This window comes from Oreochromis aureus, linkage group 6, assembly GCF_013358895.1.
Source record: "Oreochromis aureus strain Israel breed Guangdong linkage group 6, ZZ_aureus, whole genome shotgun sequence".
NCBI lineage: Eukaryota > Metazoa > Chordata > Actinopteri > Cichliformes > Cichlidae > Oreochromis > Oreochromis aureus.
In genome coordinates, this window is record NC_052947.1 from 27,511,506 (window position 1) to 27,583,594 (window position 72,089).

Sequence of the window (72,089 nt, forward strand, 5' to 3'; positions counted from 1 at the left end):
TATTGCATCGTGCATTGACGAGTGACAGAGTGACACCCTTTGGTGTTGCAGTGAAATCTGCCATTTTGAAAAATGCTGTGACAGCTCCATCTCTTGATTGTCGGCTTCTCCAGTCGCCTCTGTGGCATAATAGACCTGTCAGCACCATCGTCCTCCACCACCCCTCTGCTGCTTTTGTCTAGACAGCAGTTTAGTATTTTTTTTTTTTTTTTTTTTTAGATAAGGAATGTCAAATGTGGCGTTTTCAATACCACCGTGGCAGATTGGATTGAGATAAATGTCTGACCTCCTCCTCGGGCACAGTCTTCAGTCTTCTGCACAAATATAGAATGATGTGCTCTCCTGGCGCTTGCTCATTGCAAAAATCTACATCTTAATAAGCAATTTTCTCTATCACCGAGTTCTGAAAATCAAATTTTCTTCACTGGATCAAAACTGTTTTTTAAATAGTAAAAAAAAAAAAAAAAAAAGCACACACAAATGAGTCTGAAATATTTTTATAGTCAAGTCTCTTTATTTTATTCAGTCCCATTTTTGCAGCAGTTCTTACCACTCACAAACACAAAGCTTCTCCTGAAAACAACCACCTTCCAGGAGGCTGAGGTCATGATGTGGAAGACCCTCTTAAAAGACCTGACTGTGCTGGCAGCCTGTAGTGAAGGCTGTACGGTAAAATACAGGTGGCACACATCTAGAAAATAAGCATTTACAGGCTTTAAACATGATGTACCTGCACTCAGAGTAGCTCGAATATTATTTGAAGGACTGAGAAAGAAACGGTGATTATGCAGGAGCCTGCATTAACTTTAATGACATTCTGGTCTGGTCTCTTTCCTTTCCAGGGCCATGTTTTTCTCGGCTTCCTCCGGACCTGCTCAACTGTCCACTGCAATGTCCAGAGAGAGTTTGTGTATAAGCAGAACCTTCTCCTTGAGTTTTAAAGCATGTACTGTTTTCTTTGTCTCAATGCCATCTTTACATCATGACTCATTTCTATGCTGGTGCCCTCTGACAATAGCCCCTGCAGCTCATCTGTACAATAATAAGTTGCCCCTATTCTGTTTATTGCCACGAAAAGTGAATATATTTATTTTTTCAATACAAGAGTGAGCAAAATACAAAGTGGTTATATAAGAAAATAGATGATCATTTACGTCAGTCTGGAGATCTTTAATCAGTAGCTGTTTTAAATTAAAAAAATAGTATTGTCACAGTTTCACTAATTTTACAAGCAAAACTTCAGACATATGCTCTTGTAGAAATGATAAATATGATTCTTTGATGTGTAAAACATCAGAATCTGAATATTTCACCTCTCACCCTGGGCTCTGGGGAATATTATGAGCAGTTTGTTTTAAAATGTAGCGCTTTATGAGTGAGTTGCCTCTGCTTAAATAAAACCGAATTAAATCTATCACTAAGTCCTGACAGTTTAAAGATAAAACTGTTAAGTGGCTACTTGAGGATACAATGTTCTTAGTGTTATTATAATAATTAAAATAACTATGATAACAAAATTAACATACAGGAAACTCCTATCACGTCATATCCTGTCATTATGTGACCACAGGCTGCCATGGTGATTGTATAAATATGATAGATGTAGACTGAATGTGCAGCACCTTTAATCTGCAGTCTTCTTAAAGGCCAGCAGGGGGCGACTCTTCTGGTGTTTTTTTAAAAAAATGCCAGATATATTGAAGTCTACAGGAAAATAGTACCTGGGTATCTTCACACATAACCTCACATATAACCCCAGATTTATGCCCTAAATAACAGTATTGGAAACAACAAAAATCATTTTTTATGTCCTTGTTTGGTCAATCTACCAGCAGGTGCAAGCTCTTTAATCAAAATGATATTTTTAAATGGTAAAATATGATTATTGTTGCTATCCAGAAATTTGTAATCTTTTATACATAAATTTGGGTATAAAAATGTGAATTTTTGAATTTTTCTAAAATGTGTTGGGTTTTTTTGTTTTGTTTTTATGTGAGGTGACAAATTGTTAGGTGAGCATTCTAGCAGAACTACGCTCTTCTGTGAGTTCTTCCTGTTAAAATGGAGTTTTTCTTTCCCACTATCGCCAAGTCATGTGATGTTGCGATTTCTTTCGTTACCTTACAATATAAAGTGTTTTGAGGTGACGTTTGTTGTGATTTGGTGCTGTATAAATAAAACAGAATTGAATTAAATTGCCATCATTTAAAAAAGCAATAAGAGCAGACATATTCCACTACACAACCTTGTAAAGGAATCACAGGCAGGTGGAGGTTGTTGTTGGAGGTTATCCATGAGACTTCTGCTCAAACTGCAAAGACGGGCTTTCCTACATCGGTTCTGGTTCAGGGCTCCTGATACATTAAACCAGTCAGTGAAACGGTTTAAATATGTGTCACAGTCCCAGCAGCAGCAAAGATGAGATATAAGATGGCAATTTTCTATCCCATTGTATGAGTACCGGTGGTTATTACATTTTTCAGATAGGGAAGGTCAACCAGCTTTACCGTATAGAAAGCAGTGGTAAGTGTAATTATCTCCAGTGATGAAAGCATGGTAAATTAAACCTGGCAGGCTGAAAGTGGAGGCAGCAGCTTGTTGATATTTTTACCCCTGTAATCCCAAAAACAAGTGAGAAGAAGTGTCAGATTTTTCTCTCTCTCTGTCTTTTTTGTTTTAAATCTTACATATTTAGGTGATGTGAGCAATTTGTGGTCACATAAGTAGAAAGCAAATGATCATCCACCTCTCTGGATCTGTTTAATAGCCTTGCTTTTATTTTCAGGTAACATTTTATGATTGTTGAGGGAACTTGAATGTGCAATTTTTCCTAATCCACTTTGAGGCAGTAGAACAAAGATTGATTTCAAAGCTTGAAGTAAACGAGGATATATTATTATTTCTGGAAAAACGGATTAACTGTGAAAGGGTTCTGTTCCTTTATTAATCTTGGATCGACAGCAGTGACTCTACAGAATATTTTATTGTTTTACGTTCATGGCTATCAGCTTAACAGTTTAATTTTTACTAAGATTGTTCAACATAGTTTTCTGAGAGAAAACTCTGAAAAACTGTGTGTTAGCAAGGTCAGCTTAAACTTCCTGACTTGGCACCAATGAACCCTTAAAAGCTAAGCTCAGTTCATCAAAATACATTTATAGAACTATTTTGGACTATGACTATAATCCATTAAAGTCTTAAATGGCCTTGATGTAACGCCTTTCACGCTGCTAGCTTCTTTCCATGCTTGGATCTCTAGGTATGCAAATTAATTCCTGCCTCTTTGCTGGAGCTCGTAAAACTACTCTAATGCCATTTTAACACATGACCTCTAGATAATGTTGGGAGAATCAGACTGACATTTTTTGAAGTCGCTTCAAATGGATCCTCATTGGAAAGACATCACTTGGTTTAGGTCAGGGGAGCTTTCTCCATAGAGTGGGCAGGAAAAAGACACAGCACTGTTATTTGTCTTATTCTCACATCGGCAAAATCAAGCTTTGTACAAAGAAGCTGTGCAGGATTGCACATGCTCACTGTACAACCCTGCACACTCATGGTGCTTTTTGGACATAATAACTATGTGATAAAACTGCTAATAACAGGCAACATTAAACAAACCTGCCAGATCTGGCAAGTTAACCCCACCCTGCATGCTGACAGATTATTTAAGTGTGATGTATATGAACGCCAGGCTGTCTGGGTTTTTAACACTGTTATTAATTAACTGGTTTCAGAATGGAAATGTCTTTTGCTCATATTGTTTCTACCAGCTACAGGTTAAAAAGGCCCCAAGTGGATGAATTACCAGGCATTAAAATGACAGAGCATCAGTGAACAGTTTTATATACAAGCATCAGACATTTAGCAACAATTGAGAATTCCCAACATCGCTCTCTTTTTCTCTGGTTTTGGTTTTTCCACCAGCTCCCAAGTGAAAAACTTGCACTGGACACTTTATTAGGTACACCTATTTGACTACTCGTTGAATACTTCTTACAATCAAGTCACGAGAAGAGCATCTCTAAAGACACAACACGTTGAATCAGGTAAGATGTAGCAGCAGGAGACCACACTAGGTGACAGTTCAACATTATTAAAATGCCACAGCCTACGTGAACATTGTTTTAAGATTCACATCATGCAGCTGATAAATCTGTGACGCTACCATGTGAACGTGGACCAAAAATGTCTGAGGAAAGCTTCCAGCACTTTGATGAATGAAGCAGCTTCAGCCATGAAGCAGTGGCTCTGAAGGCAAAAGGGGTCTAACCCAGTACTAGCAAGTTGTATCTAATAAAGTGGCTTTTCTGTTTGTTGCTGAGGAGATTGTGTTTATTCATTAGCACTGTTTATTCTCTAAAAGACAGCACCGTGCAAAGAGTGAAAAGAGAATAAAGTTGTTGGCTTTGAATCATTGAGAGATGCTGAAACGTTGGGATCCTGTTAGTCTCTGCAGAGCAAAGGTTTCTCTGCTGCACTAACGTTGCACTACTGCCTCTAATAATCACATATTTACATGTTTTGATGGCATTTGTGTCTCTGAACCATAGATACATGTAGAAGAAAATATACCATGTAGATATAAATGAGTCCTCACTCTTTGCATGTGTCCACATATGCACTAAGATATGTGCTCCTCTCTCTCTCGCCTCCTGTTTCATCCCCCTCCTTTCTCCTGGTCTCTCCACCCCTCTGTTTCTATCTCCTGTTGTCTCCCCACCCTGCTCTCATTCCATCAGGTCCTCACAACACAGCCTCAGCACGCCTCATCTCCTTCACCCAGAGCGAGTGGATCAGAGAGAAGCAGAGGAGAAGTGACGGGAAAACAACATCAGCATCACCGACAAGCATCTCCCTTACCGGGAGAGGGAGAGAGAGGGAAGGAAAAGGGGAAGGAGGAGGAGGGGGGAAAGAGAGAGAGCAGAACAGTGTGAGAAAGAAGTTTTTAGTTAGAGGGAGTACAAGCGAGTGAGAGTTTGGAGTGAGAGAGCTCGGTGGGTGGCAGCGGAGCTTCATTTTCCGTTTCCTTTTCTTGGCTCTGAGTGCCGTCTGCCTCCTCTCTCCTCCCGCTCTCCTCCTCTTCTTCTCTACTTCTCTTCTCATCCCGTCTCTCCTCCCAGCTCCCGCCGTGGGGTCTCAGCTCTCCGTCTCCCTCCCCCCCTCCCTCGCTCCCTACCTCCCCCGGGCGCTGCTGGGAGCCTCCGGGCTGCTGCGCCGCAGGAGGATGTCGCGCCGGGAGTCTCCGCCGCCACCCTCGCCACCTCCGCAGCTGCTGGGAGTGCAGAGAGGAGAGGTGGAGTGCGAGGACCGTCCGGAGCGCGCGGAGCCGCTGTCCGACACCGAGAGGGAGATCATCCAGGACACATGGGGGCACGTCTACAAGAACTGTGAGGATGTGGGGGTGTCTGTTCTCATAAGGTGGGTTTTCCGTCAGCGTGAGTAAACTTAGAAAGTCTCCACGCTTAAAGATCCGAAGGTTGATTCGTGTCTTTTGATGTAACACTGCTCAGTTTTCCTGCTGCTTGAGCTCGAACATGCAAACATTCCGGCTGCCCTGAGCAACATCCCGCTCTCCTGTTGACCCCTGATAGAAAACATTTGCTGCACAGTCACACCTGATACCCCACCGCTTCTATCTTTACTCTGTGTAAGATAAAAAGCAGCGCTATACGGATCGAGGCTGATCAAATGTCAGTAATAATATTGCTTATCTGAGGTTATTACCAGGCCTCTGGAGAACTACTGTGTAATAGCCATTTGAATCCGTGGATCAAGGTCACATCCAAAACCTGCAGGACACAGCTAATCAACATTGAACATTGAACAGTCAGTCCACTGCTTATAGTCTGCAATCATAGTTAAACATTGAACTTTTATTATTTCGATGTTTGCTTCAGCTTTTAGCCGTAACACAGAGAGTTAGGACAGTTTCAGTAAACATTTGCACCTCAAACTGAGAGTGCTTACAAATCTAACCAGGTATTAGGGACCAGCTGTTTGGCAGGCAAGAGTTGGACCCAAAATGCAGGAGCAGAAGACGAGGAATACTTTAAAGCAGCTTTATTGCTGAACTAAATACAGAACTAAACAGGTCAGGAGCTGTTATTGCACAGCTAAGACTCTTCTAGGTACAAAATAGCCATGAGGGAGAACACGACAAAGGACCAGGGAAGACTGAGGCAATAAATACACACAAGATAACCAGCGACTAGGACACAGGTGGGAGGACAGCTGAAACCAATTGCAGATAATGAGAAGGGGATTCAGAAATTTTGAGATACTATCAAAATAAGACAGGAAATGGCTAACACCACAACCAGGAGTAAGACATACGAACTTGACTCAGAGACAGAGGATAAAAAAAACACAAATAAGACTGGAGGGACAGCATGGGAACAGCCTATCATCAACTAAATCAGTCAGGGAACTAAAGGCACAGATAACAGGAATGTAATCAATGTAATCAGGAATCAAGAATACACAATGCAGAATTATAATGCAAAAATGCTGAAAACTGGAAAAACCCTAATCATCCCTGGAACTCATAACATCACCAGCCTGACAAACTAAAAATGTTTTCCTGTATATTTTTTTATGCACAATACTGTTTCAATTAAAAAAAAAAAAAAAAAAAGTTTATGTATGTTTCAGTTAAAACAATTTCCCACACTGAGTTATAGTTTAGTTTTAGTTAACTAACCGTGGTTATGGTTTATCAGATGTATTAAATATTTTGATTTCACTCTCACAGCCCTGAAAGTGGCTTTCCTTTCTCAGTTCTCCCACACCACATATCCTCAGCTCCTCTCCTCCCCATTCTTAGCCCCTCCCACCAGACATGTCAGGAGGAGGTGAGGTGACCAGGAGGTGAGGGAGGGACACGAGGAGAGAGTAGTCGAGGCAACAGACGTTTAACCAAATGAGACACCCTCGCCTCGGAGCCTCATTTTAAAGCGATGAGAAATTAAATATGACATTTCACAAAATGGCATCATAAATTGTTTTGTTATAGCCCAGCTGCTGCTGTATTTGATGATCTGCAGTTTAACAGCGATCAGGACATTTTTTATATTTAATAGGAGGAGTTTTAATTAAAATCACAACATGGTGCAATGTGACGAGACATTAGACCTTAATTTAATCACACATGCGGGCAGCAGTGAAAGGCAGCAAGTTGGATCATCTTAAATAACCAAAACCACAAGTACAAATGACTTGCGGTTTAATGAGCCCTCCTCTCCCCATTGTTTGTATAATCCAGCTGTTCGCCACTTCAGACTTCTCCAACGTGGCACACTCAGATTTACAGAGAAACGAGAAAAGCTCAGAGACGCTCTGCTCCGCTAGGTTAGCTGATCAGAGACTAAAGCGGTTTGCACAGCAGGCTAGCACATTATTTACAAGCTTGTCTGATTGTTGTTCTTCTAATTAACTGTCAAATCATCTGAGACATGACCAAAAAAAAAAAAGAGCACACATGGTACAATTTAGATGCTCTAGCTAAGATCTCATTTGCTTTCTGCTCTTGTCATTCTTTTATTTTGTAATCACAATGAAAAACACATAAAGTAAAGATATTTTTCAAAAGTTGGAAACATCTGGACAAATCTTTAATAGCTTTGCACCATAAAATTCACCTAAAAAAAGGAAATATCAAACAGAGATTAAACATTATTCATGCATATATAATTTGTAAAGGTCAATAATTTGGTGAATTCTGGTCTCAGTAAACCAGAGGTTACAGTACTGGCTGTTTAGGTGGGTGCAGATTTTAAGAATTACCAACATTTTTTATCTTGAGGTGCTGGAAACATTAATCCTAAATCATCCGATTACTGCAAGCAGCAGGATATTAAACAAGCTAAAAAATTTCCAACAAAAAGCTTTCAATTAATAATATAAAGTTTTAATCAATTTTTTCTTCGCTCCTCTCACCGGTTTGAATACTGACTGTGTATAAAGGCTGGATGTACCTTTTGGACCAGAAACATAAAGCCAACACTAACAAGCTCCTGGCCAAGCTAGAGGATCATGTCTGTGCTTATCCACCAAACAGCAGTTCAGAATACCCGTCCTTGTTGCAGTCTCTGGGTGGGATTCTGTGAGGTGTCCCATCCTGAGACTGGAGAAATCTGAACAGTGTCGACTGGAAGGAAAAGAAAAGACACAAATTAATGTCACGCATTAATATACTTGATCCAGGAGAACCTTAACCGAAAGGTCACTGATCTGTGTTGTTGATGTATTGTCCAAGACACTCTTCACTCATGAAGAGAGGAACAGAGCTGTCAGCTGATCACCACCTAATGGTCAGCTGGAATAGATAACTATTAAAGGACTGATGGGTACCAAAAAAAGGTCAGGAGGGCTGTCGCGTCTGCTGTGGCAGAGCCAAATTCTCAAGCCTGGGAAGAGTTCAGTGAGAAGGACTTTCAGATGGCTCCTAGCAAAGTGTCTGATGAATCAGGAGCAGGAAATAAGAAAAGCAGGCTTGGCTCAGCCTCAGGCCAGTTTTTGGTCAGAGATGAGAACTGCTGAGCCTTACTGGAATATTGTGGAAAGAGCTCTTTGAGGAGCTCCTGAACCAGATGAGCACGTCCTCAGTCTCAAAGGCAGTTTGAAGACGTAGGGGTGGCCTCACCTCATTTACTGACGGAAGTTGCTGAAGTAAACAAAAACACCTGCAGTGAAAAAGGACGGGTAGGGATGAGATTCACTCTGTTTTGGCTCCATTGGCTTCCCTGGAATGTGACGCTCAGTGTTAGGTGGCTAACACTCTCAAGTACAATGGTGCACTGCTCTTTGTGGGTTAGCGTGAAGCAAGGGTGATCAAGTATTTTGAGAGCCTTTTGATGGGACCAGTGAACTAGTGCGGGCATTTTTTCCAAACTTTGTACTGAAGAGAGCTGAGCTGGAAGGCAAGCCCTTCGAATTACCATCACTGTAGGTTCCCTCCCTCATGGCATATGGTCTAGGAAGCGGAAACAATAAGGTTGCAGATAAAGGTGGCTGAAAACCTTTTCCTCAACAGGGTGGCTGGTTTCAGATTTAGAAATAGATATTCTATTCTGAGATATTCTACAATTCAAGGAATATTCATTCACCGATCCAAATCATTAAATTAAGATGTATCAATCACTCCCATGTTCACAGGTTTATAAAATCAAGCACCTAAGCATGCAGACTGCTTCTACACACATTTGTGAAGGAATGGGTCGCTCTCAGGAGCTCAGTGAACTCAGTGTGGTCCTGTGATAGGATGCCACCTGTGCAACAAGTCCAGTCGGAATATCTCCTTGGTACTAAAGATTCCATAGTCAACTGTTAGTGGCATTATAACCAAGTGGAAATGATTGGGAATGACAGCAACTCATCCACGAAGTGGTCGACCATGTAAAAATCACAGAGTGAGGTCAGTCATGATGCCTTCAGAATAGCTTAAGAAAAGTGTGTAGAGAACTTCATAGAATGGGTTTCCATGTCCGAGCAGCTGCATCCCAGCCTTACATCACGAAGTGAGATGCAAAGCGTCGGATACATCAGTGTAAAGAACATCACCACTACACTGTCAGGAGTGATGAATAACACTTTTCCATCTGATGGACAAATCTGGGTTGGCACAACTCTGAAAAGAAGTAGACCGTGAGCCAGACCTTCTTGTTATTATTGTGATGTTCTCCAACATCAGTGTCTGACCTCACAGATGAGCCAAATTCCCATAAACGCACTCCTTAACCTTGTAGAAAACCTTCCCAGAACAGGTGAAGCTGTTATAGCTGCCAAGGATGGGTTAAAATCATATTAAACCCTATGTATTAAGAATGGGATTACACTCAAATTCATATGTGTAAAGACAGTGTATCCAGAGCTGCTGCCTCATTCTCAGGCTTGTGAGTAGTATGACTCCTGGATAAATCCTTCTGGAATTTTTCCAGGCACAACAAACTTGGAAGCAGACCCCTGGGTTAATCTTGCCATCACTGTGTTGGCCTGCAATCACATCAGACTAAACAGGCTCACATCTGTATGGTAGCAGATACGGATGTCATCATTTCGATGATCGGCAGCAGCCTGTTGTAGCATCTCCTCGATATTTAGCTTGAAGCGTTGTTCAGCCTGCAGTGCACGAGGTGATGCACCAGGCATCGCACCACGTATCGCTCTGATATGCAGAGTGCTTTTCAGGTCTCTTTGATATGATGCACAAAAAATTCTGTTTAATCTCTATTGTGTCTCAGTTAACCCAAAGTACTGAAGTAATACTTTGTGTTAATGCTTTCATGTTGTTTTTTGTATTAGACAGTAACAGAAGCACACATGTATTCATCTTTCCCAGACCCTTACTCTAACTATGAGCCTGCAGTCTGCTCTCCAAATGTAATGAGCTATGCTATAAGGACTTGGTTTTCCCCAGAAGGAAGGCAGATCCCCACAAAGTGACGGCACAAACAGATTCATTTCCCCACAACAGGCACACCCACACCATGTTCTGCACCGAATCCTTCAGCCTCTCAACAATAACTGAACTGTGACAAGTGCAGGAAAGGAGGGAACATCAAGTTCCTCACTCATTAAGATGCTGAGACGGCTCCATACACCACATCTTCTCACAAGTGAAAAAAAGGAGAAAACTGTGAAAAGGGCACCTTAAATTTTACCTGTACTCACCTTGTTTATATTTGATTTTACATTTCTTTCTTTCACTGCTGCTGTCTTTTTAAGTCATGTGAAAATTAAACATTTTTCTAGGATCGAACAATCTTCTGTCATGCTTCACTCCACAGAGCTGCAGACCAACAGGAAAAACGGCGCTTCCCCTGTTTCCATTTTAAATATATATATATATCAAAGAAGAGAGGCTTAATTTATTTAAATCCTCAGCTAAACTGTCTCAGTGTCACTGAGACCTTAAGGGCTTGTTAAAATGGACAGCGGGTCGTAGCCAAGGAGACTGATGTGACCGCGACAAACTGATTTTCAGTTGGAGGTGATGATAATCCCCCGAGGGGGAGCAGATGGGGCAGAGAGCATCTCGTGTGTGTGTGTGTGTGTGTGTGTGTGTGTGTGTGTTTCGTGTGCTCTTATCTGTGGATGACAGCAACAGGCTTTGGCGCTTGAATGCCTCGCTCCGTGCTTCTGCAGAGCTCTTCTCCTCGAGGTCGCTCCTTTCATTTCTTATTACTTTTTTTTCCCCTCTAAAAGGTGACATGGGTATTCCTTTGAAATCTCAGCTAAACCATGATGACCATTAAATCCGTTAAGTCAAAGCTGCCAGGCACATCACCTGTCCACAAATTCTTTAAAAAAAAAAAAAAAAATATACTGACAATTTGGTATTTCTTGTAGCTTAGAAACAGCAGAGCCCACATAGAGTGTTAATTTACTGCCACATAGAATCAGAATATACTCAACTTGGGAAGCATGTAAAAATAGTTTTTATTAAAAGTTATTTTATGCAAATATTTTTCTATTTTTCTTCCATAGAGATGAAATTTTCACCCTCACATCCACACAAACCTACAGAATGACCAGCGGACTAATTAACATGTAAACTTACAGTAATGAGTAGAGAGGACCCCAAATGCAGGATACAGATTCAGTCTAATTAATCAGACTGAAGCAGAATCAAAAAGTAATGTAACATAACAAGCTAACACACACAAAGAAATAGAGACAGGAGTGTATAAACTCTATAGTTAATGATGAGACGCAGGAGAGCAGGACACAGATGAAAGAAATCAACAAGTGAAAACAACCAGAGAGAAGAAACAAAAAGCAGACCAGCACAGATATACAGTACTGTGCCAAACTCTTGAGCTACCTTTCATTTCTTTATACTTTAACAGGAACATGTGGAGTAGTCGAAATTTACTGTATAAACATCCATAGAAATACAGTATAAGAGACAAAACCAGAGTTTGTACAGTTTTAATGAGCTTCAAAGTCATTTTGTTATGGCCATCTGTATTTGACAACACAGCCTGAACTCTTATTCAGTTTTATTGTAATTTCTTTAAGTAGTCTTCAGTAACAGTTCCCCAGGCTTCCTGAAGGACATTCAAAGCTCTTCTTTGGATGTTGGATGTCCTTTTGTTCCGTTCTCTGTCAAGTTGATCCGACACTGCTTCAATAATGTTGAGCTCCGGGCTCTGGGGAGGCCAATCCATGAACCATGGTGCTCCATTGTCCGTTTTTTCTATCCAGGTATGCATTTACTGCATTGGTAGAGTGTCATGTTGAAAAATGAAGCCATTGTTAGTCAATGCTTTCCAAATGGTATTACATGGTGGATAAAAATTTGATGGCACTTACGGGGTTCATGATTGGATCCATTTTAACAAGCTCCCCAGCCCTGACAGAGCCTCCACCGTTTTTCACAGATTGCTGCAAACTCTTAGTGTTGTACCTTGCTCCTGACTTAAATTTGGATTCCTTCATAAGACCCGTTACTGTTTTTTCAGTCCATGTATTGTGTAATTTAGCTCACCCTTTTCTCCTTGTTGTTGTTGTTTCTCATTGTTCTTAGCGTCTTGATATCCACTCTTCCACTGAGACTATTTCTGATGAAGCTTCAGTGAATAGTAGATCTGTCCAATGCAGGTCTCTCATATCCTCTTTCTTTGAGTTTAGTTTAACACTAGGAACTCCTTTCTTCTTCCAGGGGAGTGGGCTTCTTAGCAGTCCATAAGATAAGAGACACTTTCAAGTTTCCTAAACTCCCCTGACAGAAAAGAGTGAAATCGTCAATAGCTGGCATGCAGTCTGTGGCCTGGGTCAAACACTTGGGGCGGTTGAAATCTTCTTGTTGTGAGCAGTGCACAACATCTGCCACGAGAACACAGACTTAATATTTTCATGTCGATCCATCTGCCCGGCTGCACTGAGTGAACAGACAGCGACAAAAGCCTCAGCTGATCTCACCAGTGCGTACAAATGCAATTGCACCAAAAAGTGAGAGCGCCCCAGGCATTGTCAGAGCAGTGCATATGGCAGCTTTGTGAATACAATTAGACCCCAAGTGCGTTGACTCGCATAGCATTGTTGTAGGTATGGTGCTGATGGGAGGAATCAATGACATTTTCATTCTTAAGAAGAAGGTGGTATCATTTGATTAACTGCACAAATTTCTTTGTATGTATACTAAATTTGTAGGCGATTGCTCTGCTGTATTTTAGGAAGTGGTTGTAGTTTTTAACTACAATAACTAATGAAGAGAAAAGGAAAATCATCAATCATTCACACTTAAAATATTAATATTAATATTCTTTCTTTTGGAAAACAAAAAGACCAGCAATAAAGCCATAAATCTTCTAAAACCCCTCTTTTGCTTTTCAAAACCTTATTTTGCACTGTGAAATTACCTCTTTGTAATTTGATCTCCTGGATTTGAGAAATAACTTTTAGTCACAGTCTGGAAATAAATTTTGTTTAGAAATAAACATTATTTGTGTAAATTAAAAAAAAAAAAAAATTTTTTAACAAAAAAGCACACCAGAAGCACACCTCTGCCAAAGCAGCTCACTTTGAGCATTATTTACTTTTTGTTAGGATGCCTGGGTCGACCCAGAGGTTTTGAGTTTGTTATCATTTCTAGTCTCTGGTTTCTTAAGTTCTGTCTTATGGTTTATGTCTATGTTCTCTAGTTGCTCTGTCTCCCCTGTCAGCTGTATCCCCTTGTCAAGTTCGCGTCTCTGTGTTATGTTTCCTGTTTTACTTTGGAGGTGCGTGTCTTATGTTAATGTGTCTGGCTTTGCTTCCTTGTCTCGTTAGTTCTGATTTCTCCCAGCTGTGCCCTCCTTCTGTGTCTCATTCCTCTCGTTACTTCCCAGTGTACTTAAACCCTGTGTTTCTTTGAGTCAGTGTCGCGTCGTCCCCCATGCTGTGTGGATCTCCCTGTGTTTCCCGTGAGTTTATGTTGTTTCCCAGTTTAGTTTAGTTTGCTTTGCTTTGTACGCTTGTTTTCCCTGTGCCAGCAAATAAAGCTGAGTATTTTTGAGCTCATCCCTTGAGTCTGAGTCTGCACTTTGGGTCCACCCATCCTCCTTGCCTGCCTGCCACACAGCCAACCTTAACAGAACGACGCGACCAGAACATGGACCCAGCAGACTCTGTGTGGTATCGGAGACCTGCAGTTTCTGCCTTCCTCAAAGAGAGGGTGAGGCAGGAGGCTAAGCATGCCCGGGAGCTCGAGTCACCCTTCTATGGGTCACGTTTGGCTTGGGGAGGGCCCCGCAGCCTCCAAACTGCCATGACTACGGCTGAGCCGGCACCTATGCCTCGGTCTATCAGATTGAGCACATGCTCATTATCTCCAATCACTACACCTTCGTCTCCACCCCAGGTTTTCCGGTCCGACAAGAGGGTTAAGCAGCGGAGGAAGAAGGATTACATGACGCCGGACGTTAGACTCACTCCGCTGCAGTCCTTCACTCTGTTTATGGGTCTGCCACGTTCTGAACTTCACAAACTCTCTGCTTCCTCATCGCAGCCTGGTCCTTTGGAGGATTCGCAGCCCAGTTTGCCACCTCCCACTTCCCGGAGAAAGCGACACTCACACCGTCGCCACTCTGTCTCTCCTGGGCCTGCTCCTCTGCCTTCCTGTGCTCCTGCTCCCAAGGCAGCTGTGGTCCAGCCATCCCCTGCACCTGTATCAGTTCCTCGGGTGAGGGGGGCCAGGGCCCAGTTGATCCCTGCTCCAGTTTCCAGGCCTGCTGAGGCTCTGCTAGTCCCTGCACCCGTACCTGTTCCTTGGGTGGGGACAGCAGCTGCCCAGCCGTCGCCTGTTCCGGTTTCCAGGGTGAGGCTTGCCAGGACACAGCCTACCTCTGCACCCGTACCTACTCCTCGGATGGGAGCGGCTAGTGCCCAGCAGGCTCGTGCACCCATTCCTGACCTTGCTGGAGGCTCTGGTGAGCCCATCCAGCCATTTTTCTCGTGTTCTGGAGGGTCAGGAGAATTAGCTCAGCTACCTGCTAATCCACCACCTAACCCACCATTGCTACCATCGTTACAACAGTCAATAGAACTTCAACTTCTATCCATAGCTCAAACATTAGCTCGCCTCTCACCTCAGCCTTCTGTTCCCGCTGGGGGTTCTGGAGAACCGCACCAGCCTTTGTTTGTCTCCGCTGGAGGGTCCGAGGGGCCCGTCCAGCCTTCTGTTCCCGCTGGGGGTTCTGGAGAACCGCACCAGCCTTTGTTTGTCTCCGCTGGAGGGTCCGAGGGGCCCGTCCAGCCTTCTGTTCCCGCTGGGGGTTCTGGAGAACCGCACCAGCCTTTGTTTGTCTCCGCTGGAGGGTCCGAGGGGCCCGTCCAGCCTTCTGTTCCCGCTGGGGGTTCTGGAGAACCGCACCAGCCTTTGTTTGTCTTCGCTGGAGGGTCCGAGGGGCCCGTCCAGCCTTCTGTTCCCGCTGGGGGTTCTGGAGAACCGCACCAGCCTTTGTTCGTCTCCGCTGGAGGGTCTGAGGGGCCCGTCCAGCCTTCATCGCCACCACCTGCGGCTCCCACGCCGTCGCCTGCAGTGCCACCACCTGCGGCTCCCACGCCATCGCCTGCAGTGCCACCACCTGCGGCTCCCACGCCGTCGCCTGCAGTGCCACCACCTGTCCCACGCCCGTCGCCTGCAGCACCGCCTCGCCTGGTCCGGCCTGGTCCGGCACGGCTACACCGCCTCGCCTGGTCCGGCTTCGGCTACGGCTTCGCCCTCGCCTGGTCCGGCTTCAGCTTCGCTGTCGCCTGCTCCGGCTTTGGCTTCAGCTTCGCCTGTCCGGCCTGCTCCGGCTTTGGCTTCAGCTTCGCCTGTCCGGCCTGTTCGTCCTGCACGTCCTGTCCGGCCTGTTCGTCCTGCACGTCCTGTCCGGCCTGCACGTCCTGTCCGGCCTGTTCGTCCTGCACGTCCTGTCCGGCCGCTTTCCAGGCCGCTGACTGGACGTCCTCACCGTCGTGGACGGCCTCCTGACCTGCTCCGTCGCCGCCGGTGCCTCCCGCCCGGCCGGCCCCCTGAACCTTTTCGAGACTGTTGCCTGGGCCTCTGCGCCTTTCGTGGGCCCTTTTGTTTGTTTTCTTTTGGACTGTTCCTGGGCCTCGGTGCTGTTGTTTTGTTCCGTTTTGGACTTTGTTCTCTGTGTTTTGGTTTTTGGCTCCTTGTGTTTTTGTTTCTGTGGAAGGAAGGTGGAAGGAATACTTCGAGGACCTCGTTAATCAACTCGTCTATCTCCGGGGGTGAGGTCACTGAGGCAGTTAAACAACTCCTTGGTGGCAGGGCCCCTGGGGTTCATGAGGTTCGCCCTGAGTTCCTGAAGGCTCTAGATGTTGTAGGGCTGTCTTGGTTGACATGCCTCGACAACGTTGCATGGAGATCAGGGGTGGTACCTTTGGATTGGCAGATCAGAGTGGTGGTTCCCATCTTTAAGAAAGGGGGACCAGAGGGTGTGTTCCAACTATAGGAGGATCACACTCTTCAGCCTCCTTTCAATTTCAATTTCAATTTCAATTTTATTTCTATAGCACATTTAAAAGTCACGAGTACAACAAAGTGCTTCACAGATGAGCCGCATTTGCGGGTTACAGCAATAAAAGAGCAGAAAATACAATTGACAGCAAAGAAATACAGTTATAGAATGGTGACGTGACAGCAAGCATGAACCAGGGAGAGGTTAAAACTAAGTTGTTTGGAAGGCAAGCTTAAACAGATGGGTTTTTAACCGTGATTTGAAGGATTGGATAGATTCCGACGCACGGACATCAAACGGCAAGCTGTTCCAGAGTTTTGGTGCGGCAAAAGCAAAAGCACGATCCCCCTTAGTCTTCAGTCGAGAAGACTGGGAAAGTCTATACCAGGGTGCTGGAAAAGAGAGTCCGTCTGTTAGTTGAACCTCAGAACAATGCGGTTTTCATCCTGGTCATGGAACACTGGACCAGCTCTTCATCCTTGGTCTGCATTGCTGGCAATAAGTCAGACTCATTTCTGGTGGGTAATGGCTGCCCTTTGTCACGATACTATTCATAATTGTCATCAGTCATTCATCATTCATTTAATGGACAGAATTTCTAGGTGTAGCCAGGTGGTTTGGGGTCAACTTGAAAGAAAGGCAGGTGTGAAACTTGGGTTGTCTCAGAATCTCATTGCTGCTTTCGCAGTTCTTATGGCTTCATCAGGTGATGGCCTCCAGCTCGCACTGGAATGGTTTGCAGCCGAATGTGAAATGGTGGGAATGAGAATCAGCACCTCCAAATCTGAGGCCCTGATCCTCAGCTGGAAAAGGGTGGAGTACTCACTCCGGAGCAGGGATGAGTTCCTGCCCCAAATGGAGGTGTTTAAGTATCTCAGGGTCTTGTTCACGAGTGACAGGAGACAGGAGCGGGAGATTGACAGACAGTCCGTGACGATGAAGAGAGAGTTGAGTGTAAAAGCGAAGCTCTCAATTTACCAGTTGATCTACGTCCCTACCCTCACCTATGGTCACGAGCTGTGGGTGGTGATCGAAAGAATCGTGGATACAGGAGATCGTGGATACAAGGAGCAGAAATGGCTCCCTCTGTAGGGTGGCTGGCCTCTCCTTTAGAGATAGGGTGAGGAGTTCGGCCATGCGGGAGGTGCTCAGAGTAGAGCCGCTGCTCCTCCACATTGAAGGAGCCAGTTGAGGTGGTTCGGGCATCTGACAAGCATACCTCCTGGGCGCCTCCTGGGTGAGGTGTTCCAGGCATGTCCCACAGGGAGAAGCCTGCAGGGCAGACCCAGGACAGGCAGGAAAGATTATACCTTTCGGCTTGCTAGGGAACGCCTTGGTGTTACCCTGGACAAGCTGAAGGAGGTGGCTGGGGAGAGGGAAGCCTGGGCTTCTCTCCTTAGTCTGCTGTCCCCGCAACCCGGCCCCGGATAAGAGTAAGAGGATGGATGGATGGATGAACTAGGCAGCAATTTCACTTTCTCTTGACAACACTTTCTTTACACACATATATATATATATATATATATACATACACACACACACACACACACACACACACACACACACACACACACACACACACACACATAAGGTGTTTTGGGGTCAACTTGAAAGAAAGGCAGGTGTGAAATGTAAACATGAGATCAGAGGTCAAATTTGACATGATGTTTAGATATAATACTACTATAATGCAATATTTAAAATCACCGTACACCAGTATCATTTCCAAAATTTTGCTAATACAATCAAAGGCAGTAATATTTAAAGCATAGTTGTCAAGATAAAAGGCATTTTATGAGAGTTTGACCTTATGACCTTGAAGAAGAGTTTAAAGTAATGTGAAATCTTTATATGGTACTTTCTATATGTTGTCAATATACACCGTAGTTGTAATAATAATAGATTCTAGGTTATAAGGCTTTTTGTCTTTTTTCAACCAATAAATTGTTAAACTGACCTTGAAGACCTCAGTGGATGCAAGTCAAATTTTAGTGGATTGTTAACATGACCTCACTCTACACTCCTGCAAAGTTTTGTCAGAATTCATTGAAATTTTTTTCCATTGCTGCATTTACAAACATAATGATGACACATACGCAAATCCTAACAAAAACAACCTCCTTGGCGGAGGAGAATATATATATTTCATAAAGTGAGGATTAAACAGTGGATCTGAAAGGTGTACTACAGAGCCTACTACAGGTAGGTGTCATATTATTGGTTATCAACTTTCTTTCTTAACCCAGTCTTTCTGCTTCAGGCTCTGTGTTGCTCACATAAAAAGGAAAAGGAGGTGCTTGATGCATCCTTTGACTTCTCTTCTGCACAAATGAATCAACTGAGCATCATCTACTCAAATCAGAGGCATTATCAGAGGAACCAGTGATAAAGAAAAAAATGCAACACTGGGGCTGCAAATAAAAGGAGAGAGAAGATCGTTAATCTTGTGAATTCATAAGCATCACAAGCAAGCTGAGCAGAAAAATAAGTTATGTTTTACTACTCAGTGCTATTTATTCCTAACATCATAGCTGCACATTAAAACATCCAGTGTTACTCCGCATGTTCGGATTCACAAGTTTCCTGTAGCCTAGGAAAGGAGACGGGGATAAGACTTTAGTTTGGAATATTATTGGCAATAAATTCCCTACAAATGCCACTGATGGATTTTCAAAATAGTTTTTTTTCTGAGCTCTGTTAGCTTCAGCTCCAGCAGTGTAAGAGAGACTTTTAGCACCATTAGGAGTAAGCAGAAGACATTCATACATTTTTGCCAATTGTACAGTTGGTGTTACTGAGGATTGGCTGAACATGTAACAAATATAGTAGAGATTCTGTATTGAACTTAAAACACACTGGAAATAAAAGAATCAGTGAAAACATGGCACTTCCAACCTGGTCCCTAGGTCACACGGTCGGCATAAGCTGTGGACTTCTTCAGTTCCCGTGATCTGGATTTTCTGTGTGTGACTGAGACGTGGCTGAGTGTTGGTGAGTCCAGTGCTCTATCTGAACTTTTACCAATGGATTGTTGCTATTTTAACTCGCCACGGACGTCAGGCAGAGGTGGAAGCACAGCGACTGTTTACAAAAAGGATTACAAATGTAAGCAGTGTTTTCTACAGCCTTCATTCTCCAGCCTTCATTCTTGAACTTACCTTGTTTGAGGTGAGTCGCACAAACCCGGTTTTTCTGCACTGTCATCTATCGCCCCCCCGAAATACAATAAGAACTTCATAAACGACTTTTCTGATTTTTTAGCTGGGATTATGCCCAACTATGATAGTGTTCTTATTGTTGGAGATTTTAATATACATGTATGTTGTCCTGATAAGCCACTGGTAAAGGACTTTAAGCCTTATTGACTCTTTTAGCCTGGTACAGTCCGTGCCTTGCCCTACACATGAGCACGGACACACACTGGACCTTATCCTGTCATATGGTCTGCCTGTCACTAACTTGGAGATTTGTGACTGTGCACTCTCAGATCATATGCCTGTGTTATTCAACGTTGGTTTGACATATACTGCAGTTAAATCTGGCGCTGCTACTCGATGCTGTCGGGTTATTAACCCCTCCACTGCTGCGCAGTTTTCTGCTGCTTTTAATCAGCTCGGTGGCCCTTCTGACTTTGTTTCCTCTGACACAGAAGAGCTTAATTCCTGGTTTCATTCTTGCTGTGAAACCGTCTTGGACTCTGTGGCTCCTTTAAAAACCAGGCAGCCCAAGGCTAAACCTGAGCCTTGGTTTAATGTGAGCACTTGTGCTGTTAAGAGGGAATGTCGTCAAGCAGAACGGAGGTGGAAAAAGGATAAACTGCATGTATCATTTCAAATTCTAAAAGCCTGCTGGCATCGCTACCAGAACACTGTTAAAGAGGCAAAAAGGGAATATTTTGCAAATATTATTTCTTCCAACTGTCATAACCCACGTGTGTTATTTCGGACCATTGACACTGTTCTTAATACGCCCCTGAATGTCTGTTTGGAAGTTTCTCCTGAGATTTGCAATCATTTTCTGAACTTTTTTATTGAAAAGGTCGGCACCACCAGGGCTCTTATCACAGCTCCTGACTCTGACCCCTCTGTCTCTGTCCCTTACGCTGCTGTCCCTTAGCTGCAGCCACTGCTTAAGAAACCTGGCCCTTGATCACACAGTTTTAGCGAACTATAGGCCTATTTCCAAGCTGCCTTTACTCTCCAAGGTTTTAGAGAAAATTGTTTTTAGTCAACTGAAAGATTTTCTAGATGATAATGGCATCTTTGAGGTTTTTCAATCAGGTTTTAAAACCCTTCATAGCACAGAATCTGCATTAAGGGTTTTTAATGACATCCTTCTGGCATGTGATTCCGGTAACCATGTTGTTCTTGTCTTGCTTGACCTGACTGCTGCCTTTGACACAGTAGACCACAATATTCTAATTTCTCGATTAAATGATGTAGTGGGTGGCACTGTACTTAATTGGTTTAGGTCTTATTTGTCAGATAGAACTTTCTCTGTCAGCCTCCTCGGTTCCGAATCATCTTCTGTTCCTCTGTCATGCGGCGTCCCACAGGGCTCAATTTTAGGGCCACTGCTCTTTTTACTGTATCTAATGCCTCTGGGTTCCATCCTTAGAAGGCATGGGATCTCATTTCATTGTTATGCCGATGACTGCCAAATTTATTTACCACTAAAGCAGAAGGATGGCATCTCCATAAAACCTCTCTTGACATGTCTAGATGACATTAAAGCTTGGTTGGCTCTAAACTTTTTAAATTTTAACGAAAAGAAAACAGAGTTGTTGGTGTTTGGACCCAGTGGTCCCTGTGAGTCCTCCTCTTTAGATTTGGGACCCTTGGAAGTTTATTTTAAACCTGTTGTTACTGACCTTGGTTTTAAGTTGGACTGTGATTTTAAATTGGACAACCAAATCAGAGGAGTGGTGAAGTCCAGTTTTTATCATTTAAGGCGACTGGCAAGAGTAAAATCTTTTCTTTCAAGGCAGCACCTTGAAACAGTGATCCATGCTTTTATTTCTTCCCGCCTGGACTGCTGTAATGCACTTTATGCAGGGGTCAGTCAGTCATTGCTCTCACGTCTGCAGCTGGTTCAAAATACCTGTGTCATTTAGAGTTCATTTTAAAATTCTCATGTTTGGTTTTTAAATGCCTTCACAGTCTTGCCCCGCCTTACCTCTCTGAGCTTCTTCATCCCCACACACCCTGTCGGTCTCTCAGGTCAGCTGACCAGCTGCTCCTGGAGGTACCGAGATCCAGGAGGAAGCTCAGAGGGCACAGGGCCTTCTCTATCGTGGCTCCTAAATTATGGAATAATTTGCTCTTGCATGTTAGAGAGGCCCCTTCTCTGTCCACTTTTAAATCACGTCTTAAAACCCACTTTTATTCCTTGGCTTTTAACCTCAGTGAGACTTAGTTTCTCTTTTAATTGAAGTAGTTATTTAATTAATGATTTCACTCTTCTTTTATTTGGTTTTTATTTATATCTCATGTAATTTTATTTTACAGTCCCAATGTACAGCACTTTGTGTCAGCTGTGGTTGTTTTAAAGTGCTTTATAAACAGAGATGGGCAGTAACGCGTTACTTGTAACGCGTTACTGTAATCCGATTACTTTTTTCAAGTAACGAGTAATGTAAGGGATTACCATTGCAAAAACGGTAATTGGATTACCGTTACTTTCCCGTAGGAACACTGCGTTACTGCGTTACTAAAACCGTGAGTTTTTTGCGAGAATGTCTCATGACAGTGACGTAAGCGAGTGCGACGTTCCTGACAACAGCTGTGTGCAGATCAACAATGGCTAATATGTCGAGTGCGGGAGAGAGTATGAGCATGCAGCGTTTAAAGCGTGGAAGTACTGACCTTACTTTGAGTTTGATTACATAAAAAGTGACAAAAACATTAGTGTCCGTTGTGCGTGGGAAGAAAACTTCTTTTTACAGCGAAAAAAACCCCCCTTAACTTCCAAGCAAGCGTCGAGTGCGCTACGACTGTAATGGGAAATTCACAGAGAAACTCGCGGAGTCTTCAACTGACCGCTGCGGCACACCTACACCAGGGTAAACCTCCGCCTACCCCGGTCCTGCTTTACAGGTGAAAATAGAGCAACTAGCCTTTGACTTTATTTATTTTCTGCTGTGTTTTACTTGCATCTATTTGAAAGAGTGAGTGTAAACACAAAAACATATTTTATTTTATGTGCTGGAATGTGCAGAAAATAGGTTTAAATGTTAAACAAATTTCTTCCAGTCAGAGAATGTTGCATATAATTTAATTTTTGCTTGATGCATAAAGTTAAAAGATTAAAACTAATAAAACAAGTTTTAAGAAGAGACTTTTCCATTTGATTACATTTTGTATGATGGATTATGCAGAAAAAGTAGAATTGGGCTGAAAGATCTATCGCTTTATTACCTATTCAGGTTGTAAATTGTGTTTTTAAAAAGTAACTAAGTAACTAAGTAATTAAATACTTTTGAAAATAAGTAATCAGTAAAGTAACGGGATTACTTTTTTGGGGAAGTAATCAATAATTAGTTACTGATTACTTTTTTCAAGTAACTTGACCAACACTGTTTATAAATAAAGGTGATGATGATGATGAAGTTACCACGGTGATTCAGATATGGCACAGAAAACTGACTAAGCTCAACATAGCTCAGTATCTCATTAATCTTCGCAGTGCACCCCTCAGCTGGAATGATTACTAGTAATCTGTGTTTTTGTGATAAAATAATTAAATTAATTGTTTTAAAGGTCGATGCAACACAGTTCCACACTGTAAGAAACGTTAGGGAAGTATGAGTGAGTGATCCATTATGTGCACAGCTCTTGTTTTAAACAGAATCACTAGCAACTTTGAAATTTTTTTCTTTAACACAGTCAGCATGTCGTTTCTTTCTCTGTGTTAATACATATTTAGCCACACCTCAAAGTTTTGCTGCATGAACTCTTTAAATTTTAAAGTACCATACTTTGTGTTTGATGTCCCCGTCAGTTTCTTTTTGATTTCCAGAAACCTAATGATATAAAGAGCTTTTTTGTTTTCAAAGAACTTTTGAGGAATTCCAAATAATTTTCTGTGACATACAAAACATTCCTTTTAATTTTTTCCAGCCCAAAATATTTTTTTGAGATCTGAAACATTTCAGCAAAGTACTAACACTTTAAATATATATATTTAAATCAATATTTTTATAAAAGGGGGTACCCCACAAATAATTTTGTTAACTCATGTCCCAGATTGAATCTCATGAATGTCTTTATAAGGTTTCATGGCAGTCCATTCAGGAGTTGTGGAAATTACAGATAAATAATAATAATTTAGTTAATTAGTCATTTACTTTTTTTTTTTTTTTTTTTTAAACTTCCTGCAGCTATCTGACTGTAGAGCTTCTAAAATCTGGACTACATGGGTTCCTTTAATTAGTCGGTAATTAAGCCGGCGGTGTGGAGTTGAAGAGTTTGTCTTGTGAAAAAAAGACGTCCTTGAAATTCCAGCAGTGAGGCTCAAGGTTGTTCGTGGTGCTTCAAAGAATTAGAGGAACCCTTCCAGTGTAATCAAAGTGCGATTAACAACCGTCGCTAATGGTGCTGCTTATCTTTGATGACTTCATTTAAATGCAGAGACAGGTGCAGGAATGTGTTCAGAGCTCTCCAAAGTGCTAAACATGCACCGAAACTTATCAGATAGTTACTGTGATCCATCGTGTTCTCCTCTGTGTGTACGCCGCTCTGTGAAGTCCCTCAAGCCTCTTTAATTATGCTGGGTGGAAAAACTTTGAGATACTTCATTTTAAATGTAATGCAATGGCCGTGTTCAGGAGGGTGACAGAATAGGAAAGATTTATTATGCCTCGACATTTGTGCATTTGTATAATGATAAAAAAACAAAACAAAACAAAGTAGTTAAACTTTTCCAGTTGTTCAAGATAATGTTACAACCAGTTAAATATGAAAGGTTCAATTAAATAAGACAAATTTCTTCACTATATTCATCATTATTAGATTCAGGACGTGCACACTGATTAATGACATGTCAGTCATTAGTCAGTGAGGCAGTGAGCATGCAGTTGCAGTCACATCCACATCTCAGTCATCACATCTGGTTTCAAACCTGCTAAACTAAAGTCTTCATAAACCACCAGCTAATGTAACAGTAACTACGTCCATCATGTTATTTACTGTCATGTCCAAAGTAAGAACTTCAATAGACAGGTTGTATACTGGCTTCAGAATTTATTTTTTTATGCTCTGCAATTACAGAAAATGTATATTGTAATTATTGTGGTGTATGTATATATACATATGTACTGTTTCCTGCCTTAATAGGTGGGGTAATCTGAACAAAACTTTGCATGCACATTGTCACTTACAGCGATTATTGAGATCTGTTTTCTAAAAAGGTTTATTATGAATCTGAATTCTTTGGATGAAAATCTGATGTCACATTCTCTGTTTGCATTTGTTTCATGTGTCATGTTCAACTTAACGGTCATCAAAATTTGTATCTGGTACGGAATTTTGTTCAAGTTACCACTAAATGTGGATTTAGAGACTCAGGGGAAGATACCGCGATCTACAGCAAGATTGAAATCAATGAAAGTGGACACTGCTGGGGAAAACAAGACATAGGTGCAAACAATCAAGACAGGAGGTGAAGTAAAACCAAACACAAGAAAACAGAGGCAGGTAACTGCTGAAATAGAAGAGGAAGTGAGATTACCTAAGCAGGGAAAAATAGACATAAAAAAATTGACACAGGGAGCTGAGACAGAAGACACTGCAGTGAACAAATAAAACTATAAAGCTGAAACTAAATTAAAAGATAAACTAAAGGTTCCAAAAAGGCTCAAGAAGAAATGAAGATCAATAAATAAAATTATACACATAAAAAAAAAAAAAACCCCTCAAAAGTTAAAGAAAACCTAAACTCAGACCCAGGGTCATGATACCCAGGCCTGTGGAGGGTAAAGCAGACACTTTAATATGTTTGTGCTGACAACTGATCACTCTGCTCGTCACACTGAAAGATTTACAGCTGTTATTTACATATAAAGCGAATTAAAGGACAGCTAGTATTTCCTCTGTAGACTTTTAGTAAATAGTGATATGGTTCAGCCGGTTTAATATATTTAACTATCCTCCATCTTGTTACATAACAGTAACACTTTTTCCCCTGTGTCTTGTGAATCATTCAATAAGAACAAAATTCCTGAGATACAGGGCTGAATAATGCTTAGGCCAAAACAAATAACAAAAAGAAGTGTCTGCAAAAAAAGAAAAAAAAGAAAAAAAAGAAACAGTTGCATCATTCAAATCTTTAGAGTCTGCTTTTGAAACTGTGACAGAGACTCCAGATCAGAACAAGGTTTTTTCCGTGCAAAGTGATGTTCCCCTTGTGTTCCTGCTATGTTTCTTGTAATGTACTATACAACCATGGCTTGGCTACAGAGAATTAAACATTTATCATTCCAGCACAAGAGGATTGGCACAGAAACTATTTTTTTTCTACGGAGAAAACATCAGAGAGAAGTCTTGTTTTCTTTAAGCGCTACAGTTAACTTTCATGTTTGTCTAAGCAGACCAGAGAGCGTCTGAATTATAAAGACTGTGTACGTATCGTGACAGCTGGTAGAGCCAAGCTAGAAGCCCTGCAGGCGACACAAGTGTTTGTAAGCCTAGCATGACACAGGATCTGGGGGATGTGGATGCATTGTCGCAGAGCTGCTGAAGGCAAAACTCCAGCGGGGAAATAACGGTACGAGGAATTCTAGTTAGCTCGAGCAATGAGAAGAATTAAACTGGGCCACAGTGTGTGTGTGTGTGTGTGTGTGTGTGTGTGTGTGTGTGTGTGTGTGTGTGTGTGTGTGTGTGTGTGTGTGTGTGTGTGTGTGTGTGTGTGCGCGCGCGCGCGCATTTAAATCCATCTGTTTCAGTCACTGCACTCATTGTATGTAAATTTTAAAAGCGTTGTGTTAACAGCTACGCTTTGCATTGTCTGTGAAAACCAGCAGTACTTAATCTGTGCCATCCTCCTGCAGCCAGGCTTGTGGAAACGCTCTCACACACGCACACCGAGCTGCTGCGAGGCCACAGGCTACTGCGATGAAAACTGTCAAACCCTGAATCAAAACAAATCTTTGTAACTAGAATCCCACAAGATGTTTTAGTTTCTCTTTGTTTATCTCCATGCTTAAGTCTACCATGGTTGTTGAAGAATGGAATTTACCAAATCTTCACCTAAAATAACTCTGATTTTAGGTACTGCTCAGGACTCAAACCCACTACAGGGACATCCGAGATAAATAATTTTGTTCTGTAGTAGCGCTTTGAGGTAAAGCTTTGAAAATACTCGCTTCCTTCTCTGTTTGAGAACAATGATCTGCTTCCCTGTCAGATTCATCTGTTGGTTGGTTGGTTTGCCACTTTTGGTCGGGACTGAAATGTCCAGTGCTATGAACCTCTGTATTTACGGTCACGAGTAAAACTGATGATTATGAGGATATAATTTAACTAGAACCTTTGTGTGTAATCAAATGCATTCACCAGGCACTTCATTAGGCACTCCTCTTCACCTGCCTGTTAATGCAAATATCTAATTAGCCAAACAACTGTTCAAGCTGGGGGTGGCGTAATGTTGTGAGGGATATTTTCTCAGCACACTTTGGACCCATTAGTACCAAATGGGCGTAGAATTCAGGGGTCTTGAACTCCAGGCCTCGAGGGCCGGTGTCCTGCAGGTTTTAGATCTCACCTTGGGTCTACACACCTGAATCACATGATTAATTCGTTACCAGGCCTCTGGAAAACTTCAAGATATATTGAGGAGGTAATTTACCCATTTAAATCAGCTGTGTTGGTTCGAGGACACATCTAAAACCTGCAGGACACCGGCCCTCGAGGCCTGGAGTTCGAGACCCCTGGCGTAGATTAAAACCCACAGCATACCTGAGTATTGTTGCTGGCATGTCCATTCCTTCATGACCACAGCGTACCCATTTTGTGATAGCTGCTTTCAGCAGCTCTTCTCCTTCCTCACACCTTCAACCAGTCCCAGCAGATGGCTGCCCATCTCTGAGCCTAGTTCTGCTAGAGCAGGGGTGGGCAATCTCAGTCCACGAGGGCCGGTGTCCCTGCAGGTTTTAGATCTCACCTTGGGTCAACACACCTGAATCACATGATTAGTTAGTTACCAGGCCTCTGGAGAACTTCAGGACATGTTGAGGAGCTAATTTAGCCATTTAAATCAGCTGTGTTGGTTCGAGGACACGTCTAAAACCTGCAGAGACACCGGCCCTCGTGGACTGAGATTGCCCACCCCTGTGCTAGAGGTTTATTTTTTCTTTTCTTTTTTAAACAGGAAAAAAAGCAGGGATCATTTGCTTGTTGGGTTCTTTGTATTATTGTAGGGTCTTTACCTTACATTATCAAGCGCCATGAGATGACTATTGTTGTGACTTCGCACTATATCAATAAAATTGAATTGAATTGAGCAGGATAATGCTCTCCATGTTCTCTCAACAAGTTTCTTGAACATGAAAATTAGTTAATTATACTCAAACGGCCTCCACAGTCACCAGTGTGATGCTAGGATGTCATCATGGACCAAAATCTGTAAGGCATGTTGAAACCTTGCCGTGAAAAATGAAGCGACTTCTGAAGGAAAAATCTAGCACTACCGAACAAAGAGTGCAATGAGTCTACGTGCAAATCTGTGACATTTCTAACATTAAGTCTAAAGCTAGGGTTTTATAATGTTACAGATGCATATATATTATGTTTTAGGTACATATTAGTGGCGTTTTAACATTTATGAATATCGTTAAAATGCCTGAAATTCTGAAAACAAACCACAAAACGATGCCAAACGATGACTCGTTGAAGTGCATTTCTTTTAATTTAGCTCAAAATAAAACGGCATGCTTAAGAATGTTTGAGGCACTAGTACTGTGCATCTGTCTCTCTTTGTAAGACCCAACAGTAGTCACCCATCATGCTTGGATTAAATATAATTTTTCCATCCCTTTTATATCTTGTTCTTTTCCCATGCTCATCACTGACATGAATCTGACAGATCTGGTGGAAAAAAAGTTGAGTTCAGAATGTAAAAAGTGAAATTCTGGCACTCATTAGCTGATATGTCTTCAGCATGTTAAAGCTCAGCATAATTGTGTGCTCTGTGACTGCCGGGAAAATTTTGGACAACCTGCACGAATGCTCCCCGTGCTGCTGATTCAGTCAAGCATCGGTTCAGAGGATCAGCATTTCAGGATCAGCAAAAAGGCCTTCTTTAATATTTTGGCTTCACTTGTCTGGAGATCAAACTTATTTTTTAATTTCTGAACACCATTGCTGTTTATTTCCAGTCATTGTAATTGTCTACTACTTGGAACATCATAACTAAAAAAAAAGGACGTGCTAGACAAAAACTGTTTTCAGATTTGGAGTCAGCAAGTGAAATTAAAGTACAGGTGAAAGAAATAGATTTAGTTTTAACAGGAATAGGAACAACATTAAAAATAAAACTGTCTTGTCTGTTTTCATTTTAAAGTGAAAACATCAGATCAGAAATTATCTCCGTCCTCACATTTGAAGCAGGATTTCTGAATAATGGAAAATGTTTCAGCTGGCATTGTGCGTGAACATTAGAGGATGTCAGGGTGCAGTGTGAAGGTTTGGCAGAATAATGCAGGTCTCACCTTTCCAACACGCTCCTATTGAATCCGATCATTCACACCATTCATGCTGGAAGCCGTGAACAAATAAAACACATTTGTGATTTCAACAAATGGGGCTTTGCCATCATTGAATGTACGAACTGGATGTTCCTCAAAATATTTTTTGATGTATCGTGACCAAATTATAGGTACTTTAAATGTTTTCAGTGGACTCTCACATTAAAAGCCATTATGTACTGCTTCACAAACAACTCGCATGAATTCAACAAGCAAGTCAAGGCAAACATCTTCTACAACAGTGCTAAAAAATATGCATCTCCAAAATATCTCCATTTAATAACACGGTATAATGTTTAAAGTGTTACATTTATGTTTTAAATAAATGGACTTTAAAGGCTTTAAGATACAGCAGTTTCTTACAGATGCCTTATTGAGATCTCTTGTTTAAAATTAACATCATGCTACAACAAAATGTGGCTCCATAGTGCTCAAAGTGGTCCAAGATGCTCAAATTTTAAGTCAGTTGTTACCAATCAGTTGAATCATATTGCTGTATGTTCAAATTATTCCCTACTGCAAATAGCCAATGTATTGAGTGATAAAACTAAACATTTTTCAGACGTAACATAACTGTAAACAAAAGATGGACAAAGCCAATGTGACATCACCCAGTGGATGGTGAAGTCAGGATTGGAAGCTTTAATTTAATTCAGCATGAGTTCTTTCTTTTTGTTTATTTTTTGTTTTGTTAAGAGGGTGGAGCGAGGAAGATCAGGGGAAAAATATGGATGGAATAATAATAAAAATGTTGTGTAGTCCCACTTAAAGAGGGAGATCGTCATCAGATCGAGATCAAGACAAATTTTTGCAAATTAGTGCTAGAAATTCAATATTAGAATTAAACAAGCAGGACAAGCAAACAAGCACAGTGAGCCATATTCTGTTTTTAGACAACAGAAAACTGCATTACAGTGCTCCAAAAGACACTAACACCACAAACACTGACAAGAAGCCAAGCAGGAAGCTACCTGTTCACGATCAAAGGGAGTGCACCTTTGAGCCTTAGAAGAATTCATATTAAAAATAAATCGCAATTTATTTTCATCATAATTCTGATGGAAAGTTTGGCATTTTCATAGACATCATAAAAAATTGATCTAACACACTGTGTCTGCATGTTTGAATCTTTAATATTTTGTGTTTTAACCTCTGTGATATGAATAAAAAAGGCTGAGTCCTAATTTATCAGCTAACACAAGTGAGCTAGGGCAAGAAGATGAATTTATAAACTGTACAGGTGCAATACACAATCCCACATACCAGCTAATCAAGGTTAAGCAACAGTCTAAAAAAAGCCAAACCCTATAACTGTACTCACCAAACATAAACATCTTGGGTGGTCTGCACCTTGCAGCCACGATATTAGACAGAAAATCTGTAAAAAATACTCAGTCTTCAACAGCACAAACACAACGAAGAGGTCCAACTTAATGAAGAGAGCCATTCATCTCAGAGTTCATATGAAGACGGAAAATATCCAAGACCAAATCTGTTTTTCCACCAGGCTGTAAATGCTGTTTAATGCTGTAAACGTAGGCGTTATATCAGGGCAGTGTGAGGATTCACTTGCTTTGGAATCAGTGGCCTTAAAGAGGAATTCAGTTTTTGCCACTTCTGAGTTTGCTTCATTTTTAGGATTTTTTATTTTTATTTTTAAATAAGTAGTCCCCAGTCTGCTGCGCGTGGTTGAGCCATTCATTCTAAAATGAACTGCTGCGTTCACATAGGCCCAGTGACTAGCCTGTGATCCCATTGTGACCAATTTCAGTGGTTACCAAGTAGCATACAGTGCTACTATGAAAATCTCTTTGTGACTGTTGAAAAACTGTGGCAAATGCAGCACAAACAGGAAACAGACTGTTCACCTTCAAAGTAAAAGTTGTGCTTTTAGTGGTAAAACAGCTTTTACCTAGAAGGCAACTGGATCTTGTTTGTGTCAAGCATCATTGCTGTTTGGGGGGTAGTTGAGTGCTTGCAGACAAGTCAGCATCTCATGCAACTGTGGCAACTCTAGCAACCAAAGCAATCACAATGAGGTTTTTGTTGCAGGACACCGTTTGCCAAACATTTTACTAATGAAAAGCCAAAAACCTTGAGCAATTACTCTCGAACCAGTTGTGGAATACATATTCTAGAGTACAGAGGATTGCTAGGTTGGTTCCCAATCGGCCTAACATGCCAAAAAAACATCAATCGCATATACTTCATTCTAACTGGCCATGCCACCTGCATATGTCACCAGTTAAAGCTTTACTTGATAATATTTATTTGAGAAGGCAAACAATTATCTTTTACCTTTCAGTTAAATCTCAGCATACACACACACACACACACACACACACACACACACACACACACACACACACACACACACACACACACACACACACATACATAAATAAATAAATAACTGGGCCATTGCTGAAGCTAAACAACATACATGCTTTAATATGTATCTCTAATATTACAACCTCTGTAGGTGTCTTTCAGCGTGCTACACTCTGATACACAGCGCTTGAAAATTAAACGGCACTCTTCAGCCCACCTGCATCCAATTACACTCAAAGAGCCTGATCAGTCTTGACTGCAGAGTCTCATCAGTGCTTCTGTAATGTAAAGGTTTCTGCTGGGAACTTCCTGCCACACGGATGGTGCTGAGGCGAATTAAACACTTTACAGAAAGGAACTGCACTTTTTGTCAAAAACTAAGTTAGAAAGAGAGAAAGAAAGAGACAGGTTGATTAAAATTTATGGCATGTAGAGAGTTTGAAAGCTTTGGGGTATCATTTGGATGATCGTTTTAGTGGCTTTATGGCTTTGGGTCATTCATTTCATGTGTAAATTTGGATAAAGCCAAAGTCGACACATTCTTCAAATGCTAAGACGCATGTGTGCTTCTCATTATGATATATTGTCGCTGCTATTATTGCCGCTGTTTAATGGGATTTGTGCCAATAAAACCTTGCTAGATGTTTTAGCTGTCACAGATATTCAAACGTAAACAACAGCATGAAGATGTTTTGTTGCTCCTGTTTTCCTAATTCTTTTGTTCCTTGTAATATATGGTTTCAGGGTTTTAAATCTTCTCTTCTTCATTCTCTGTGAAATTCCTCTGGAAGTGCAGTATATATTTTCCATTTGAAAGAAATCCTGTTAGTACACTTACTGTCGCAGAGCAGAGAAGATCACTGATTACTTCATTCCACTTTGTAAAAGTTTATCTTTTTCTTGTTTCTCTGTTTCAAAGACCTTAAAATCACATTTTCTCTCCACGGAAAATGTGTGAATTAAATCGAATGGTCTTCAGTTATTTAAATAAAAAGCTTTTTACCTTCAAGGTTTTAAAAGGTTATATACTGAATCCTGTAATTGTCCTTAATGATTACAGTGGACATGTCAAAGCTTCGTCCCCAAGCCGGAGTCTTAAAGGACAACACTTTAGAAGTGTAGTGGAAACTTTGGGGCTTTCTTTTCATGACATTAATCATAAATGAGCCAGCTGCAGGTGCAGTTTTGGCCCCTTTTCTGCTATTTGCTGGAGGATCAAACATTATAGGCTTTGCAGCCACGAGTGAGAAGATGGTTGCCTGCCCATGATCTTCAGTGCGTGCGGTTGGCGTGTTGGCAGCCGTTTACCTCATCGTTACAGGAGCTGATTTTTGTTCCATTTGACTCACACCATCATTGTCTTGTTATCAACACCTTCAGTAGATCCAGAACACTGCAGCGAAAATACTAACTGGAACTGGAAAGAGGAACCATGTTTTTCCCATATTAGCTTTTCTTCTTTTGCTCCCTGTTAAAGTCAGATTTGAATTTTGCTTACAAACATGTTTCCCTCACATCTCGAATAATCCGGCCACGTCATATCTTAATGAACTCATGCCTCTTTTTGCTCTCTAGTCTTTCCCCTTCCCCAAATGCCTGCCCCTCCCTGAGCCTGGTTTTGCAGGACATTTCTTCGTGTTCAAATGGAGTTTTTCCTTCCTACCATCACCAAGTGCTTATTTATAGGGGTCTGTGTGGTTGTTTGAGTTTCTTTCTAATATTTTACCTTACAATATAAACCACCTTGAGGTGACCAATTAAAATTAAACTGAACTATGGAGCTCCTGAATTTTGATAGAAATGGAAACACAGTTCAAGCTCAACTATTATTTTTAACTTACAGGCATGTTTGAGTACAAGCTTTTGATGAATGAGGGGTTCAGGACGATGAGCCATATTTTATTCTGAATCTTTCTCTCATCTGATTTTTTGAGTCTGTGTAGAAAAAAAACAAAGTTTAAACAATAAGTGACTTTTGCTACTTTAGGCATGGTAGTTTTAGAAAGGGGTGCTGCATATATTATTATCAGCAGTTTCACTCTGTTTGTGGTTCCCAAGTAAAAATCAGAAATTGATCAGCAGACTTCATCCTCTGTGGACGGCATTGGTCCAAAATGTAAAAACACTTCATTCACACACATCAACCTGGATGTTTTAAAAAAAAAAAAAAAAAAAAAAAAAGCTCTTTTACTTTCATATTTTAATAATGAATTTTATTCACTTCTTTAGGTTTTTTGTCAACTTCCCATCGGCCAAACAGTATTTTAGCCAGTTTCAGCACCTGGAGGATCCTGAGGAGATGGAGCGGAGCAGCCAACTCCGGCAGCATGCCTGCAGGGTGATGAATGCCATCAACAGTGTGGTGGAAAACCTCCATGACCCTGAGAAGGTGTCGTCGGTGCTGGCCCTGGTGGGAAAGGCCCATGCTATCAAACACAAAGTGGAACCCGTGTACTTTAAGGTAACTTTAGAAAATGAACCTTGTTTTTTGGGCTTTTTTTTCTGATTTTGTTTTAAACACTTTTAAACATGTTGTCTGCAAGGCTGCACTTCATCAGTGCAGCCATGAAACAAAGCAGGGAAGATAATTGTCAGGGGTTCTCTATCCTGAATAACTAGCAGTTTAATAAAGGTATTTTCTTGCTTCAGCAGCCCCTTCAATTATCAAAGCAGCCCAAAGAATTTTCTCATTACCAGTCTAATATCATGGGGGATATTTCACTTTTGTCACTTTACTCAGGACAGAAATAATTCCTGTTTTACTTGTTTTTCTGTTTTATTTCTCAAATGTAGCTGCAGTGTTTTGCTTTGTGTGTGTTTTTAATAGAAATACTTCAAGCTTTTGTGAAGCTGGAGGCTTCAATCTTTACTTAGACACATGCAAACAAGCTATGGAAGAATTTTATGGAGCATCAAGTCTATCCTGTAATCATTGTTCTGTATAATGTAAAAACATGCATGGGCATAAAAACCAATAATAACAAATACATTAATTTGGTCCCAGATCTTTAACCCTGTGTTGAGTTTTATTTTTTGATTTATAATTTGTTCTTTTGGATTTAAGGAGTATTTATGTTCTAGCTCTATATTTGCCTTGAGCTTAGTATTCCTTAGAGCCTTGTAGTTATTTATATTTATATTTCTAGTTCTTGCTTCTTGTTTTATTATTTTATGTAATAAACCGCTGGTCTGTTCCATAAAATTGCCGTTACTGGAGTTGTTGGACCTCTGTGCGCAGTAGCGTGAATGATGGACACATTCAGACGTGTAACCTATATAGAGCAGCTTGTCTTGCGCTCAACAAGAATAAGCTGCATAAAAGTCTTTGGTACAACATTAGTTACATTTTTAGATGTCTGTAATCTTTCTATAGTTTAGCTTCCATGTGCTAAATTTAGCTCAGTCCCACCTGACCATACCTCGAGAGGTCTTTGCGCAGCAGTCATTCTGTCAACAAATCTTTACTGAAACCTGAGATACTCCCATAATCATTGAGAAGCTAGAAGACTTATCAACAGATGCATCGATAAATGCACTTAGATGCTTCATTAGCCTGAGAGGAGCTGTTTGCCAACTCACTGTAACCAGGGCACAAACTTCGTAGGAGCTAAAAATGAATTCAGAGAAGCTCTCAATCCTGGCAGACAAATAGTGGGAGTTCATTTTCAATGCTCCTTCTGCAAGTCATGCAGGTGGCGTCCAGCAACGCCAAAATTAGGACCATTCATAACATGCTGAACGCCACTACTGCTCAGTGTTCAGGAGGATGATGGCTCTCTTTGAACTCTGTTTTATGAAGCCAAGTCTAGTGTAAATAGTCGCCTCTTGACTGTTGATAGTATCAGTTACCCAAAGGCAACTGAACCTCTCAATCCAAACCATCTTATAATAATGAAATCCAAAGCTGCCCTAACACCACCTGGGAAATTTGTGAAAGAAGCAATTAGTTGCCGTTCGTGTCCATTCTGTCCCAGTCTCGTCTCTGTGTCTTGTCATCAATTGTATCTCCATATTTTGTTACCCTTTCTGTCTCTTCTTGTGTCCCGTTCCATTGTTTGTTCTGCCAAGCTTGTACGTCTTAGTCCTGGTCTCAACATGTGTTACTTCCTGTTTTATTTTGATAGTCCCTTGCTCATGTGCTTCCTCTTTTTGCTTTTTACCACATTCTGTTCAGCTGTGCTCCCAGGTGTCTCCACTCTGTCCTAATCTCCTCTTGTGTACATATTGTCTGTCTCCCTCTTTTCTCTCATGGTGTTTGAGCCTCTGTCCATCTGTTTAGCCTCAAGCTTGTTCCTGTTGCTAGCATAAATAAAGCTGTGATTTTAAGTTTACTTCCATCTGTTGAGTCCTGCACTCTGGGTCCACTCTCTGCCTGCCAGACATCCTGATCATGATGTTTACGTTACTAATCCTAACCCTAACACAGACGCAGGAACACAGACAAAGGAAGACTGAGTTGATCTTAAAGCAAGCTGTTGGAAATAATTCAAAAGGTAAAACACAAGTCCCAAAAGAGAACCTGGAAAAATACAGAAACAAAAGTTTGAAAACACACGGGGAAGGATCCAACAGTGCTTGGATTGGGGAAGTGGAGAGAGATGAGGAAAATGAAACAGCTGAACTAGATCACAGACGAGACAAGGGAAGCACACTGGAAGCAAAGCACAAGGAACACTACTTCACAAGACAAAACAGGAAGTGGGAAAATGCAGACATGGATTTACTACAGGAGACTTGACACAAGAGGAGAGAACACTGTGGGAAGAATTAAAGTCCCACTATTAAACTGAAGCAATTAGGGGGAAAATACATGAAACAATCTAAAACAACACTAAGAAAACAAAGAATCATGGAATATTTAACATTTTGCCATCTTTTAACAATAGTCCGTAAACATCTGGCAACTGAGAAGACCAACTGCTGGACTTTTGGGAGAGGAATGTCCTATTCTCGTCTGATATAAGATTCAGTCCTTTATTTAGCAGGGAAAAAATCTTTTTGAAAATCTACACCCTGGAGTTTTTCAGAAAATGAGTTTTCAGTGATTTATATGTGGACGAACAGTCCAAATTCCTGAAAAAAGACAAGTGTGTGTGTGTGTGTGTGTGTGTGTGTGTGTGTGTGTGTGTGTGTGTGTGTGTGTGTGTGTGTGTGTGTGTGTGTGTGTGTGTGTGTGTGTGTATGTGTATATGTGTATATGTGTATATGTGTATATGTGTATATGTATATATATATGTATATATATATATATATATATATATATATATATATATATATATATATATATATATATATATGCGTGTATATGCGTGTATATATACGCGTATATACGCGTGTATATACGCGTATATATGCGTGTATATATGCGTATATACACGTGTATATACTGCGATGTATATACACGTATATATACATGTGTATATATATGTTATATATATATATATATATATATGTATATATACACATGTATATATGTGGAGAGCTGTGACACCAATAAGTCCTATTAAGATCAAATCTCCTTTACAAGTGAGAGAAATGCCAGGTGGCAGCTATATGGACCCATAACATATCAACCACTGCAACAAAATCCATGCAACAAATACATTATATAGAAAAACCCACAACAATAAAATATCAGTGGCCACTTAAGAAACAACTACATGCCACAGAAGTTAATCTCTCTCTCACACTATCCCAAATATCCTCCTCTGTCACACCAACACTCTGCATTTCCTCCTTCACTACATCCGTGAATCTTCTCTGAATCTTTTCCTCCTGACTAGCAGCTCAATATTCAACATCCTTTTTCCAATATTTCCACTATCCACCCTACCATCATGTGAACCTTCCCCTTCTCTCTTGCTACCTTTTTTAAATTTAAAAAAATGTTTTATGCACAATTTAAAAATAAAAAAAATCAGCAACAACTTCAGTCTTTACTTTGCTTATAGCTTTCTGTAAAACCTTATATGTAAGGTTTTACATATGCAAGTAAATACAGTTTTCCACAGACCTGGAGCACATTACAAAGTTAGCTTTTACAGGAGCGTAGACAGAATCAGAACCAATTACAAATGTCTTAAACTCATTTTTGTATAAAGCCCATGTTTTTACATAACACTTGTGTTACATTCAGTGTTCCTCCTGCTCCATCTGACGGGGGAAGTAGATTATTTCTCCAAGTCTTCTGAATGTTGCTGAATGTTGTGTTGGTTCATAAACGCAACAGTAACGAGAGAAAACTCTACCACCATTTAGACCTGAATTGATCACTCTGTGAATAGGTCATTAAAAAATGAGTCCCTCTGTATATTCCTTGAATTTTCAATCTCACGTGTTCAAGGCCCGACTTTTTTTTTTTTTTTCATACTTTCCTGTTTTCTCATAATGTGTCACGTTATGGGCAGAGGTTACTTTTTTTTTTTTTTTATGGTTGACTTAATGGCTGAGACAAAACTGAAACTGACAGCCAGGTGGTAAAACTGAAGGTGCTGCACATATAAGTGGGAAAAAACTAAGAAACTCTGTACAAGGAACAGTGGGGAGATATGGGAACAAGAAACAAGCAGCAACGACTGAAGGAGAACATCCAGATGTTTGACCAAGCGAATTAGGTACCAAACAAACACAATGACTTGATAATCACCTCTGAGGACTGTACACTGCAACATTTATGTTTGATAAATATAAAACAAAACCGCAGTGACTCAAGGAAGCACCAAGTGGCTTCCTGAATGTCCAAATGCTCCGTACAGACATCAATACAACCAGAAGTCCTTAGATCTAATGACCGGATGAAATACGAGAGCCCGCACTGTTCACTGATTACATTCTTCACGCCGGCCACTGGGCAGGATACAGAAATAAATCCTACCAGATCATCATCAACCACCTTTATTCATTTAGTTTAATAAGATAAAGGGTTTGCGGCATAGTGGTGCCGCAGTTAACACTGTTGCCTCACAGCAAGATGGTCCTGGGTTTGAGTCCACTGGCCAGCTGGAGACACCTCAGTGTGGAGCTTGATGCTCTCCCTGTGCCTCCCGCAGCCCAAAGACTTACACGTTGGCTTATTTGGTAATTCTTAACCCCAACTGTCGTCACATTTGAGTGACAGTGACAGCCTCACATTCAAGGTCTTTTACTCTGTACAACATATTCTCTCACCCAAGTAAACTGAATTTCACGTGTTCATGTGAAGGATTTTTTTTTTTTTTAAAAGAGCGAGCGAGAGACATAGTGGATATCCTCTACTGCTACTGAAGATTGTTTAGAAGAAAACAAAGCCTCATATGCTTTGACAGTTTAGCAAACAGAAGGTTTGAATAGCAGGTAGGCGGGGCTTCTGTGCTCACAGCCGGAGCTATGTGTCTGAGATGACCATGTTCGGGATATCCCCTCTTTGTTGCATCATACAGAAATGCAAATAGATGAAAATGTTCAAAACTGAAATCTGTAACAAATTACTTGATGTCTCCAGGTAATACCACACAAAGAAGGCTATAGTTTTGTTTTTGCCAGCATAGTAACTTTCATCCATATCACATTCATGCAGCTGCTCAGCTGATAGAAATCCTTTTGTTTGGTGTCACATAACATGTCAAATATGTCTCAAAGCTTTAATAGAAACCCCCCACTCATAACCTCCTGTTGAGAAGCTTTTGTTAAATCAGCATCAGCAGTTTGGGTTTATTTACCCAGTTCTGCCCAGGTCAGCTGACTTTATGGCGGGCTGCCACACTTACACCGAGCTTTCTCTCTCTGTGCTTTTGCTTTAGCCACCTCTGCTGCTCTTTCTCTCCACTTTGTCATTTCTGTTCCTTTGTTTCGCCTGTCCACCCACTGCTTTCATGTTTTACAGTTATCATTTTCAATTCTCACCTGTCTCGCCCACTTCTCTGTAACGCTGAAATGAATTCCTTTTTTCTCCATCACTCTGTTCCCGCTTTACCCACAGAACACAATTTTTCTGCATTACTCGCACCCCCACCCTTATTATCTCAATAGCCACATTTCCCCTCGCTCTCCGTCTCTCTGCGGCTCGCTTAATGAAATTTGTTTCTCACCCCTTCCTCTCAGATCCTGAGCGGTGTGATGCTGGAGGTGTTGTCTGAAGATTTCCCAGAATTCTTCACGGCAGAGGTGCAGATGGTGTGGACCAAACTGATGGGGGCGGTGTACTGGCATGTGACGGGGGCCTACACAGAGGTGGGCTGGCTCCAGGTCTCCAGCTCGGCGGTGTGAAGAGTCGGGAAGAAGAGGTGGTAAAGAAGTTTTCAGTGGACTCAATAAAGTTTAAAGAGAGGCAAAATAATGTGTTTAAAATGTTGATGGAGATTTTGCGACGATGGTTTCACAGACATGGATCAGATTAACGTGGTAATCCGTGCGATTTAATTTCTTTATTCAACTTTTTGGATGCATTTGGTGCTAAGCTTTACACGTCTCGGAGATCAGACCAGTTGGACACCAAGTAATGTAGCCAAACATCATTTTATTTGACTGCTATTAGATTTTCACTTACATCAGTGGCGCTCTGCTGTGTTATCACTGCTAAGGCTAGCTATCAGTTCGACATCCGCACACACTGCTGTTGCTGCCAGAGGCACACAACAAGTCACTTCCTGTGTAGCATAAACTCTTCCCTTTTATACACCTACTGAGATAAGACTGCTCCAAAAGTGTTAATAAACTTCTAGGATCAATTAAATTTCTGCCAAGTTGACCAATCTTCCTGTTTGTAAGCCTGTCAAGCTTTGCATCCTTGCAAAGGATTCAAAATTGTAACAGTGGCAGACGCACTTTAATTAGAGGCAAATGAGGATAAAAGCAGAATTTGGTAATCAACATTAGCTGTGCAAGTTAATATATTTCTAGAGTTGTAAATATGATATGTAACAGCAGCCTGCAAATACCGTAAAAGACGAAAAGATACGTGTCAAAAGTGTGGAAGACTTTTTTTGGATGTCCTATCCGGCACTGTAGCAATCAGAATTATTGTCTGAAGGCCAAGAAAAAAACTCCAACAGATTTATTTTCCCAAGCAGACCATTATGGCTTTTTCTATACTGGTCCACTTGATGATCATATTTTATTCGACCTTTATTATTATTATTATTTATTTATTTATTTTCTTGTGTGAAGGTATCTTATGGAGTCTTTAATACCCGGCAAACACAGCATAAACAGCGACATTGTCTCCCAGACAAAATTACTGAAAAAGATCACCTTTTGTCAGCTAACAATAACTAAAAATGGGCCGATGGGGACGTTGTTTCCATGTAAAATAGAGATCCAGCCAAATGGACAAATTAAATGCATGTGTCCTTGTTCCTTTTAAAACAAAGATAATTGACTGAGAGCTAATTTAGTTACTAAATAACTGTTAACAAACTTCATAGTTCTTCTCCATTTACGCAAACTACTGATGACTGTTTTTAAAATAAATAAATAAAACACTTTCAGACGTTTATCTTTTTAAAATCAATGCATCTTAAAACAGTGAGAGAATTTTAACTTATTCTTAAATTGTTTTCATATTAAACAGTAAAAGGTGAAATTTAATTGTATTAAATTTGATTATATCACCTATGTTTGAACAGGTTTTAAATACATATTGTCTCGGCTTGTTCTAATGATCTAATCAGTTGTTGAACGTGGATCTCTTGCTAGAAAAGTAGGTCCAGGGTTGTTGAGAATGTTTGCTGGGTATGTTCCCGCAGACGTTTATGGTACATAATAGGAACCTCTGGGAACTTGTCACAGGGGTTAGCCTTAGGATGAACTCTCTCAAAGCCAAATAAAATGGCCTTTTTTTTGTGTGACTGCACAACTATTTTAAAGCCTTGTTTGAATGAAAAATAGACATCCATGAAAACTGTAATTTAAAATGTGTCAAATTCTACCCAAACACAGCAAACGGTCTATTGTATTTTATCAGAATACTGTAGAAAATCCCCCCCACCACATCCTGAAACACAAAGCTTGACAGGCCCGCTCTTACATACATGTCTTTTCTTGCCCCAGATGGATAAAAGACATTTATTTTCTAAAAATAAATGCGGATTATACTTGACCGAGTTCATATCTGTGGAAACCTGCAGTTTCAAGGCAGCGCACATGAATACACCTCACAATACTTTGAAACATGGAAGAAATGCTTAGACACAGAATGACTTTTAGCTATTAGAGGGGGCAGTTAGTTGTTGAAGCCCCGGCTACGGGACCATGGAGCTGCTGACTGTTAATAGATCCTCTTTGTGTCCTGCTTCAGTATATCCTCATGTTCAGGGGACGTGCGGCCCCTTTTCTCTCTATTTAATGTCTTGTTTAACTTTACTGAGGTGTTGTTTGTATAAGTGTACAGTGAGTAAATGTGCATAGTCTTCTACCTTCGTTTACAACTCAAGGACACGACCTGTGGACGCGTAAAAGAGGGCTGGCTTTGCTTTTTTTTCCTCATTTCATCTCATTGCACACACACTAACAATGTGAAAGTGAGATGGAAAATATCAGCAGGTGCACGCTTACACTTTCACACGCAGGCATGCCGTAAGACGTCTCTCATGTGAATATTTACAGGACGGTCGCTTAGTTTACATCTTTAAAACCCGATCAGAGAGTCATGCTGCTTTGAAGTCTCCATTAAGGGCTTTAGAAACCCACTCTGGAGATCTGTGGAAAACACATCTGTTTCAGAAGTGCCATCAGTCGGTTTCTTTAGATCTCTGACCCAGTCGAAAGCAAAAAAAATCAAAGTATTACAGAATGTGGCCTGTGCTGCCTTCTCGTTACCTTACCTGACCTCACCTTCTTTGAAGTGCATGTGCTCCTGCTGGCAGTCCCCATCTTCTCAAACATACACGGCAAATCTGTTTAGGGTGGACACTTGATCCAATCTGCAGTTTGCGTCTGCTGCAGTGACGTCTTGTATCTCCCATCTGACCCCCGTCGGCATCAGCATCTGGCATTAATGAGGAGGTAATGAGTCTCCTCTCCTCCTCATTTGGCCATTCATCTACTGTAACTTCCCATTGCCTCTGCTCGGAGCGCGTCACTGAGAAGGAAAACAATTACGAGTGGACAGATGGCATTAAACCCACCACAGTCATTCACAACAGCGCTATAGACATGCATACACGTCTTTCATTGACTGAAAGCAGATTCAGATTCTCGATTACAAATACACAAAGGAAAAAAACTGGGATGCTGTGAAAAATGTAAATAAATACAGAAATGCAATGAGTTGAAATTTCATTAACTATTATTTTATGTATAATAGAACATACAAAACAAATCAAATCACTAAAGTGAGAAAATGTAAAACTTTTAAGAAACTCATTTTGAATTGATGGCAGCAAAACATCTCAAAAGTTGGGACAAGTCAGTGATAACCGCCCTGTAGCATCCTTTATCTTTTAACAACATTCTGTAAACATCTGGGAACAGAGGAGAACAGCTGCTGGACTGTCTCCCACCCCGCACCCATCCTCGTCCTTACTTCTGAGAAACTCTGCCTCTCTAAGACGCTCTTTTTATACCCAATTATGCTACTGACATATTGCCAATTAACCAAATCAGTCCTGAAATGTTCCTCCAGCTGTTTCTTTTAGCACCACTTAATCTCCAGCCTGTTGGCACTCTGTTCCAACGTTTTTTAAGACGTGTTGCTGCCATCGAACTAAAAATGACAGATTTCCCCCGAAATTCTAAAATGTCTCTGCTTGATCATTTCATAGATAAAATATGGGTTTGAGATTTGCACATTCTTGCATTCTGTTTTGTTTATATGTTATACAGCGTCCCAACGTTTTTGGTAAAAGCGTTCTCTAATGTTCTAAGTGTTTTGTTTTTGTCTTGCACCAGTGGGTTTAAATATTATTCTGTCATGATATCCTTTAGAAAAACAGCCCCCTGATGTGTGATTGAATTTTTTATCAAAGAGCCCAAGTGAAAAAAAACACGCACTGCTTGTTTTTAGCTCATCTGACTGAAAGACTGAGCCTTTGGTGAAGCTCGGTCATCAGGCGTCATAGGCCTACAGTACTGGTCTGATTTTAGTGAAGCTTGCACACTTATCACTTATGACTTCATGGGTCTTCACCCAAACAATGCTCAAGGTCAAGTTTAAATGTGTTGTTTCATGGGCCCTTGATCACTTTCACTGTACAAACTTCATGCATACTTACCGCTTCACCAATCACTCGCACCTGATGTACTGAACAGCATTCAATTCAGTCCATTTAGCAAAATCATTGACATAAAAGAATAAAACATTGTTGCATGCACTACAAAATAAATAATAACAACTTTGTGAAATATCAAAGGTTGCGATGACTTCAAATATTACTTTTGCACACATGTTGCATACCACTTGGTCATGATGGAGGGCGTGGTCATGATGGGGAGGGGGGGCGTGGTAACGGAGGGCGAGGTCATACTGGTTGAAATTCTTTTGTTAAAGAAGTTAAATGAATAATAATAATAATAATATATACTAGCAGATGCCTCTCTCCCAGACAGATATATTGTATTATAGAGCTGAATCAATGTAGGATTCAAAACTAACCTTTATTCAGGTTGAGGACAAAGGAGTACAAAATCATTCAAAGAGACAAATAACAGAAACTCCAGGCACGCGTGAAGGCAGAATAAAAGGCAGTATTAATAACCACTTTGAGCTCTAAGAGAAGGAAGATCGGACAATTTATACACACAGGAGGCCAATCAGGAGAGGCAAACACAGCAGTGCAAACAATCAGGAAGCAAAACTGATGTAAGAAAGCTAGACTTCAAAATAAAATGGTAAACAAATGAGACGACACTTGAAGCAGACACAGAGCAGCTATTAACAAAAGCTGGGACACAGAAAGGAACACATAAGGGAACCACAAAACTAAACATTGCATTCAAAACTTTCAAAATTCAGAAGTGAGACTAAACGGCCCAGACCATTGATGACGTGACGGTAATCTGTGAATGGCGATGGATCGTGTACCTTATGAGCTGCTACATCAACCACCCTGTGCTTCACTGACAGTGAAACAAGGCCAAGAATTGCCTCATAATTTGGATTCAACTCTTGCTTTTACTTGATAAATTATATTTGTTTCTGAACAATTTGAGCAAAATTGTCTCTCGAGTGGGCCTCGCTGCATCGAGGAAATTAGTTTTATTATTGGCTCAAATTCAAAGACTGAAAAGGTTTTTAAATTTGTCTACTTGTGTTTGTAAAATTAAAATATCTGATTGGTTTTACTTGGACCAAACAGTTAAAACTGTAAAGCCTGAACCACAAAAAATTGCCAAGATATTCAAATTGTTTGTTTGAACCTTCTGACAAAGTAAGAAAAATAATTACATATCAGTTTTCGTATGAGTTTTATTTTATATCATTTTTGCATATAAGAAAAGCATTTAATGAGGGCTAGGGTTAAAAAAAAAAAAAAAAACCACACTGATGTAAATGTGTCAAATATGACGCACCTGGTGTTGCAGGGTTAATCCTCTGCTTATTGCATATTTTCAGTTGATGATTTTAAAAACAGAGTTTAAATAAAGCAAAAACTTTAATAAACTGTAAAAGTGGTTGTAGCTGGTGTTGTTTTTAAAAAAGGTGTGATAAAATAAGTCCTTATGTGGTCATCTCCCAACATTTGCACACCAGACGTTGATGAAAAAGCAGATTTACTTTTCTTTTGCTCTGTTTTTGAACAGAAACTCTTTTTGTTACCGATTTATTTAAACAGACGAGGCGGTCTTCACGGGGAGGTATGGTAAATATCTCCAAGCATCTCCTTTGAAATGTCCCACATGCACACAGAAGCAGAGAACAAACTTCTTTATCTCACAAATATCTAGTTTACATCCCAACGTATTACATTCACGTAGCGGCTCAGTTTCACTGATTAGCCCGCCGTAAGAAAATGTCACTTTGTGATCTTTAGATAATGAAATGAAAACACTAATTGCTGCTTTAACGACTCTCGACTCCTGCAGATGTTTACTAAAAGCTCCCCTTCCAAGCTGAGCAGCGAGCTAATCTCTCACAGCAATGAGTCAGACAGCTGGATAAAAATACACGCAGGAGTCAAACAAACGTCAAGAAAACTGTTTCCACTTGGGCTCAAATCGCTTTGGAGGCAGTAAACCTGCTGCTGGTCTTGAATGATCTGGTTTAAAAATGCACTGCGGTCCTTTTCAAAGCTGCAGGCTCTCTGCACCTCGCCATCTGTGTGCAGCACGAACCTCACCACAATATAAACACACAGCATTATGTGTAGACACATCCTAGTTAAACACATCGCTTCATCGCTTTCCACACACACACGGTTGGGCATGTTCTCACATGCAAAGTTTACTACTACAGCATCTATTGCAACATAATTCACTTATTTTAATCTAAAAATGTAAACTTTTTGGCTCATTCAATCCATATCATATGTTCATGTTCATTCCCTTTCAGCTAATAAGGGCATCACAGCACATGTGGACTTGTGTGTTTTTGTTGTGAAATGTTCCTGTCTATGAGTTGGAAAGTTAGGACTTTATATTTTTCTAAATATATCTCTGAGGAGGGTTCAGTGTATTTCAGTACTGTATATGCATATGTAACTGTATACTGTTGCTGGGAGCGAATTCAGTGGCTTTGTAGTGTTTTTGAGCATGTTTGCACAGACTTGTACCTTCGCAGACCTGGTGAAAATCAATCATGACCATCAATAAACTCTACTTGTAAATTTGTCTGTCTTTGTGTTTTTTAAAGAATACTGTGTACACACTGATGAGTCGGATCAAAATGGGAACCAAGCCTCTGCTTTTACCTGTTTTTAACTACAAACAACCAGGAGGTTCAAGATGTGTCAGGCTGAAGTGAAACTGAAATGGTGAAAAGATCAGTTTCCTGCATGTTACATGATCATGCCTGTTCAGGTAATTGATTGTTCCGTGTGTCTGTGCGACACCACATTACATCCAGGTTACATCACCTGTGTAAAAAGGGCTGTACATGAGTGCTTCATATACGTTACAGTTTTTTTTCATTTCATTTTTTTCATTCTGGCCGCTGGAAGTCCCAACAAACTTCCAGCAGAAGTGAAGATCATCTGACGATAATGAGACGGTTTGAGTGTTTGACTCACTGCTTGAGTCAAACGTGGATTTTTAAACACAGTTCTGTGTTTTACCAGCATCGGGATCATTCTCTTTAACTAAGCGTGAAGTAATCACAAAAAGCTTGTTTTGAAAAACTGGTCACCTCCTGAGATCCAAGCTCCTGTTTAGTTTTTAATAGATCCTATTTATTTGTGATTAGTCTGACCTGATGGAGCTTTGAGAGAGTGACTGGAGAAGTGTAGGAGTTGCACTGTGTCTTTGTGCCCCCGGGCATTATGTTTGACACCCCTACTTTAAATCATTCACTGGAGCCATATCATAAAAACAAGCTGGGGAGGGAGCTCCACACATGTGGGGGGCTCTGGGGCTCTGTAACTTCATGATTTGGGCATACCCTCCAACAAAAGTCTTGTTAGAATAAGACTGGAAGTTCTTAAGTGAAAGAAGAAACAACTAAATATAAAACAGCTCAGTGAGACATTAAAGGAAAGCCTGAGATTTAAATAAATATAGAACTAAAGAGAGCAAAAATTTCAAGCCCTGATTCAAACGTGTTAGAGTTTCATAAATGTGGAGCTCAGAGGACGAATGCTGCTTCTCAGTGGGAGGTTTGGCTGGTTCATAACATATCAGCAGATCAAAAATGTAATTCTGTGCCGAGGCCGTTGATCTATGAATGAAACGCGTTTTGAAATCAATTCTCGGCCACACGTGGAGCGCAGATCGGCGAGCTGGTGCGACGTGTTCCACTTCGTTATGAGACGAGTATAGCAGCAGAAACCTGGCAGCATCGATGTTATTAGGTTTTTTTTTTCCTCAGCCAAAGGTTGAACGTGATCCAGATAACATAGTGCAGCACATACACTTATACTGATGTACTGGTGTACAGAATTTGGCTCAGTATTATACCATTTATGGTTCAAGATGAATCATTTACAGGCAAAATATCTCGTCAGTGGGGAGGCACAGGACTGGGTGTTTTTATTTAGACTACTCAGCATCAGAGAAACGAATGAATATAGTTTATTTTATTCTTTTGCTTTGAAAAGCATTTGCAAAGAAATGAACACTCTCTAATGTTTGAGGTAGTTTCATTTCAACAGAACATCAACCAAATATGCAGAAAAAACATGTATGTGTAATAGAAATAATACAGTTAGATATTTCTAGTTGCTTAGTAGCAGCAAAATGAGGTCTTGCATTAGTGCAGTGGTTCATTATTGTGACTATAGGTGTGTTATTCTTATTGTTGTTGTGGTGTTATTTTAGATTTTGTTATGTGTGAATGTGTGAAATAGTTTCCACTGTTTGAGGACCACCATGACAGACTCCTGTAGTGATTAATTACATCCGGCTAGCGTTTGTTGTGAGTGATGAATGCAGCCACGTCTCCAAAACTTTGTAGTGTGAAATTTGATTTATGACAGAGACATTAGAAGAAAGAGACCTGGCACTCGAAGAGTCTTAAACTATTAAACAACAGCAAAGATGATGATAGAAGTTCGGCTTTCAGAGTGGAAAAAAGATTTTAGGACTCATAAACGTTCCTGCACATTTATATGGTTGTAACTGTGGCATGGTTTAAGTGGATTGTTTTGTGTATATAGTGCATGAGTACACATTAGAGAGCGTTTTTGAATTGTTTTAATGAAACAGCAAAGTCAGATGAACCAAAGGTGTTTCCCTCCACCATACACAGCCTGTCTCTTTATGTGGGACCATTTTTATTCCTCTCTCCCTTTGTCCCACATGTTGAGACAATGTCCCACAATGTGATTATGAAGTCTGACTTTTGGCCACTGCGTGAAGGCCTGGCGAATCAGAGAAAGAAGCTTTGCAGACTTTGGTGGATATGGTGGAAACTACCACAAAAACAATGAAGTGTCAGTTTATGGAGGGAAATACAGTTTTTGTCTTTCTTTAGTTAAAATTGTTCTTCAGTTTCAGATGAGGTAAAACATGGCATGAAGTGACACAGTATGCATGTCACAATTGATGAAATTGTCACACATGGCTAAAAGAGAAGTGTGTGACAATCTTTGGATGCATCCCTACTGAAATACAACCAGACTTAGAAGCAGCTGAAATATATAAGAATACAAGAATAATTAAAGACTATTGAATGGAAAAAAGATGTTTTTTGGTATTGTATATACTTAGGAAGGTAGTTGGAAAAAGTTGCTTTCACATTAATCTGTCTCTAAATGTAAATGTGGCAACGTGCACCGTTTGTTGTAATTTTATTTTTAACCTGGATATTTTTTTTTACCTCCACCTCAACTGCTTTTTAACAATAAATCAAAATGTTGTTGTAGATAACTGCATGATCACTCTAAGATTAAAGATAAACGCTGTTAAATCTAGCTATCAGTATTTCAGAAACTTCCTAAAATCTTCTAAATATTCTGGCTGCAAGTTGGCATAGAGACTCTGCTTGGCAGTCTCAGTGTTTTGTGAACCAGAGATGATTAAATGGAATTAGATGTAAATGTTCCTAATCAATGATTAATGGTTGCCTGCTCCCTGCTTGACGCCTCAGGCGCGGCTCTCTCGACTCTATAAGGCTCCAATGGGAGGTTCATGCAGGGAGGAAGATTTTCAAGATTTTCAGGGATTTATATCTCGGCTGATACCCTGATCTCAGCTCCTTCTTCTGTTCCATGATTAAATCAGGATTTCACACTGATACGCTCATGCTCATCCGTCTCTGTCAGCAGGCGTTGACTTATTGGGATTCATCAGGTGTTCAGAACACAAACTGACACAAATGAGTGGAGCTCGTTAAGAAATCCCCTCTGTGTCTCTCAAGCTGCTTTATCGGTGAGGAAGGTTGCACCAGTATGCGCTCTGCTTAGGCTCGCTGCAAGCAGTTCAGCTGTAATGAAGCTGATTAGTGAGCTTCATATTTTTTTCCTTTTGTTATTTTTGAAGTGCACCAATTCATATTTATGTCTTGTAACCTTATTTTAATGAAAATCAAAGAGAACTTTTATCTGATTCTATATTTGCCCCTCAGTGTTAATGGCTTCTGTTAATGTCTTTTTTTGGACCAGCTTTACTGTTGTTGTCCTTATCAGCATCTTCAACAGCTGAACAGGCTCTGATAAACCCACAGCTGTTCGGCACAGAATTACAAAGCTAGTGATTAGTGAACAAAGAGCAGTATTCAGCAGCTTAAGAACCACACAACCTCCAGGTTTTTGGAGGTGGTGGAAAGCAGGAACTTAAAGGAGAGAAAGCAGCGGACATAGATTCATTATGTGACCAGAAACAATTTATTCTGATATGATTAGCATGCTATGGTCAGAGCAGAGCTGCTGTTCCTATGCATAAAAATGAGCCAACTGTGGTGATTCATTCATTCATCTGTCAAAGATACTTCCTGGGTGAGGTGATCTTGGTATTACTAACTGGAAAAGGTGATCCCAGGCTTTCTGAGGATATGCTGATGAGACCGGGGCAAAAAAATAAATTCAATTAAATAAAACATTCATTAGACAATAGTCGATTATGTTCACCTGGATGATGAATGTTTCCTCACTGAAATAGACAAATGTTTCGTCACTCACCCAAGTTACTTCTTCGGTCTTCAGAGTGAATTAACTTTCTGGGATAATCTGGAAAAGTGTTAACATAGTAATAAGCATTCACCCACTAAATTTCACATAAGTGTTGTGTCCATTGTTATGCCTGGTGTTTGGAGACCGCCTGTAACATCAGGATAACACAGATTCTGTGAGTTCACCTGTATTCAAACTGATCAGATGTTTGATCAACTATAGTATGGTATACAGGCCACTAAAACAAATGTATATCAGGGATTTTATTCCTACTGCTGGAGTCCAAAAGGTAAAACATGACAGAGCTGTGTTGTCAAACATCTATACCATTCTGCTCATGGCTAAGGCGAGGTTAACATTTTAGAAAATTCAAAGTAGTAAAACTTACTAAGTAGTTTTGTTGCTTGACTGTCCTGATCTGACATTCAGTTCTTGGTAGTTTTGAATTAGCCTTATGTATTTCTGTTTGGTTTTATTGTAGTTTAGCTATATCTATGGAGTTTGGTGCCTGTGTTTCAGCTTTCTCATAGTTTCCCTTCATATAAAGTTCAGTGTCAATCTTTTGTCTTGTACACTTAGTAGTCATCTTTTGGGTTATTTCCTGTTTTACTTTGGTTGATAGTTCTCTTTTGTGCCTGGCTTTGAATTTTGCGTTCCCTTGTAATTGTCTTGATTACCCACACCTGTGTCTCACTCCTCCAGCTGTTTCCACTTCCCTGATTACCCCATAAGTATAAATAGTCCAGTCCTTCGCCTTTGCGCTTTGTGGTGGTGTCTGTGTGCACGTCTCCCTAAAGGCTTGGCTTGCTGTTTAGGCCCTTTTGGGACTGTGCATTGGAAGTTTTTCTTTTTTTGTCCTGCATTTGGGTATTTCCTTCACAACACACAAACACAAGCAAACTACAACTCAAAACAGCTTCCTTTTGTAAAAGAATAGAAAGCTATTTTAAGCAGAGAGCCCAAAAGGTAAACTCATCTCTCTCATTGCGGGGTAATATATTCTGTTGGTTGGTGCACAAAACAGAAATGCTTTTCCCCTGCATTTCAGCACCGGGCCTGGTAGACCTTTGCTTCCTGTCACTGTTCTTGCTTTATCCAGATGACAATCACTTTTAAATTTAAAGAGCCCTTCTTTTCCTTCATGCACCTCATGTAATTTAGACATTGGTCCTAAATGCATAAAATCCTCTTAACTTCGCCCCAACAAAAATGTAACACTCAAAAGGCAGGCCAAGCATATACAGGTCAACACAAATTACAGCTCTGTGACACTTCAAGCCCCTGATTTTGAGGCACTGGTGAGTCTGTGCAGCTCTCCATCAAAATAAAGCACAAGAGGACCCCTGAAGAATTTTCCAATTAGGAGCCATGAGCATGTCTCAGAGCTGGAGATGAGATGCACAGCCACATCGCTGTAACTTGACATTCCTCACAGCCACTTGTGTGAACTTCCATCAGTCTGGCGTCCATGCACCAGAGGTTTCACGACAGCAGAGTCACAGATTCAGGTGGTGAGGAATGTCATCAGTGGTTAAGAATATCCCTGTCCTGCTGTCTGGGAGAAATATAACTGCAGTCTAATGACACAGACAGCAGAGACCTTTAAGATATGATGTGTTTCAAACAGTCTTGTCTTTGCCCATTCTAGAGTTACGTTGCCAGGTTATTTTGTTCCACCTGACAACAGTCATTATACAACCTGAATGGGATACAAATTGTAAAGTGGATTAAATTTACTGATGTTCAGAACTGCAGATCATTGTCATCGAAAATACAAAGGCCTCTGAAGATTTTATACTATTGTACCGGATGGAATGAAACCAAATCGACTCTACGATGAGCCTCCAGGTTTGTTACCATCAGTTTGTTATAACTGACGTGAGGAAAAAAAGACCAAGCTGGAAAACTTAAGAAGCCTGCAAGTCTTAAATTTGTGTTTTGTCAGTAAATAAGTCAAATATTGACCACAATAACAAATGCACAAAGCGATTTCTGTAAAGGTGCTGACACTGTGTGCATGTTAAACCCATCTCTCGCTCACCATCTATCTTGCTCTCTCTGTGAAGTGAGAAATTATCCATAGAAATTTGGTAATACCATGTTCAGATGGTTATTTTCATTACAGTTATTTAAAAAAGGATCAGGCAGGCAGGAAAAATGTTGGCCAAACGTTGGTCAATTTCAATAATGTCATTACTCTTGTCCAGTCATCTTCTCGCCTGTCTTGTTTGAGCCAATCAGCCTTTACTCTGTGGTTTAAATCCATGGTCTCTGTCATTCTCTTTCTCATTCATGCAACCCATTTCCTCCCCATCTCCACCTCACCCAAGTATGAGCTCTATCCAAGTCTTGCTCTTCATCTTCATCACCACCAGCGTCTAGACTGCAGGGGTTCTGTCCTAAATCTGATGACCGCTGGGATTCTGTGCTGCCATGATGGTTTATTGGAGTCTAAAATCCAAGTATATCATTATTTTTTTCAAAATTTCTGTCTCAATAGATCACATTCACTTCTTCCAAATGATCTCTCATTAACGAGAGATCATTAACGCACAAATACCTGATAAATAAGTGATGCGTTAAGGTTTAGAGATGGGAATTAGGCTTTAAAGATCTAAATCATTTTTTTGTACCAATTTTTTTTTTTTTTTTTTTGTCCTGCTTGCATTTTAACCCTTTCATGCATGAATTATGACAACCTCAATCAGGATTTTTTTTCTTAAGTATTTTTATTCATCTTTAGGCATGAAAAAAGATTTTTGAACTTCATTTTTTTTTAAACCAGTACTTTTCAAAGTTGTCCACTTAGATGGACTACTGCTGTGTATGGAGTGACACATCAGTGTCCAATGTAGTGGGTTTATGTGCAAGTATACCATCAACACTGACACACATACAAGAAAACAGCCTTTAAATAGCTGTCCACTGCAGTGACCACTATGCGTGAAACAGTTAAAATAGGAGTTTATGGAGATTGGCTCATGTTTTGAGTCAGCCTCAAGTGGCCATTTAAGGAACTTCAGTTTGGCCCTTCTTTGCTGGCTTAATTTCTTTCAGCCCTGGAAGTTTCCACTTGGTTTAATTGCACAGTTTGGATGAAGAAATCCAGACAGAGAAACTGAAAGTGGCTTTAATGATAACAAATGAAGCTGAAGTGCATAGTCAGTACTGAAGATGAACCAGTACACAAGGGAGATAATTGGGGAAATGAGAGGCAGGTGTGCAGGCAGCTGATGATGAGGTGACTGGGGAAAACCTAGGCTGGCTGGCCGGGCAGGGCGGATTGTTGGATAATAGATGTTACAGCAGCTGATATTACATGCGGCAGAAAAAGTTGGAGAATAACTGAAAAAAAAAAAATCCAGTTGCATTTCATGGAAGCAGTGCGGAAACATGAATCATGCACAATAAGTGCGCGTACACACTGTAGCTTATATGTGCAGCGCAGGGTTGTTCTTCAATACTGCAGCATATCATCTTTTCTAATCTGGGACTGACTAATCCTCCTTTGTTCCTGATCCAGGCAAGGGGAGAGACAAACACCTGGTAACTGGGAAAAGATTTCCTCAGCTGTGCTTAAGGTTTACAGAATGGGTGGAATATGTTGATCCTGCTTTCTCTGTGAATGCAGGGTGGTGGTGGTGGACTCTTGGGACCATGTGCACCACCATCATGTTTCTCTCTACTCTGGCTTTTGTACTGCGCCAGCATTTCTTCAGCCGAAGTAAGACGTAAGTTATTAATTTTTTGTCCATCTGAGCTGATGGTTTTTGCCTTTGTTTAGAGCAGCAGTCATGCAGTACAAGTACATTAGTTTTCATATAATAAAACTGCTACATCTTAAACTCATGCTTACCTGCACTGGAGATTTGACTTTGTTTTGACTACTGAAAACACGACTGCAAATTAATTCTTGAAGGTGCCACAGGTGACTGAAGAAGTATTTTGGAAATCAAACTCTGTATTTTAGTATTATTTAATTTAAATTTTTTTAATTTAACAATGTTTTTTCTACTTGTGGAGCTTGATATCACTGAATTTAAGTGGACTGCTGTAATCTGCAGTGTTATAATATTATATGCCCATCATGGTCAAAGTAATTGCTTGAATGTTTGGAAGCAATCCCCAAACATTCAACTTGAGATATTTTTTTCTACTCCCGGTTCGTTATGATGTCAGAGTGAGTGGATAACCCTAATATGGTGATCTCAAACACATGGCATTATCTGCAAACACAGCAGCTCTGCCCGCCTGCTCTTCACACCTTTTTACAAGGGGAAGCCAATCAGAAGAAAGTTACCTTTGGGGGGGGACGAGCTAACACAGCAGCAGCAAATGGAGAATGAACTGAAGAGGGTCACCAAGGTTCAGTAGTTTATAGAATGGAAGAATATAAACACAAAGCTGAACGACAGCATAATATATTGCCTTTAAAGTGATGCTCATTAACATTCAAATTCATTCTGAAATGCTTCAGAAAATAATTTTTAAATGTTTATGCAAATGTAGAATATAAGATTTTGTTCATGTATTCATTGGAGTCTTTAGTGGTATTTACACCAATTTTTTTGTTGCCCTCTCACACAGACAAAGGCATACACACACATATTTGTGATGCAGCTTTAATGACCGTAAGTGCACATTTGCTGTCACTAACATGCTTCTTGGTTTAATCTAATAGAAATCCTGACCTCTGGTTTATTTTCAGCACTCTGTAGGAAACCATCCCTTCTAAGTAGTGATCAAATGGGGGGGGAAAAAAAGTACAAAATGTCTTTACTCTCTGACCTTGCTCAACAATACAATCATAAGCATCATGTCACTTCTATGTGAACCCATGTCTCAGAAACTTCGAGATTCAGGTAACTATTTTAAAAAGCATTGGAATTTATTTTGCTTTCATCATCTGCCCTGGATGAGAAGGGGGTCTTTTTTAGGATACATTGCTTCAGATGTGCTCATTCTCAGGTTGGCACATACTGATTTCTCCACACAGTAATGTATAATGTGGTGCGACACCTCGGTTGGAGATCTATGCCCACTGCCAGAGTATGAGAAAGCACGGACGAAAACATGAGTTCTTCTTGCCTTCAAATGTGCAGCCCCTGGGCTTGGTCTGTCTCCGTATCTTTACCTCATAATGATGTTCATCACTTACAGATGAACATAGCAATTATTTAGTGTGAACAACAGTTCAGTTTAGGGCTTGAACTTGTTCAGAGGTGACTGTGTGCTGGAAAACAAGCAATGATTACTGTGAAATGTTGTTGACTTTCACCATTAGTCAGCTTCATAGTGGCTGTTCTTTCACTGAAGGGAATTTCTGAGAACTGGATGCTATTTTTAGCTAGAAAGAAGTAAAAGCTGACTGGAAATACCAAAATTATGGTGAGAGCTGCTTTAACACAAAAAGACTACAATTGCAAAGAACTGTGTTATACACAGACCGTGGCTCAGGGGGTTGGGAAGGGCACCTGTAACCGGAAGGTCGCCGGTTCAATCCCCGGCCTCTCTGTCCTGGTCGTTGTGTCCTTGGGCAAGACACTTTACCCTACCGCCTACTGGTGTTGGCCAGAGGGGCCGATGGCGCGATATGGCAGCCTCGCCTCTGTCAGTCTGCCCCAGGGCAGCTGTGGCTACAACCGTAGCTTGCCTCCACCAGTGTGTGAATGTGAGCGTGAATGAATAATGTCATTGTAAAGCGCTTTGGGTGCCTTGAAAAGCGCTATATAAAATTATTATTATTATTATTATTATTATTATTATTATTATTATTATTATTATTATTATTTAAATACCAAAAACACTTTATTAAGATGTGGCAGACTTTTTCCTCCCCAGTTATTACATGATTATATTTTTGTCTCCTCTCCCTCACCGTTGGTTTTAAATGTTTGATATTCTTTAATTCAACCATAATTCAGCTACACACTGTGTATAGATTCGGGATCTATACATGATAGTTGTGTTTTTTTGTTTTTTTTTAACTCTATATTAATGTATCTAGATCTATATATTTTTTGTATCTATATTTATCTAAACTTTCAAGTTTAGATAATTTTACTGTGCAGAGGTTGATTCAAGCATTTGAAATTACTGCCAATAAAAATCTGTTTCTGCTAACTCTGCTATCATAGGCTAGCTAGCTCCAACCACAACTTTATTGACATTTGCACCATGAACACATCACAGTAATAGGAAGGAAGAAGGACGTGTTGAGATTTTAAGCTGTGGGCTGTCATTATTGTCTTCTTATTGAGACAGCATCTCCATGTCACCACTACAATCAATGCCAGGCTGTAGCACATCAAAAATCACCTCATTCAACATTACCATGGCATTGACCTGCCAATCAGATTCAAGTTCTGTTAACTGGAAGTAACTGAATGTCATTTGGGGTTATTCAGGCCCACTTTAATCACTGTGTTCTACCTAGTTTAAGAGGGTTACTACTGTGTGTGAGCTCTGTAAGATATATATTTTTCAAAAGTACCTTGAGCTGCCTTTTGTTGAGAATCGGTGCTATATATATTAAAACTGATCTGAAATGTGGGCTCCTGACTATTAACACTAGTCAGGGTTCTAAATACAATCTCATAATAACGCAGAAATTTTCTCAAGTATGATATCTGAATAGGAGTTTAATATGAGCCTGTTAATATATCCTGTGATGGATTTAGGCCTTTTTCTCAGGAGCACTATTTTGCTCAGTAATTGCCTCGGATTTAAACTGTCAGTTTTCTCAGTAATGCTGGCACATCCAATAATACCCATCCTTTTGTTCTGGCATTAAATAAATGCAGAACAAACACCCCAATTACACCGTACTCTATTTCCTGTGAGGTTAAATCGAATGTAGAGAGCGGGTTAATGGGAAAGGTTTTCTAAGTTTTCAGAGCTGATTTTTAAAGGAATTGATAATTATATGAAACAAATTCACACAAGCTAGAAATTCCTATGACACAATATTAAACATATTGCCACTGAGATGTGTATCGATCCATTTTCACACAAACATACCTATATCCAGAGTTTATGCATATTTCACATCATGTCATGCCAAACTCCCTTTTTTAGAGTCTTTGTTTGATTAATACATTTCACACTTTAAAGTGATCCCATTATGCTAATTTACAACAGCATATTTTTGTTCTTGCACTCTACTAGAAAACATTTGCGATAGTTGCAGTTCAAAATGATCTATATCTTGTTTCAAGGTGGTACACTTCCTTAGTTCATCCAGTGTCTTAAACAGGCTGTTTTACCCCCCTGCCCCCTTATCATATGCCAACTTTCTTCTGATTGGCTGCACCATGCAAGCAGAAGGTTTTAACAGCAGGTGCTGGAGCCTTAAGTATACTCCACTCTTGCTGAGATCATACAAACACAAGAGTGGAAAACTGCTGTCAGAACGACTCAATATCATGGCAAAGCATGTTTGCATTTTATGCTTTGCCTCTCCAAAACATGAAATAGACACACATGCCGAAGTTGCTGTAACAGCAGAGAGAGATACCTTATTTCAAGCAAAAATCACAGGAAAGTGTTTAAAAAAAAAAACATTACAAATACAGTTACATGTTTTTAGCCACCTATCTTAATAGTTTCCAGCGATTAAGGACCCTGGAATGTACTTGATACATTTGTGCTTTTAAATATATTATCTGCCCCTGCTGGTCATGCAACTTCTGCATTCATGCCCGTTTCATGTCTTGGAGTAGCAAAGCTTGAAATGGAAACAGTGGACCGCCATGTCTAATACACGTTTTGCTGTGATACTGGGTTGGTCAAAAACATTTTATGTAGAGCAATCTGAAGCCAGAGCTTTTAGCTCAAAGAGAACATTTGTACTTTAGTCCACCAGAGTTAATATTATGTCACAGAAAATAAACAAAAGCATAATATGTTCGCTTTCATCAGCTGTTTCTACCCAATGATCTGCAAAGACGATTGAATCAAAGGGTTGTGAGCCTCAGCCTAAGATCGTTTCTCATAGAAGTTCATGGTGGAATTTGAGGTCTGCTTAGGGAAACTGAAGACAATGAGCCCAAAGTGTAAAGCCATCTTACCCTAACCCTAAGAATGATAGTTTTGCAGTATAATTCATTATTGTATTTAACCATTTTAGGGTTTTTGGGGACTATTTTCATCCGGGGTTGGGGGTTTTGGCACTGTAGACCTGATATGTGAGAATTTGATGCTGGTTAGCCTTTAAAACATCCTTTGTATGGCATATAAGCCATATGATGATGGATTATGTTATATCAGCATTATATATTCTCTGTGCTGTTCATATCAATACCTCCTGCTCCTGCTGCTCCTTACCCGCTCAATCCAGCAGCATCGTCACCCAAACCATATACAATGTTTTGGTGGTGTGAGCACATCTGAAGCAGCCTGTTTCCTGCTGTGTGAGAAAGGGGGGGAAAAAAAAAAAAAAAGTGATTTATGTTTTCTAAAACAATCCAAAGTTAGTTGTGAAAATTTCCTATGAAGACCCTAATAGCTGTTTTCCAAGTGAAATGCACTGATTTTGTCCTCAAAGGGATTGAACAGTCATCATTAGGGCGTCGAGCGTGTTTTGTGCGTGGTCTCTGAGCAATTCCTTCAGTTAACAACGCGTCTTTAAAAACTGCAGCAAAACCATGGTTGTTGTTCCAGAAACTTATTGTGCAGAGAAAATCACATCAACGCGGGAACATTTTCTCTTCCCATTTAGGTTCGCATCATAAAAGATCCTTCTCATTATAAGAAAACAAACAAGTCCAAGCTGACCAGCAAAACAGAACTTTTTTCTTCTTCCCAGAATGCTGATGTTATACCTCCATTATCTCGTCACTTATCACCTTCACAAGTACTTTTTTCATTGCCGTATCCTCTCTCTGACCCCCTTGTGCCCCACTCTCCCACTCCCCCACTCCCTCCTCCATCACAGCTTTCCAAAAGGCTCACGGGAGAAGGAGTCACCATCGGTGGAGAGCAAAGACACTGACAAGTGACATTCACTTAATGGACATCCAGCTCAGGTAAGCATTAATGGATTTTGGTGCCACAGATCATTTCCATTAAATAATCACAGATAAAAGCTTTTGTTGTGGCGTTTATCGGTGAACCCTTTTTTAAAACAACTTTTTGATGTAAGAAGCAAAACTTCTTTTCAGAAAGTGCTGTTTTGTTTTTTCTCTCTGATTCACCTGCACCAGTAGTCTTAGTTTGCTCATGTGGTTTTTACTACTTTTGATACTGTTCCTGGGGAGCATGGTGATGAAGTGGTCAACTTTGTTGCCTCATAGCAAGAAGGTCCTGGATTCAAATCCACCACCTGGCTGGGGCCTTTCTGTGTGGAATTAGACATGTTCTCCCCATGTCTGCATGATTTCTCTCTGGGTACTTCAGCTTCCTCTCACAGTTGAAAGACATGCAGTTAGCGAGTTAAGGCTGAGTGGTGATTCCAAATTGGTTATAGGTGAGAATGGTTGCCTTTCCCTCTGTGTTAGCCTCTCACCCTGTGGCAGCTGGGATGGGTTCCAGCCCCACCGCGACCCTGATGAAGATAAATGGAAGACTGACTGTTTGCTTTAATTCATGGAAAAATATCTTTTTCAGAAGGGAAAGCCATCCAGCTGAAACAGATGATACGCTCACTTTGACTTCCCAGCTTTTTAGATTCATCTATATTTAAAGTCATGTTTTTAATGCTGCACATGGACATGGTTTAAAAATTTTAAGTCTTTATTTCAGCCACCAGTTCATATTCACGTCAAAAATATTTTGAGGAATATATCCAGCTCCTATATTCAGTGAAGGCCAAGCCCCTGTTTGTTTAAATGTGTTTTATTTGTCCACAGCTTCCAGCTTGAATGGTTTGAATGTTGAGACTCAATAGGAGCGTGCTGGAAAGGTGACACCTGCATTATTCTGCAAAACCCTCATACCGCACCCTAGCCTCCTCTAATGTTCACAGCCCAAATTCAGCTGAAGCATCTTCCATTATTTAGAAACGCTGCACTGAAAGGCAATCTAGCATTAAAATATGTGCATTCTCTCAGCTTTTGTTGGACTGATAATGGGACCGTAACAAGGCAGCACTGTCTATACTGCTACCTTATATCATCCTAAAACAATGACTACCACCCACAGTTTGGCTCTGTGCTAACAGAGATCAGTTTCCAGACTCCAGTTACACTTTGAAAACTGTGTTGGCCCTTTGAGGAACTGGTTGTGGTCAGTGCTGTGACCCAGCACACTGCGTGGAGGCGACATCATGGCTAAGAGAGGAGACAGCAGGGCAGCCGATGCATTGTTGCCAGGGCACTGGAGGGATCTGAGAGAGTGGAGCATAGAGAAGAGACAAAGCCACAGAGTAAGACTGTTTTTCCACAAGCTGTCCTGAACATGTTGTAGTCTTGTTTTCTAGGTATAGAACAAACTGAGAGCATCTGCACATTGCTGACTACTGCCAGCACAGTCAATACTAAGTAATTTAGACAGCATGCTATCTATTTTGGTCAATTCAATAACACACTGATTATCGATCAGAAGATCAGTCAATGTCACTGCTCCTTTATTATCTCTGCAAATTATATGAATAATTTGCATATGACTTTTCTCGTGCTGCTGCTTTCAAGGATACAGCAGTTAATGAATTTAAGGCTCATCATCACAAGTACTAATGGATTGAGCTTGTTAGTGTTTGTCAGATTGAACTGACTAAGCTGTCCATTACAAACCATCATGAGACAGGTTAGTTTTACTAATATTTTTTACATTACCAATACTTTTTACATTATACATGCTTCCCTTAGGCAATATTATCAGAAAACACTGTATAAATTTTTATTGCTATGCAGATAATACCCAGCGTTATCTATCTATTAAGCCCAATGACAAAAATCAACTACCTAATGTCTTAAAGATATAAAGGCCTGAATGACTTCTAATTTCTAAATTTAGGTAAAATTTAGGTACGCAGTAGAAACTGGTGTATAACCAGATGCTTATGTTATATGACATTACCATGGCCTCCAGTGAGTAATCTTGTAGTGATTTTTGATCAGGATGTCCTTCAATGTGCACATTAAACAAATATGGAGAACTGCCTTCATTCATCTGCTCTGTACCATTAAAATGGGAAACATGCTGTCTCAGACTAATGCTAAAAAGCTAGTTCATGCATTTATTACTTCCCGGACTACTGTAATTCATTTTTGTCATGTTGTTCTAAAAGTTCATTAAAAAGCCTTCAGCTGATCCAAAATGCCTCGAGTACTGACAAGGACTGGAAAGAGAGAGCATATTTCTTCCATAGATGCTTCTCTTCATTTACTACCTGTTAAATGTACAATTTATAATTTTAATTTTATTTGAAATCTTAAAAAATCTGGCTCTGTCATATATTAAACATCTTATAATACCTTATTATTCTACTTTATTCTCAGCCTGCAGAAGGTTTCTTCCTGTTTTTTCTTCCTACTGTTGGCAAGTGCTTGCTCATAGGAGGTTGTTTGATTGTTGCATTTTATTTTTAATATTGTAGGGTCTTTATCTTGCAATATAAAGCACTTTGAGACATCTGATGTTGTGAATTAGCACTTTATGAATAAAATTGAGAAGAATTTGGTCTTACTGATGATGTCTTGTTGCAGTAGTAATTCTGGTTAGTTACAACAGGAAGTGCAGGTTCAGACATTCGGTTTGAGTGCTTGATTGCCGAGAAAATGGGTGAATGCTCCAAATCAAAATATTGTAGTTCTGTGGATAGCAAGCCCACCTTAACCAGTGAAGGAAAGCTGGATAGTTTGGATGTATCCATAGATTAGCAAAATGTTATGCCATATCTCTATGCAATCTTTATCCAGTTATGACACGTGCACAATTTGTCACTTTACACCAGACTCTCCCTCAGAACAAAACTGAAAAATAACTGATAATAAAAACTGTTTCTCGGAATAAACTACTCTCTCATTTTCATCCTGGTAGTTTCCATCATTCATATTCCTTAAAATCTGCAAAGCTTGTGAATTTTTGGTAACTTGTTACTGTCCTTGATGAGTAAGGCATTACACAGGCCAAACTACTTGCTATAATTTATTTCTTAAAGCCTTCCCTTCATATTCATCGGGTAAAAGCCAGACTTCAGAAATGTTTGTTTTCTACAGAACCAGTAAAAATGTGGGACTTAAGATGTGGGAGAAAAGCGAGTCTTTCAACACATATTTGTTCACTTGGTGATGGAGAGTGGTGTCAAATATATCAATACAAATCTGCCATAGGTGTTTAATGGGGATATTTAAGGCCATAGCATGTAATTCCTATCTTTTTGTTCAGTTGGCCCATGTGCCCTTTTGGTATTGTTAGATTTGACATCACTTCAAATAGGATAAAAATGTTTCACCATAGGTGAACACACAGAATAACTGTGCACTGTTTTTCAGGGACCCTTTCCCCAAAAGCATAAAATGGACACAAAACATGTCCAGCAAATACCCTAAAAAGAACCACCAGATCACCTGACAGCAGGAGTCAAGTGCTCAAGACTGTCCTTTAAACGATGTCTTATCTATACATGCTTATATATTTACCAATACAGGATAAAACACTGCCTTACAATCAGGTGAAGTTCTTAAACCCCACACCTACATTTGTGTTTTTTGACTGAGCTGATATTGAAAAATGTCACAGAAATATGTACCAATTAAAGTATTAATTAGTTTGGTTAATGAAGCTGTGAACACAAGTAAATTACCTCACAGTGACCATGAAGCAGAATGGCACCATGCTGTGCTCACAGCAAATATTAAGAAAGACGAGGACGAATCAGCCCATCGGCACAGATCTGTCTCCAGCTGTGTGTGAACTTTTAATTTATGTGGAAATTAAATACCTTAACCCCTTCCACCCAGGAGGCTGTGTCAATTATAAAAGCACCGTTTTTCCAAGTTGCCATGGGCGACTCATTCACTAAACTACTACGTATGACTAAAATTCTGCTTCAACAAATTGAGTAGAGCCGCAGTGCTGAAACATTATAAAAGTCACTGGTCATGGCCGGTCTGAGTATTTCTGCTGGTTTTTTTGCACAATCCTTGTCTGGGGTTTGCAGAGAATGGTCTGAAAATTAGAAACTTTTCAGTTCTCAGGGTCAAAATACTTTGATTCCAGACGTCAAAGGAGAATAACCAGACTACTTCAAGCTAAAGACAACAGTAACTCATTAAAATCACTGTTTGCAGAAGAGCATCTCTGAACTTGCACAGCCTCACTAAAACTGGAACACTGTTAAAGTGTTGGCTGGTCTAATGAGACTCAATTTCTGTGGCAACACTCTTTTCGTAGGGTCAGAATTTGCCAAAAACAACATGTGAGCAGGGATCCATCCTGCCCTGTGGCAAAAGTTTAGGCTGGTGGTGTAATGTTTTGTGGCACACTTTGGGCCTCTTTGCACCAACTGGATATAAGTTATGCATATCTGAGCCAAGTCCATCACTTTATGACCACAGTGTACCCATCTTCTGATGGCTGCTTCCAGCAGGACAATGTATCAGATCATGAAGCTCAAATCCTCTCAAACTGGTTTATTGAACATCACAATGAGCTGACTGCACCCAAATGGCCTCCACAGCCACCACATCTGAGTTCAGCACAGCACCTTTGGGATGTGGTGAAACAGGAGTTTCACATCATGGATGTGCAGGCAACAAATCTGCAATGATCGTGTGATATTGTCACATCAACATGGACCAAAAACTCTGAATATTTCCAGCATCTTGTTGAATCTATATTACAAAGAATTAACACACCTCTGAAGGAAAAAAACGGGGTCCAGTCTGGTGTTATATATACACTTTATAAAAGAATAGTAATGATGCATAAATCAGACTTTCTTCCTGATGAACTCCTAACTAAACACCGATTAAAACAACAATTACTTAAAAATAATAACTAATGAGTAACTTTGTGTCCCTTGTTGTAAAGGTTTACTTCAAATCAATGAGACAAGAGACAAAAACCAGAAAACTAACATGTATTTGCTGAAAAACTGCCCACGCTGGACCTCCTCACACACTTAACATGACCTTGAGACAAATGTAGAACGTCTTCAAACAGAAAACATGTCCTGTAAAGCGAGGTATGTTGTTTAAATTGGTTACACTGAAGGCTGCCCTTTCCATCTAAACTTAAGCAGACCACCTGTGTGTGTTAGAGGTGCAGTAAGGTTGGCCACCTCCCGGAGCCTCTTTAATATTTTATCAACCAAAATGTGAAAGCTCTCTGTATGCTCAGAACTGTGTCTGCTGTGATCAAAAGGCGCATGAGCCAATTTCGTTTGCAACATCTCTCTTTAAATGATGAAATACTTCATTTTGTTGCTTTCCCTGTGTCCCCTTTGACAACCCGCACCCACATCCTGCTCCACACAGAGCTGGGTTTTAGATGTGGAAGCCGTGCTCAAGTCCATGGAAAGACAGCTGGTAAGTTGATCCAAGTCTGTCTTCATAAACATTAATAGATATTAATATATAATAAATCTAAATCAAAATGATAAGCTGTTAAACTCCTAAAAATGTTTAGTTCAGGGCATCGTCTGAAGTTCTCCTTTCTTGCACGCTTTTCTCACTTTTGGTTCAAACGTCTACTTGTGAAGTTTTGTGTTTGTTTGTTAGCTAAACTGGTGTTTCTAAGCTGTTGGTAGGTGTGGATATAATTGTGAATGGATGGTAATAAACTCCAGAAAATGTAGGTGGAATTGGGTCAGGAGAAACTGCCCTGCAGCAGGAGGCAGTTTACATCAGTTATATTCTCACTACTGCCTCTCCCTACAGTGTGTGGCTTATGTGCATCGAGTGTGCATTCAGGCATCACGCAGGTTAGAGGCTGTTTAATGACCAGACCAATCTATTCCAGCTGCAGCGCTTATTTGTATTCCCACAGCACATCCGTCGAGGCTGCAGCGCCGGTCGCGGTCACGGATGCATAAGAGAAGCAGTCTGAGCGAAACCAAGCCTGAAAATGTCCTTCACACCGTAAATGGACTGAGTCTGTGAATCTAATTGGATATTTAGATCTGTATCTATTTGTGATATTTTCTTGAAAACTTCAAGACAACATCTCCTAACATTACAAATTCAGTTTCACATGTCTTTGTGAAAGGGGGCAGAATGGCACAGTGGTTAGTGCTGTCACTCTGCAGCAAGATGGTTCCTGCTTTGAACCTCCTTGTCACAGTCTGGCGAGGGCAGACTGTATGAGTTGACAAGAAGGACCCAAAACGCAGACTACAAGGAACAGGGAACAAAACTTGAATGTTAACAAAAGCGAGCCATTTAATATGGCTGATAAAAAGGGTACAAACAAAGGGCAAGACAAACTGAAGTAAAACTAACATTAACCTAAACTGGGAGAACTAAACCACAAGAAAAACCTAGACATGAAACTTGGAAACATGGCATGGACAACAGACGACCTGACAAATGACACACTGAAAACAGAGGACTTAAATACACAGGAGGTGATTAGGGGAAGTGGGAACACATGGAGGAACAGCTGACTGACATGAGCCTAATGACAGGACAAGGGAAGTGAAACTAAATACAATGAACAAAGAACACACGACTCCTTCAAAATAAAACAGGAAACATGAGACAGACATGATAATACAAACTTGATAACATAAGACACGCAGCATGAAACACAAAGGGTGAGGGAAATTTAAATACAGGGGAAGAAAACACAAGGAGTCTAATAACCAAATGAACTTCGCTAATCTAATGAACTTAAACATAAACAACATCCAAATAAACTAAAACTTAAAACGCTGGGTCAACAGACCCAGGAACATGACAGAGCCCCCCCTTCAAGGGCGGATTCCAGATGCCCCAAACGATGAAAAAAGAAAACGAAAACAAACATGAAACAAAATCAAAACAACCCACCCAGGGCGGGCGGTGGGGGTCCAGGACGGAGGGCCTGAAACAAAACCACAAAAAATAAAGAATCTAAATCACTCAGTCCAAACACAAGGGCTTAAGAGTCCAAGACCCTGTGTCAGGAGGGCGACCATGATCTCAGCAGAAAAGGAGTTCATGGTGAAGTAGTTCAGGTGGCCGACCTGGAGGCCGATGGCACAAGAGTCCAAAGTCAGGCAGATCAGGGGGCCGTCCTGGAGGTCGACAGCATAGCAGTTCATAGTTCAATGGTTCAGGGGGCCGACCACGTGGAAGGTGGCAGTGGCGAAGCAGGTATGGCTGGCCACACTCGGGCGGCTTGACTCGTGGCCGGCGGCGACATGGACGAGACCTGTCGGGCGGCTTGGCTGGCGGTCGATGGCGTAGACAAGACCTCTCAGGTGGCTTGGCAGGTGGTCGACGGTAGTGTGGATGTGACCCCTCGGGTGGTTTGGTGGGTTTCCGCGGACAGGCTGTTTTGACAGGCCCCGGAAACAGCCATGCTGGACGTGGCTTGGCAGGCGAGACGAGCAGAGGCGTGGCGTCGACCTCTGGCTGGGTCGTGGCAGGGCCAGGCGAGGCAGGACCAGATAGTAGCGCTGCAGGCGACGGCGTGGAAGCCGCAGGTGGTGGACCAGGTGGTGGCGCTGCAGGCGACGGCGTGGAAGCCGCAGGTGGTGGACCAGGTGGTGGCGCTGCAGCAGGTGTGGCAGGATGCTGGACGGGCTCGGCTGAACCTCCAGCTGACACGGCATGAGGCTGGACGGGCTCCTCGGGCCTTCCAGCGGACACTGGAAAAGGCTGCACAAACGCCAACTCAGCCCCTGGCTCCAACCTGGCCTGGATTACAGTCCCACAGCGGCTTAGCTGAGCCTCATGGGTAGCATTTCCAGTGCCAACAGTCTTATAATTTGGCTTCTTGGAAGCATAGTTCGTGGCATGATCAATGCACAGAGAAGCTAGATAATTTTGCAAAGGGATAAGATGGTCCGTGGAAGACTTGGCCGAAAAATTCTCAGTCTTAGTCATTTCAAAATCATAAGCAGTCTTTTTATAGCCGGAGTCATGAACTGGTAAGGCAGTGTTAGTTTTAATATTCACCTTAGGGCTAATTGTGGGGTCTGGTTCCTCATCCAGGACAAGGACAAGGGAAGTGAAAACTAAATACAATGAACAAAGAACACACGACTCCTTCAAAATAAAACAGGAAACATGAGACAGACATGATAATACAAACTTATTATCATGTCATAAGATATAAGAAACACAAAGGGTGAGGGAAATTTAAATACAGGGGAAGAAAACACAAGGAGTCTAATAACCAAATGAACTTCGCTAATCTAATGAACTTAAACATAAACAACATCCAAATAAACTAAAACTTAAAACGCTGGGTCAACAGACCCAGGAACATGACACTCCTGGTCAGATAGATGGAGACTCCAAATACATGTCCAAGGACGTGTTTGTTAGGTTAGCTACTTTATCCCAAGTTGGCCTTAGGTATGGATGTTAGCAGCTGATGAGCTGCTGAATGTATCCCAAACCCCTAATATTACCATATATCTTGTGAGAAAAAGGATGGATCAGTGATAATAGAACTTGCTCTTATGTAGCGCTGTTCTACCCTACTGGATGTGGGGTATGTTTAACATTTACACTCCAATAAATGACGAGAAACTCAGGGTTCTTGCCCAAGGGTACTTTGGCATGTAGACTCATGGATTAAATCACCAAGATGACCTGCTCTACCTCCTGAATCACACCCAATATTTGGATCCAGATCCAGGTTGACCTTATCACTTTGAAGTTGGGCAAACCTTCAGTTCTGGTAAATTTTCAGTCCAAAGTCCAAAACTTTGAGTAACCTGCTAACAAACTGAACCAGTCAAACAGTCTCCTCAGCAGAAGTAACGACTGTGTATTTTTAGATGTGTTTAAATGTTTTTTCCTTGTATACCCTAATGTTGGCAGTAGAGCATCAAACTAAAGTTTCTTCTTCTTTTTTTTCTTCAGAATTCTCTTCTGGAGAAATGTCCTCAGTCGAAATGTGGAAACAGCCCAGTGGGTCCTCCATCTCCTTTAAGCCACAGCAGGTCTCACTCCAGTCAACAAGCTGATCCGTAAAGTCAACTTTAGACGCTTTTCAACTTTCTGACAGCAAAACGAATCCCATATTTTTGCCCCAAACAGTCACTTGGAGTAGACAGACTTTGAGCACCGCTTGTTGACGGGTTTCCTTTATTCCAGCGACATAGAGCCCACAGAAGTGCACGCTCTGTGCCACGAGCACCAAACCTGATATGATTGGCAGCGTTGTTTGAGGTTTTTTTTGGCTTGCTAAAATCCCTTGTGCAATAATCTCTCCTCTTAAGTAGTTGTTTGACATTGCAGGGAGGAAAGCAATTTCACACCCGGTTGTATCATTACTCAACTGTTCCATAAGCGATGAAAACCTGACGGTCTCTGGAATGACTGAAAAACTTTGTGTCATTACCGAGCTGCCAGACCAGAAATAAACAAGTGTTTTCTGTGATGTACATGCACGGCCTGCTGCATCTTTATTTGAAGGGAAATCCACACCCACACTCCAAGCAGCACAAAAAAAATTAAAGCTCCCTGGCTTATTCGTTTCTATAATTGAGCCTTTTGCTCTGCACGTGGATTCCCAAGCATGTCGAATTACGACTAAATCATATAGCGTGACAATGGGGCCCCTATGCACAGGATCTTAGCAATTAATACTGTTTTTTCATCTTTTTATGGGCTGCATCATTTCCCTTGCCGACAAATGAGATCTTATTTCCTGCCTGATTACATAAGTGATTGGATCCTTATTGATATTAAGGTTGTGCGCTGCCCCAGAGATACCAGTGTGCGTTTAATGATACGTTCCAGTGGGAGCGACAGACCGCTAAGTTATTTTCGAAAAGGGACTAAAACCGCCTCTGTTGCGGGAATATGGCCGACTGTTATGCATCTACTCTATTAAGAACTCTATTATTGCGAATATCCCTGTTTGTCACTCTGACAACTGTGTACAACAAATCCCTCCAGCTGAAGTACTCCACTGGCAGAAGCCCGGGGAACTAATGAGCCTAATATGTCCCCAGGAACGTCGCCTCTGCCAAGTGTGCACTCTAAATCCTCCTGTGTAATCAAGGCGGTGCAGGACATAGATATCTGCAGATAGTGGCAGTAGTACTTCCATATCTCACTGTTGCCTCCTGCCCTGATGAGTCTGTCTGACTCAAATTACTAGGTGAAAGCGGGGCTTTTGTGCACCCGGTAACGTGGAGTAGCTTGGGTAATGACTATGGTCTTCCTGAACACTCTGGTAGACCATGGGAGTTAATCTAATGAAGGGGAGAGAGCAATGGTTCATAATTGCCTGAGGGAGACGCTGGAAGAAAGGTACACATGGAGACTCAAACCTGTTTTTCCTGCATGCTCCAAACTCAGACGCTGCTGCAAAAGCAGGAGAGGAATCAAAGAAAAGAGATGCTGATGATAGTCGTGCATGTTAAGGACACAGAACATTTAAACATCAGAAATGTTTAATGCATGTAGCTATGCCATGATTTGATGTATTATTTCAGCGTTGTTCATCGGTGAGCTTTTACATTTTACAAACACAGACACAATCTGATAGTGTTCTTTTATTCTTCCTGAAAGAAATTCTTGTACTTAAAAACAGCAGAGAAATAAAAAATGGTGTCCAACAGATGAATCATTAGATGGACATTTAACTTCAGTGAGGTAATAAAAACCAAAGAAAAGTTTTTCAGAGTCATTCTGCACTCATACTGTTTTAAGTGTTGATGTTTTAGCTGATTTTGAAACGGGATGTTACAGCCTGCTGCTGCAGACTCTTGGAGTTTGAGGTGAGGACCCAAACGCAGACAAAACGAGGCGTGGAAACAAACTTAAATTTAGCCAAGTGTGAGCCGTTTATTTAGGTTTTACACAGGATACAAAATAAGGAAAAAACCAGAATGTAACCCAAACCTGTAACCTAAACTGGGAAAACTACTAAGAACCTAGGAAACCTGGAGACACAAGGAGAGGTGTGCAGACAACCTGATGATGAACACAGAGAAACTCACACAATAAATGCACATGAGGGTGATGAGGGAAGTGGAAACACACGAGGAACGCAGCTGGGATGAATAGGCCTAATGACACAAGAGGAAGCAAAACTGAACACACTGAACATAAGACGAGAGACCGTAAATATAAAACAGGAAATGCGCAGACTAAGACACACAGACTTGACACTGGGACCGGGAAAGAACAGGAGAACATGGAAACAGAGGGAGACGAAACACAAAGACATGACTGGAACTCGGGGAGCGAGGGACACGGAGGGGAGGAAGGGAGTGAGAGGGCGACCAAGGGATAAAGAATGAGAGGGAGATGAAGGGCTGGGGAGACATGGCATCAAACATGGGAACAGAAAAGGGAGAGGTGACACGGAGGGAGACACAAACATAACTTATACATGAACATCAACAAGAAAACATGCATCGTAATTCTAACTAAACTTACAACCTAATCAGGTCTAAACTCTATACTAACTGTAAACAGTAAAACTTAAACATTTCCCCTAATTAGCAAAAAGGGATCAAAAATACAAAAGACACTCAAAATGCTGAGTCAATGACCCAGCACCCTCACACGGGAGAGGTTATAAAGACTGACGGTTGTGTTTTGTATTCACGTCAGTCGTCCTGTTTCACTAATTTGTGCCTCCTCCTGTGTGTGACCTGGAAATCAATCTCAGTACACCATGTTGTTAGACGTGTCTCGGCTCCTAAAAATACATCTGCAGGGCAGAGCGGAGCGGCCGCTTCGCTAGAAGAGCAATAACGGCAGATACACAGATGTATCCTTTTACAGAAGGATTTTCTGTCGATTACTGTTTCTATGTATTTTTAATTTAATTAAAATTGTCCATAAATATAAAAAAGACATCCAGAGGTAGACTTACTGGTGTGTTACGGATCATTGTCCTGGCGCATAACCTGAGTGAGCTTGAAGTTCAGGGCATGAGCTGATGGAGAGACGTCCTCCATCAGGTCTTTCTGCTAGAGCGAATTGATGGTTCCATCAATTACAGTAAGTCGTCCTGAAGCAGCAAAGCAGCCCCAGACCATCACATTACCACCACCATGTTTGACTGTTGGTCTTTGTTTTTTTTTATGAAATGCTGTGTTAATTTTATGACACATGTAACAACACTCAAAACATCCAAAACGTTCATCCTTTGTCTCATCAGTCCACTGAATATTTTCTGAGAAGTCTTGAGGATCATCAAGATTTTCAAGATTTTCTTATCTTTCTCTCGCCAGATGTGTTCTTTTTGGTCAGTAGTAGTTTTCTCCTTGGATCTCCCATGGATGTCATTTTTGCCCATTCTCATTCTTACTGTTGAATCATGAACTTTGACCTTAACCAAGACAAGGAACAGAGTTCTTTAGACGTTGTTCTGGGTTCTTTATGACCTCCCGGATCAGTCGTTGATCTCCTGTGAACATTCAGCACTGTTCCAGGTTGTCTCCATTTGTGGATAATGGCTCTCACTTCGGTTCATTGGAGTCCCAAAGCCTTAAAAATGTCTTCGCAACCCTTTTCAGAATGATAGATGATAGATGTTTCTGTGGATCATGACATGATCTGTTCATTTTTGAGATCTTTTAGCCTGCTTCACTTTGTCAGACAGATTTTTATTTCGTGATTCAACAGGCCTGGCAGTAATCCGGCCTGGGAATGGCCAGTAAAACTGAACTCAGACACAGAAAGATGTGGTTAATCACAGTTACAATATTAATTTGCTTTTTCCACACAGGGTAAACTGGGTTTCGATAGCTTTTTTTGTCTTAAAAAAAAAATCAAATCAGCATTTAAAAACTGCATTTTACATTTACTCTGGTTATTCTTATCTAAC

General features: G+C 40.7%; 1 protein-coding gene across 1 annotated transcript; it reads left to right on the forward strand.

The window, feature by feature from the left end:
• The first annotated feature begins 3,954 nt into the window (after positions 1-3,954).
• cygb2 (cytoglobin 2) lies at positions 3,955-40,999 on the forward strand. The gene is made up of 4 exons (XM_031727532.2): positions 3,955-4,049; positions 4,743-5,421; positions 33,754-33,985; positions 39,604-40,999. The coding sequence occupies exons 2-4, from the start codon at positions 5,228-5,230 to the stop codon at positions 39,766-39,768; spliced, it is 591 nt and encodes a 196-aa protein (XP_031583392.1). The 5' UTR covers positions 3,955-4,049; positions 4,743-5,227; the 3' UTR covers positions 39,769-40,999.
• The last annotated feature ends 31,090 nt before the right edge of the window (positions 41,000-72,089 follow it).

Bases quoted from the DNA above. Each gene is read 5' to 3' on its own strand.
- cygb2 (XM_031727532.2), top strand. From the start codon at position 5,228: ATGTCGCGCCGGGAGTCTCCGCCGCCACCCTCGCCACCTCCGCAGCTG. The intron at 5,422-33,753 runs GTGGGTTTTCCG...TCACTTCTTTAG, and splicing joins GGGGTGTCTGTTCTCATAAG to GTTTTTTGTCAACTTCCCAT. The intron at 33,986-39,603 runs GTAACTTTAGAA...CCTTCCTCTCAG, and splicing joins TGGAACCCGTGTACTTTAAG to ATCCTGAGCGGTGTGATGCT.